The 70,678-nt window shown below is 46.1% G+C and overlaps 3 protein-coding genes and 1 long non-coding RNA gene across 9 annotated transcripts; 1 reads left to right on the top strand and 3 right to left on the bottom strand.

Annotated features, from left to right (window-relative positions):
* Nucleotides 1-5,885: 5,885 nt before the first annotated feature.
* LOC134341455 (carcinoembryonic antigen-related cell adhesion molecule 5-like) lies at nt 5,886-13,277 on the bottom strand. Of its 2 annotated transcripts, XM_063039311.1 has the most exons (9): nt 13,205-13,277; nt 12,684-13,001; nt 11,268-11,552; nt 10,470-10,593; nt 8,792-8,847; nt 8,334-8,398; nt 7,135-7,176; nt 6,977-7,020; nt 6,476-6,605 (listed from the first exon to the last, which is right to left on the bottom strand). In XM_063039311.1, exons 1-9 carry the CDS (start codon nt 13,254-13,256, stop codon nt 6,602-6,604), a joined length of 990 nt encoding a protein of 329 aa, XP_062895381.1. In that variant the 5' UTR covers nt 13,257-13,277; the 3' UTR covers nt 6,476-6,601. The 2 variants fall into 2 exon arrangements, with proteins under 2 accessions (XP_062895380.1, XP_062895381.1); XM_063039310.1 differs by lacking the exon at nt 6,977-7,020 and having other exon boundaries at nt 5,886-6,605.
* Nucleotides 13,278-32,015: 18,738 nt separating this feature from the next.
* On the bottom strand, nt 32,016-46,299 carry LOC134341453 (uncharacterized). Its single transcript, XM_063039307.1, has 8 exons — nt 46,025-46,299; nt 41,276-45,865; nt 40,770-41,087; nt 36,430-36,550; nt 35,224-35,279; nt 34,921-34,985; nt 34,035-34,078; nt 32,016-33,655 (listed from the first exon to the last, which is right to left on the bottom strand). The coding sequence occupies exons 2-8, from the start codon at nt 41,325-41,327 to the stop codon at nt 33,652-33,654; spliced, it is 660 nt and encodes a 219-aa protein (XP_062895377.1). The 5' UTR covers nt 41,328-45,865; nt 46,025-46,299; the 3' UTR covers nt 32,016-33,651.
* Nucleotides 46,300-46,471: 172 nt separating this feature from the next.
* Nucleotides 46,472-65,079, top strand: LOC134341454 (uncharacterized). Of its 2 annotated transcripts, XR_010016761.1 has the most exons (5): nt 46,472-46,717; nt 60,704-60,852; nt 63,097-63,271; nt 64,531-64,640; nt 64,982-65,079. It is a non-coding gene; the product is annotated as an uncharacterized LOC134341454 (long non-coding RNA). The 2 variants fall into 2 exon arrangements; XR_010016760.1 differs by lacking the exon at nt 46,472-46,717 and having other exon boundaries at nt 59,944-60,852.
* LOC134341451 (carcinoembryonic antigen-related cell adhesion molecule 6-like) lies at nt 54,080-69,764 on the bottom strand. Of its 4 annotated transcripts, none has more exons than XM_063039304.1 (12): nt 69,692-69,764; nt 69,173-69,412; nt 64,469-64,744; nt 63,811-64,071; nt 61,877-62,152; nt 61,471-61,728; nt 61,108-61,231; nt 59,898-59,935; nt 59,148-59,212; nt 57,877-57,918; nt 55,990-56,033; nt 54,080-55,617 (listed from the first exon to the last, which is right to left on the bottom strand). In XM_063039304.1, exons 1-12 carry the CDS (start codon nt 69,741-69,743, stop codon nt 55,614-55,616), a joined length of 1,680 nt encoding a protein of 559 aa, XP_062895374.1. In that variant the 5' UTR covers nt 69,744-69,764; the 3' UTR covers nt 54,080-55,613. The 4 variants fall into 4 exon arrangements, with proteins under 4 accessions (XP_062895374.1, XP_062895373.1, XP_062895375.1 ...); XM_063039303.1 differs by having other exon boundaries at nt 69,173-69,490; nt 69,692-69,762; XM_063039305.1 differs by lacking the exon at nt 64,469-64,744 and having other exon boundaries at nt 69,173-69,490; nt 69,692-69,762.
* Between the last annotated feature and the right edge of the window lie 914 nt (nt 69,765-70,678).

The following is a 70,678-nucleotide window of genomic DNA, read 5'->3' as shown; positions in this document are numbered from 1 at the left end:
TATCTGATGGGAGAGAATGCTCAAACAACTGTGGCCGGGTGCTTCACCAGTTGAGCGTTATGTGAGAGCGGCACAGAGAAACTTGTTGCTCAAAAAAATGAATCTCGTATAAAGTTCGCCAGAAGGCATGTCGAAGATTGTAACGTCAGCTGGAAGAAGTTTTTGTGATCTGATGAAACAACAACGGGGCTTTTTGGCCATCAGACTAAATGCTATGTTTGCCGTGAGCGAAACACCGCACATCATCAAAAACACACTATCCCTACCGTGAAGCATGGTGGTGACCGCATCATGCTCGGGGGACGTTTCACTACAGCAGGCCCTGGAAGGCTTGTGAAGTTAGAGGGTAAAATGAATGCAGGAAAACACAGGGAGGCGTTGCTGCAGCGACACCTGCTGGTTGAGTGATGTCGCTGCAGCAGCCTTGCACTGAGTGTCAGGAAGACCAAAAAGCTGATAGTGGACTTCAGAGAGAGTCGGATGAGGGAACACGGGCCAATTCTCACAGAGGGATCAGAAGTGGAGAAAGTGAGCAGTTCTAAGTTCAGGTGCGTCAGGACGTCTGAGGATATGACCTGGTCCCAACACATTGATGCGGCAGTATTTCATTAGGAGTTTGAGGATATTTGGTTTGTCAACTAAAACACTTCACAACGTCTGCAGATGTACAGTGGAGAGCATTCGGACTGGCTGCAGGGCTATGGCGGGGCTGCTAGGGGGAAAGTTCGGAACTCCCGAGGATCGAAAGAAGCTGCAGAATGTTGTATAATCACTATGGGTACTCGCCTCCTTTGTATTCAAGACACCTTCAAGGAGAGGTGCCGCAGAAAGGCGGCGTCTATCAAAAAGGAGCCCCGCCACCCGGGACATCCCCTCCTCTCAATGTCATCATCGATCGGGAAGGAGTTACAGAAGCCTGAAGACACACGTTTAGGGATCCAGGAACAGATTTTCCCCTCTGCCGTTCCAATATAAATGGGCATTGGACCCATAAACCTTGCCTCACTTTTCCATATTATTTCCATTTTGTGCTATTTTAATTTCAGTATATAATATAACACACATTTTATTACAGTAATTAATTTCCTGATTTATTTATTTTCTATATCTTCATGCATTGCATCGTACTGCTTGCGCAAAGCTAACAGATTTCACGACATGTGTCGGTGATATTAAACCTGATTCTCATTCAGTTCCACTCAGAGTGCGCTGAGATAGTGAAATGAGCTGACAGCACAAGCGGTCCATGCGACGCTGAAGCGTAGTTTCGGATATGGTCCTGAACGGTCGGGAATCTGCAGCCGCAGGTCATTGGGAGCAGGCAGATGAATTTGTTTCTCCATGTTCTCGATGGCTGAAGACCCTGTTTCTTTGGTGTAAATCTCAAAGCAAAACAGGTGAGCTCTACCTGCAGTCTGCTTCTGAGATACCTGGAACCTCCTGCACACAGCAATGTGACGAAATCCTAAGGTTTATTCATTATGGACTGTGCCTTTAAAAAGAGAGAGAGGAGTGTACGGCTGATTCCGAGAGAGAGAGAAGCACCGAGCAGCTCGTGAGTCGCTATGGTGATGGAGGGGCGGAGCTATATCACGGACAGCTGATGTCCAGCATGTTTGGATATATATGGAAGGTCCGCTGGCTTTCTGGTGGACACACAGACACACAGTCGGAAAGGAGACTGGATGAGCTTTGACTGTATATATAGATTTTTTCTTTGAGTATGTATATATATATATATATGTATGTATGTATACACCTCTGTCACCTGTCAGCTCCCATCGCACCCTCCTCTTTATGTAAATATCTCCCTCTTTATCATTCAGAAGATGACAGGCCATGATAGTGGAGAATTCTTTGATAATTTTTCTAACACCATTTTGACTTTCTGCCCACAGCAACGGCCCAACAAATCCTCTCACCTTAATCACTTATCACCCACCGGAGCATGCACCAGCTGACTTTGTAAACTATCTTATTGCCCTCGTGTTGTTCAGTATCGCCGCAAGGTCTCGACACGACCTGTGACAGTTCATTACCCTCCACAGAAACCGGCTCACCCCTGCTTTCTCAGCATTTTTGTGCATTGATACAAACGTCAAGAATTTTCACACTCTCTCTCCTGTCCTTTCCATTAATACATTTTGTACGTGACCTGCTGTGTTCTTAATTTCTCAGCTGCATAATCGATTTCCTCAATAATAGACCGCTGCAAATTCCCCAATCTGGATTTTAAGCTGACCTCGCCTCAGTTCTACGTTTCTCCTTCTTCCGCTTTCATGAAATAGCGAAGTATCCTTCACCGCGCTCTGTAGTAACTTCGCGAGACAATTAGGAATTCGAGAAGAGGAGAGCCAAAGGTTCAACACACTCCATTGTCATAACCTGTAAAGCCTCTTGTTGCAGATGGTCAGATCCAAGAGTCGTGCTTATAAACATATGTCAATTCCCTTTAGACTCTGCTTTCTCTCCGCACCTGTTCTCCCACAAAGTTCCGCCTTCCCACAACTACAAAAAACAACATTCTCCAACTGCCTCAGCTATTAGCTTTCTTCCTCAATTTACTTCTGTGCGCTCTTTTGCAAAGAACCGAATTTTAACCCTTGACAATCTCTTCTGAATATTCGCAATTGCAAAGCTGGCTTTTGTTGAAGGCAAGCACACATTATACAGATTGGGAATCCTTAGAACTTCAGCTGTAGTGAGATTTTTTTTCAGTGCGGTGTCTCTCAAACTGGAACATGGAAACTCTCTCAGTAAACAAGTTCTGGTTCACGCCTCCAATTCCCATTAGCGGTGCCGAAAATATGGCAGTTACGTTATCAGTTATCACAAAGTGCAGTCGGCCCGTCTATCCCTGACCCACCCACCGTAAGTCTAAGGTGTCAGTCAGATCGGGCAGGATCTGCTGAAATGGGTGGTCGGGCTCTATCTGGCGATTAGCCGACCGAAGTCCATGTTTGAAATTTAAGTGCTTTCAATTCAACAGTTTGTCAGATACACTTTACAGATTAAAGTTGGTGTCTAAATAAATTGAAACTCGTAAAAACGTGTTTTTGTGATCAGTTTACAAAGGAGCATTTGTGAGCTGCAGGGAGGATTGGCCAATAGTGACGTCACCACAGTGAACCACGTGGGAACTTGCGGGGACCTGATTGGACAAGAGCACAGATGTTCAGATCCTGATTTCACTGCAGACAGGGTTCACGGCCCTCAATATAGGGAGTCAGTCAGAAAGAAAGAATAAATTCTTTACACTGTCTTTTACCATTTTCTTCTCTTTTAATTCCCGACCAAGAGATAGAGGACTTGAAATTTGAAGATACTTAGGACAGATAGTTTGAAATTATGATGTAGTGGCCATTACAGAGATTTGGCTGCTGCCAGGGCAGGAATGGATTCTCAATATTACTAGAGTTTATTTGCTTTAAAAGGGATAGAGGTGGGTAAAGAGGGGTGGAAGTGTAGCATTACCGGTCAGGGATACTATTACAGCTACATAAAGTTTGGGGAATGGAGCAGGAATCTCTTTTGAGTCAGTATAGGTTGAAGTCAGGAAAGGAAGGAACAGGTACTCTATTAGAGGTATTCTATAGGCCCCCTGGTAGCAGCAGAGATACCGATGAACATATGGGAAGGCAGATTTTGGAGAGGTGCAAAATAACAGGGTTGTTATCTAAATATTGATTGGCACCTGATAAGTTCCAAGGGTTTAGATGGTGCAGAATTTGCTAAGTGTGTCCAGGACAGATTCCTGTAACAGTATGTTGACAGCCCGACTAGGGGACTGCCATACTATGTCTAGTACTAGGTAAGGAACCGTGTCAGGCCACAGATCTCTCAGTGGGTGAGCATCTGGGGAACAGTGACCACCACTCCCCGTCATTTACCATTATCATGGAAAAGGATAGAATCAGATACGACAGGAATTTTTTAATGTGGGAAGGGCAAGTTATGAGGCTATCAGTCTATACCTTGCGGGTGTGAAGTGGGATGATGTTTTTTTCAGGGAGATGTACTATGGACATGTAATCGATCTTGGTGGTGTTGTAGATAGTGTGGGGGATTGTCGAAGAATGCAGAGAGACATTGATTAATGCAGAAGTGGGCTGAGAAGTAGTGGCAACTCTAGTTTAAGCTGGAGACGTGTGAGTTAGTACACTTTGGAAGGACGAACTACAAGGCAGAGTACAAAATAAATGGCAGGATACTTGGTAGTGTTGTGGAACAGAGGGATCTGAGGGTACATGTGCCCCGATCCCTGAAAGTTGCCTCACAGGCAGACAGGGTAGTTAAGAGAGCTTATGAAGCTGTTGGCTTTCATGAGTCAAGGGATAGAGTTTAAAAGTCGCGATGTAACGATGCAGCTCTATAATTTCCAGTTCGGGCACACTTGGAGTATTGTGTCTAGTTCTGGTCGCGTCACTTTAGGAAGGGTGCGGAAGCATTGGAAAGGGTACAGAGGAGATTTACCAGGATGCTGCCTGGTTTAGAGAGTATGCATTATGATGAGAGATTAAGGGAGCTAGGGCTTTACTCTTTGGTGAGAAGGAGGAGGAGAGGAGACATGATAGAGGTGTACAAGATAATAAGAGGAATAGATAGAGTGGACAGCCAGCGCCTCTTCCCCAGGGCACCACTGCGCAATACAAGAGGACATGGCTTTAAGGTAAGGGGTGGGAAGTTCAAGGGGGATATTAGAGGAAGGTTTTTTACTCAGAGAGTGGTTGGTGCGTGGAATGCACTGACTGAGTCAGTGGTGCAGGCAGATACACTAGTGAAGTATAAGAGACAACTAGACAGTTATATGGAGGAATTTAAGATGGGACGTCATATAGGAGGCAGTGTTTGAGGGACGGGGCTACATTGTGGGCCGAAGGGCCTGCAATGTGCTGTGCTAATCTCTGTTCTATGCTCTATGTTCTATCAGCGCTTCTGGATGATCAGCCGCGATATTATTGATTGATGTTTTAGTCAGCGTGAGGGCGGGATATGGTCATCTGTAGTGTCCATTTAATATGATCTGATAATGACCAATTGACCTGCTGCCCCAGCGACCCGCGACCAGCTGCGCCATGGTGGCGCACCTGAGTGGAATAGGCTTTAAAATGTTTTCTGATACAAATCGTATAATCCAGGACATAGTCAATTGGTCAAATATTACCCACGGAGGCGCAAAGGAATAGGAAGTCGAACTGGGAGCCATTTTACCTGAGCGCCCATGACGGATCCATGCACCAGCCGCTCATAATGCATGAGAATAACAGAGTTGAAGAGACACGTGTTCAACAATATAGGATGTATCTTCTGCAATCCCCACCAGACATCCGCGTGTTTATTCAATCACCGATCGAGTGTTGCATTTTTTAAATATTTCAGACACCAGAAAATCGTTATCCCGGTATTAATGTTCTATTCGCAGTCATGGTCTTTGATAATTCTCTGTATTATCATTCCTTTCAAGACTCCTTGTCTACGTAATATTGCTGTTTATTTTCCAAACCCGACCGCCCCCTCTGTATTTCCCAGTGCTGTCCAACCCACCTCCCAACGCTGTCCAAATGTACTTGTACCTCTGTGACAGCGGTGTGCGGCGGAAGGCGGAGGTGTGATTCCTGGCAACTGTTGAATGTATAAACAGGCATCAAGGTGTCTGTTGCGGTCGTGAATGATCACACAGCAAGTGTCAGAGGGAAATAGGGCTGGGTGTTAGATAGAAATCCGGTTGTTCGACAAGACTATACTCACATCATATCGCACAGTATTTAGTGAGAGAATACTTATACCTTGCTAATAGGAATGCCCGCTATGGGAAGGATGAAATCATTGGAATTATTGTCATGTGACCATTTCAGCTGCTACTCCAGGCTCTTTGTTTATTGCTATTTAGAAATTTTATTGTTATTAAGAAATACATGCATGCATTAAGAAATAATACAATGTTCTCCAGTGTGATACCACAGAAAAAACAGGACAAATCAAAGACTAACACTGACAGAACCACATCATAATAACATATAGTTAGTACAGTGCTAAGCAATACCATGATTTGATAAAGAGCAGACCATGGTCACGGTAAAAAATAACGTCTCAAAGTCTCGATCGACTCCCGATATTCCCCGATAGCAGACGGCAAAAGGTAGAAACTCCCTGCCGTGAAACTTCAGGCACCGGCAACTGCCATAAAGTAAATCGAGGCTAGTCTGAAGGCTAAGAGTCACACACTGCTATGTTCCAGATCTAAGCGAAACAAGTCGTCAGAAACGGAACCGCTTATGATGTGGGCAATGAGATTATGGAGATTATATCACAAAGCAAAGCTGAGAGGGCAAATGTTAGTGGAAACGTGAGGGTGCCTATCATGGGATGCAGGAGGCTGGGTTGAGGTGACAGAACTAAGCCTCTACGATAAAAAAATGACTCACAACCTTCATTGATGTCTCGGAGTGAAGATGTCACACTGTGAGACATATGACAGAAACATAGATAACGGTTGTATGTAAAAAGTGAGAGTCGTTTTGACCAGTGGTTTCTTCCACAATGGTTGTCCTTCTGATGTGTGAACACCCGGCCAACCGTCCACTTCCGTTCACAGGTGACGTTATCTGAAGAAATAAATAAACAATTCATGTTGACTATCTCAGCAACCGGAAGGAAATAATGTTGGTGAGACCAAATACGGGCGAGATTTCCTTATTCTCCGTCAAACATTGTGTTAATGAGAATTTTCAGACAATCTATCTACTTTGGAAGGCCACAGACCCACGGCAATTATTCCTCTGAATGACAATGACTTGCTGCGCGTCGCCACCTGACACCAGCTCGACAGTGTGACATGTCTCTCATCTGTTAATCACCGGGTAACTTGAAATAGGGAGAGCCATGGCTCTGCTCAATTCATCGGCTTGACAATAATGGACACGTTCCCTTTGCAAGTCACATTCTGCATCGACAGCCCCATGTTCTGCTCGCTTACCTCTTCAGATCACTGTAAACAGATCGATCGCCCAGAATCAGTCCCTGTTAAACGGAAGTAAATCATTGTGATTCGCAAAAGTTAATCACAAACTCAGTCTCTGATAGAGGAGAATAGAAAGAACACCGAAATGGACTGGACGAAAATAATTCGCTCACCGTGTAAGTGGTGTTTCCATCTCGTTCATTATATCTTGCGCCCTGAAAAGAAAAATTGAAGATTTCTATGTTGACGTCCAAGCAACTGCTCAACGATTGTATTCCGTCTCTCCACATATAAACCCCGAGGGTATCAATTTTCACATTCATCGCTGCTTGGAGCAATATGGCACCATTCGCCATTCTACGCACTGCGTGTTTCTGATTCAGTGTGAGAGAAATATATATTTTCTCTGACATCAGGAACGCTCCAGAACAACGTTAAATGATTAGTTTACATTCAGCAATAAGGACAGCAGGATGCATGTTACTAGACTAGACGAGGAACTCGGCTTCAGAACCAATCCTCTGGATAGATTAGTCTGGATCAGAACCGGGGGATATGGATTTATGGCCCCAGGATATATATCGCATTTGCTGTTTCTCGTAAATGCACACATAGATCATCGCTGATCACAGTCCGGCAGGTGCACACCTGAACATGCATTCCCTCTGTGCCTTAGTCGCATTGACCGGATATTTAAAAAAGGATCCTTCATGAAATATATTCCAGAGTAAGATAGGCTTTTGCATCGTACTGTGGAAACCGAAAATAATTCCAATGAAGAAATCCTGCAGGAGCTGGAAATCCGGAACAACGCACACAACATACCGGAGGAACCCAGCATTTCAGGTTGCATCAATAAAAATTAAGAAACAGTGGACATTTCGGGCCGAGACCCTTCTGTTGGACTGGATAGGAAGCAGAAAGGTGCCAGAATTTAAAAGAAATGGGGGAGAGGAAGGTTGTCTATGTGGAAGGTGATAGGTGGGCCTGGAGAGTGGGGACGGTAGAGCGCTGAAGGAAAATGAATCCGATTACAGAGGAGACTGGACCATGGTAGAAATCGAAGATGGAGAGTCTCCGGGGAAGTTCATGGACATGTGAAGATAAGAGATAAGAGTCGAGGGCGAAGAATAGAAGAAGAGGGAAGTGAACAAAAATACAGGTAGGAAAAGGTCGATGTTTGTTGCTATCTGGTTTGGGTCTACTTTGAGGGGTTGTTCCTCAGTTAACTGGAAATGTGAACCGGTGGTCTATATAAATGGCCAATCAGTGCCCAAGTGCCCGATGGACGCTACCGATCACATTACCGATGCTCTTATCTCTCCTTCGCAAAACAATGGCTGAGACCATGAACATAATACAAACATCCAACCTGCTCATTCCTTGGGAAATTTTCGTAGTTTTGCGATGCGTCCGCAGTGTTTGTATCCACGGTGCCTGTGGGAGCAAAACAGATATGTCACAACCGTGAAGAGCAGTCGGGACCGTTGTTAGTACTGCAGACGTCAATCCGGGCCCCAAACAAAATGCAAGCGTGTGGCACGTCCCATCCAGTTGTCAGAAACACGTAATCTCTTGTACAGAGGACCAGTAACTGAGGGCCTATATTGATCAATATGAAGGGAAATTAAGTCCACTAAACTACAATTCCATCTTTCCCTGATATTGTAATGTTCAGTGCAAAATTTACACTTTTTTAACTGGGATACCAAACGATAGGCAAGATAAAACGACCTCCAGCTTGCGTGAGCTATGAGCTTCCATATTTAAATGCAATGTTTAGATTTCCGTGGGCTCAGTAATAGAACAGTTCAAACGGGGTTCACTCACCCTTTCTTCCGGAAGTGGTGCTCGTGTCGTGTTTGGATTGCGCTGGATCTTTGATCCTGAGTAAACAGAAACAAAGGTCAAAACATGAATTCGGCGGGAAGTCACTTTCCTGCACTGATACACCGAATGAGAACGCCTCCTATCATTGTATTGGATACTCTCTTGTTATTCTTTGATACTGTTCCGGTTATTGCATGCGTGATTCCAACTCTGTTCGATCTTAACCACAGTGACCATCATAGGCAAACTAGAGAAAATTGCTTTGGCCTTTTTGACATGTAATGCTGTTCACAGAAATATTACTGAACGCAAGCCTCTTCAGACAGATGTTCAAATTTCAGAGATTAAGGGAGCTAGGGTCAGAGATTAAGGGAGCTACGGCTTTACTCTTTCGAGAGAAGGAGGATGAAAGGAGACATGATAGAGGTGTACAAGATAATAAGAGGAATAGATAGAGTGGATAGCCAGCACCTCTTCCCCAGGGCACCACTGCACAATACAAGAGGACATGGCTTTAAGGTAAGGGGTGGGAAGTTCAAGGCGGATATTAGAGGAAGATTTTTTACTCAGAGAGTGGTTCGTGCGTGGAATGCACTGCCTGAGTCAGTGGTGGAGGCAGATACACTAGTGAAATTTAAGAAACTACTAGACAGGTATATGGAGGAATCTAAGGTGGGGGCTTATATGGGAGGCAGGGTTTGAGGGTCGGCACAACATTGTGGGCCGAAGGGCCTGTACTGTGCTGTACTATTCTATGTTCTATGAACAACATTGCCGTGAAGGCGGAATGCCTATTTTATCCACAGATGATACTGATTCGAGCAACATTAGCTTTTTGCCGAAATTCTCAAACAGAATTCTGGTTTTGATAGGTGAAATATGATGACAGAATATAATATTAATGGTAAGACTCTTGGCAGTGTGGTGGATCAGAGGGATCTTGGCGTCCGAGTCCATAGGACATTCAAAACAGCTGCGCAGGTTGACAGTGTGGTTAAGAAGGCATGCGGTGTATTGGCCTTCATTCATCGTGGAATTGAATTTAGGAGTCGAGAGGTAAAGTTGCAGCTGTATAGGACCCTGGTCAGACCCCACCTGCAGTACTGTGCGCATTTCTGAGGAAGGATGTGGAAGCAACAGAAAAGGTGCAGAAGAAGTTTACAAGGATGTTGGCTGGATTGGTGAGCATGTCTTATAAAAACGGGTTGAGTGAACTTGGCCTTTTCTCCGTTTAGCGACGGAGGGTGAGAGTTGACCTGATTGTGGTGTATAAGATGATGAGAAGAATTGATCGTGGGGGTAGTCAGAGGCTTTCTTCCTGGGCTGAAATGGTTGAAATAAGAGGTCACAGGTTTAAGGTGTTGGGGAGTAGATATTACAGGTACAGGTACAGAGGAGATATTACAGGTAAGTTTTTAACACAGAATGTGTTGAGTGTGTGGAAGGGGTTGCCGGCTACGGTGGTGGAGGCGGGTACGATCAGGTCGAATAAGAGATTTTTAGATAGGTACATGAAGCTTAGAAATATAGAGGGATATGGGGATGTCTAGTAATTTCTAAGGTAGGGACATGTTCGGCACAACTTTGTGGGCCGAAAGGCCTGTTTTGTGCTGGAGGTTTCTATGTTTCTATGTAATAATTAGAGGTAGAAACGAGATTTGGAGAGAAATGAGTTTACCCGCCCGCTTTCCTTGCGATGAACCATCCACTGACTCCTCCGATCAGGCCCATGCCAAGTAAACCAAGTACAATGCCCACGATCCCGCCGGCGGTGAGGGTGATACGGTCATCTCCTTTTGGTGCTAACACAGAAAACATGCATATATTGTACATAGCGAACATATATATTGTACATCATCTTATTTTAGAAATGATAATTGATCCACACTCCTGAAAGTTCTGGTCGCTGATCTTGATATTGAATAAATTTAAATCAATTATTATTTCATTCTGATAAGCTATTTAGAAGGAAGTGTGAAGGTACGGCGTGAGGAGGGCGTGAGAGGGAAATGGTTATGGTCTTTGATCAGCGGGTTTACATGGACGAATGGGAGACACGTTCACTCAGCTTCTGCGGTAACGTGGACAGTGAGATTACTGTTCCTGTTGGTTACGCCGTTAGTAACCCGACATGTATAACTCCCAACGCCAACCGAGCTCACCGACACAAGGGTGTATACCTGCCCTGTCTGCAGGTGAATGCTCCCGTTGTACCATTCATATATACCGCAAGGGACGGACAGAGAAAAGCAAATTAATGACAGGTGTGACCCAATATTGGACACAACAGGACTCTTCGGTAGAGTTTCCATCTGCTCAGGTCCATCTATACATATATAAAAAAAAATAGCGAGAGTAATATCCTGGTGGATCCGGGATATTCTAACCTTCTCTGGTCCTTCTCTACAATGAGAACATGTGTTGATGAATATAATATCCGATACAAATGAACGCGGTTGATTAACCGAGTACTTACAGTAAACTTGCACGTAGGTCTCTCCAGCTCCACTGCTGAAAGAGTTGCTGGCGATGCACTTGTACGTCCCTGCGTCGTTTCTGTTAACACTGACTATAGTCAGTTTCGCCTTGTCGGGAGATGTAAATATTCTTCCGTTTTCCTGGATGGGTTGGTTATCCTTGAACCATGTCCGTGTCTGAACAGTGCCCGACGCGTCACAACTCAGTACGATGGTATCGAGGTTTTCCAGGGGAGTGGAATCATTGCTCACCACAGTAACTCCAGTCACTGGCTCTGTAAATGCTATTAAAATGCAAATAGTTTTAAGCTTGGTTTTAACTACAGCATGTACATAACATTTGGATGCCGCCAATTCAACATCGTCGCCATTCCTAGCTCTCATCCCTATGTGTTTCGATATCGGGTAAGATTCTAGCTTGAACTAAACGCCGGCACTGACTTCAAAGTTTTACTGCTGTTACCTAAGGGGACGGTGAGCAACATATTCCCCTTTCAGAGGATACCCACTGCTTGGTTTTACTTCCCTGCAGTAAATATCAAAGCAGAATAAACGGAATTGCACTTGGTTATAGCGTAATTGTACCGTGGAATATGTGAACATAAGCCACTCGGCAGAGGGGGTGTTCCCGGCTCGGTGTCGGAGCCTCGAAGTTTCCTTTGAAAATATAATCAGTGGTTGACACATGGGCTAATACAGCGACACTGGCAGTAAACGTTCAGTCGATGTGCTGCTCACCGTAATCCTAACGGCAGAGCTAACTGTCTTGCTTTTCATTAACCACGAATAAGGAGCATGTCCCCCTCTTGCCGAGCAAGCGACACTGACCGTGTCATTGTGTTCTGCAGAGCCAGCGGCATTTGATGTGGTGTTGGGCCAGGATACGGCTTCTGTCAAAATACTAATATCATGTATCACGTGTATCGTACTGTGCTGAAATGATGGCTCCAAGAATATACATTCCGCTTAAAGTAAAATACTACCGATGCACAGATGAGAGATAAAACTACAGAATGCTGTCAATATACTTTCATAGACATGTGGGCGGCACCGGGGAGGGGACATCGTTAAACTTTCAGGTGGATGATTTAGAACTGATCGTTTCCAGCTGACTTGAAAAACAGTCCGTTTAAAAAAAAAATACAGTATAATACAGCAAAAAATGTTATTTGGTAGACTTAAACGCTGAACTGACATTCGGCAAAGACAAGTGCGGACAACATGCAAACAGAAACGGCGATACACAGCCACGCACAACAGTGAGAACTGAACAGTCCGAAAATAGGTCTGGCAGAGTTCACTGGAGTCCAGGTTCTGCGATACCGTAATGGTTATATTGTATTCTTTCACCACAGGAATAAAATGAAATTTACAGTCCGAGATCGCATGACTGTGTATAACTCTGTCTCACTTACCACTAACACGCAGAGTGATGGTCGCTGAGGATTGGGAGCCACTGACTGGAACCATATTCACACGGTATTCCCCGCTGTCCCGCACGTTCACCGATTTCAGCAGAAGCGACCCATTGGAGGTGAATAACTCTGCCCGCGATGTGTACTCATTGTCAACAGACACGGTCTGATCGACCCACCGGACGACTAAAGTCCCATTAACAGACCAGTCTCCACTTCTGACCTTGGACGACGGCCGCACTGAAAAAAGCGCATCACTCCCAACGGGGACATTTATCTGGCTGTGCTCAACGGTAATAGTAAACTGCTGGGACTCACCTAAGAACGAGAAAATCATATGAGGAAAAAGCGACCGACGCGGATAGTCGTGAGAAACTGCACTTAACTCAGTCTGTACAGATACCAGGGATCGGTTCTTAGCTCAGTACGGTCGATAATTATAAAGTCACCTTCATTCACCTAACTACCCGTCGTTCTGTTGATGATACGATCACTACTGGTTAGAGAGAGTTTATCCTCACCGGCTGTTATGCAGAGACACAGAACGAGCGCTGCGAAGGGCAGTCCCGACATCCCGACAGAGAGCAGCGCCGATCTCTGTTACACTCGGAGACTGAGCCGCACTTCCGGGTTTGCGCGTCAGATAACTGGATGCTGACGTCATCAGTGACAGCGCTGATTGGATCTCATCTTCTTCCCGACAACCACCCGCTGCTCTGTTGATGACCCGAACACTAACGGTTGGAGGGAGTGATCCTCACCCGCCGTAATGGCGAGACACAGAATGAGAGCCGGCATCACGGGAGAGCAGCGCCGATCTCTGTTACACTCGCAGACCGAGCCACATTTCCCGGGGAACCACGGCAAATCTCGGGAGCCCGTTATCTGAAAAGCCGGAGCTGATTCTATCGCACAGCGTGAAGGCAGAGACTGAACGATATAAAACGCGGAAGAAATTGAGGGATACTCGGCCCTTAATATTCTTCTGTCGTCCGCTATCAGCTCACGTGGCAATTTTCTCAAAGCTATTTTCCTGCGAGATTGATAGACTGGTCGGGTGCCGTCGCCCAATAAACTCGCACACAAAGACAGCAACACCAAGGAATTGATAGTTAACTCCACGAAGGAGAGGTGGGGAGAACTCACACCAGTCCTCATTAAAGGGACGGTGGAGGTTAAGTGTGAGCAGTTTTAAGCACCGTCTCTGTTTGGCCTCACATATTCATAGATTAATAACGAAAGGCACGTCAGCGGCTTGTTCTATTCAGTGATTGAAGAGATTTGGTATTGGTATGTCACCAAAGACTGGGAAATGTACGCACATGGAAGGTGGAGAACATTCTGACAGTTTGATCACGGTATGATATGCAGGTTCCAATGCACAGGATCGGCAAAGATCGCAGAGCGTTGTGTACACCATCATATCCGTAACGGTACAAACCTCGACATAATCCAGGACATCTTCAAAAGGTGGTTCCACAGGAATACCAGGTCCATAATTAAGGGCCATCACCTTCCGGTATATGATCTTGTCTCATTACTACCTCGATGGATATGCACCCTTCCCATTAGTACGATCCGGAATATGCTCTCTTCCCATTGATACTCTCCAGGATATGCTCTTGTCTCATTACGACCATCCGGGATTTCCTCTTTGCTGATTACTACCGTACGGGATTTGCTCTCTTCTGATCAGTACCATCCGGGATATGCTCTCTTCCCGTTACTACCATCCGGGATATGCACTCGTCTCATATCGACCATCCGGGAAATGTAAATGACCCTGAAGTCCCACGCTCAGCGATTCACCTACAGCTGCTGCAATCAGATTTCTGAATGATCGATTGACTCATGCAATTACTCTCTTATTTGTTTGCTCATTTGCTTTTTCTGCTCATTTCTTTATTTATTCGGTCATTCGGTTGTTTACTTATTTCAATACTTTGTACATTTTATGCATGCATTACCTATTTATGCACTGATGGCGCGCTACGCCGCCTGGTGTTTATGACAGGAATGATGGTATTTGTCACCCAGATGTAGAAAGATTCTCCATTGTTGGACCGGCCATGCTGGAGTGGGGAATTGTTAGAGTGGTCCGGCTTTTGTGAAAGAGGCTTAGGCGAGAACACGCTTCTACAAACGCAGCCGCATGCTCGAAGTAAGGAAGGAAACTCTAGACATTTGATTTTCATCCTCTGTTGTTACATAGCTCGTGCGCTGATGAAAGATCTGGAGTCAGTGTTAAGTTTCTTGTGTGAGATTTAAGGAAATTGAGATACCACCACTACCCTTCATAAATACATCAGCACAATGTGCATCGGCTGCAGCTACTGAGGGACCATATTAAGGAACGGGAGTTGTTGTTACATGAACTTGGACTCACACGGGAGAATCAGGAGGGGAGAGATGGACATTACAGCGAGGTCGTCACTCTGAGATGGACTTTCGAGGCAGTATCATGGGTGACTGACAGGAGAGGGGAAGGGAATAGGCAGCCCGAGCAGCGTCCCCTGTGGCCTTAACCCTCAATAACAGGTATACCGCTTTAGATGCTGTTTGTGCGTCGCTGGGGCGTGGAAATTACCAGGAGGAAGATACTGAGAGTGGCTTTGTGGGCCAGAAGGGAATGGTGAAAGGGAAGTGTAATAACTATTGGGGATCTACTAGAACCTATTTCCTGTTGGCGTGGAAGAAAAATCCGGATCCGCTCCGAGCCATACGTCCGGGTACCATAATTTACTTGTGCAATTTGTCGGTGGTGTTCATGAGGCGCTCGTATGATCGTTGGTGCATGTAGACAACTCGTGTTTTTTTGTGCTTAATTGGCTGAAGACGGCAGTGATAACAGCTCAGAAGACGTACATCTTCTAGATTTGTGAGCTGCTCGATATTGTCTGCCCAGATCGCCAGGGGTATTTCAGTTATTATACGCGCTCGGTGCCATGTTTTCGAATCGGTCAGGGCGATGTTAAGGAAACAGAAAAGATGCTGGAGACAGAAGGAGACGAAGGTGCGAACCGGACTGCAAGGTGGAGCGGCTCGGGGACGCGAGTGACCATTGCTCACATTCTGACCTGGAGTCCGCGTGTTCCACACTGCCCCCTTGTGGTGACACCGTCCCGTCTGTTTTCCGTGTTGTTGCTCTTTCAACTTTGCCAATGAAAGTCCTGCTATTTCTGTCATGCTACCGGAGTCATTATTCACAGTGTGCAATTGTGTCTCTTCCTCTGTCAGGATCACCCACTGAAGTTCTTGGAAGTGAAGCGGCCTAATACAGAAATACACTTCCTTGATGTAGGAAATTATATTTGAATTATAAATCAGAGACACCTCAGCATTATCGCGCCATTACATTTAAACTTCAACTCACTGATCTTTAATCTGGGTTTATTTACATCTGCGGGACAGAGAAAGTCCCTTGTTTTGTGCGATCGATATTGGAATTTAATTAAGCTGCCTGAGAGATGCAACCAGGTGTTTTGAGTATGAGTGGAAACTCTTCCCAATGGCGGTATTTGAAGGACCAGGGGACTGTCCGAAAGTTTGGACTTTTCAGTCAAAGCAAATGAATAGAGAAAGAGTTTTAAGCAGATTCGTCGCCGTCGTGCAAAACGTATTTCACAGCACAAACCTGCTGTTCCGTGATAAAGCCCGTGGGTTTTGGGACCGCCTGCTAACGTAGACCATTGAAACATAGCAAGAGAAAAATAATGTTAACGAAGACGAAGTCTTGCTCTAAGTAACATCTGGAATTCGATTGTACAAAAAGCGGGACAGCAGAAAACTGATTGGATCAGGAATAACCAAGAAGAAGTAAAAGTTCTGTTGTGCTTTCTCGCAATTATATTCGCACGATAGGACCAGAACTTTCCTCTGAGATAGTGACACACAGGAATTTAAAGTTACTGACCTTCTGCACCTCTGATCCTCCGATGAGCATTGGCCTATAGACCTCCGGCTTCTCTCTCCTGAAGTCAACAGTAAGTTTCCAGATTTTATTGATATTGACTGACAGGTTGCTATTTTTAAAGCACTCAATCAAATTTCCAACTTCTCTCCTGGATGCTAATTTATCTCCACGTTGGATACAGTCTACAACAGTGGTCTCAACAGCAAGCCTGTATATGATGTTAGAGCTGTCCGTATCCACACAGCCATACGTACACGGTAAGTAGAGCAGGGGGATGAGATGCCCATCCCTGAAGTGATCCTGTGCTGGTGGAGATAACAATAATCGCCTTGAGGTCGTCCATGATTTTACAGGATGAATATGCTGAAAAGTGAAGGAAACCTGACCCACTTTTATCCACTCTGATTCACAGGTGTCTCCAAACGAAATTATAACCCCTGCCTGTTCCCGGGTACTGGGGTAATAGGGTAGGCAAAGGATGCTGGGATAGTGAGTGACGTCCACATACGATGAATGAAGGAAGAAGCTGCTTCTTTCCAACTCGGTACCTGAAACTTGGCAAATGATTCAACATGGATATCTGGAGTATTCTCAATCCCTTATCTGCTCTTAGTTTATCAGAATGCCAAACCACAATTTTAATGCATCTTTCATCGAAAGCGAGCCCTTCTTTCGCCAGAGTCGCTTCTCCAATTCTTCTGCACTAACCACTCGCCTGTGTTCTGATTAAACCAATTTCCAATATCTATACTTTTAATTTGTTTTTTGATCGGACGACATCTGTTATTCATACTTTTCTATCAGTTGAAATTTAATCATTACACTGATGGCTTTCTTGATCATAAACTTAACCGTTTCTCAGGGGTCACTGCCACGATGGGGGGCATTGATTGCGCACTCAGATGTATTACACAGACACTGGGAACAGGATTTGACTCGAGCAGGGACGTGACAGGATACAGACAAAGAGCAGGGACAAGACCGCAGACTTGGGCTAGGACATGGACAAGACAGGGAACCAGGGCAAGGAACTACGCACAAGGATCCTAGGCTTGGGCTCGAAGCCAGAGACTGGACAAGGACCCAGAACCTGGGTCTTGCCTCGGGTGCGGGCCCCCAGAACCAGGCAAGGACATGACGTCACTACAGGACAGGTCGTGGCTGGGGTCTAGAGGTTTGGGGCGGCAGACTGGGGTCTTGGTCTTGAAGCCGGAGTCTTGGTCAGGCTTGAGTCTGGGGTCTAGTTCTTCAGATTTGACGCTGTGGTCTTGGTCTTGAGGCTTGAGACTTGAGTCTTGGTTTTCAGGCTTGAGGCTGGGGTCTTGACCAGGTTTGAGGCTTGTGTCTTGGTTTTCAGGCTTCAGGCTGGGGTCTTGGTCTACAGGCTTGAGGCTGGGGCTTTGGTCTGCAGACTTGAGGCTGGGATCTTGGACTTCAGGCTTGAGGTTGGGATATTGGTCTGCAGGCTTCAGGCTGGGGTTTGGTCTTCAGGCTTGAGGCTGGGGTCTTGTTCTTCAGGCTAGAGGCTGGGGTCCTGGGGCTTGAACTTGGAGACGGGGTAGGGTTTTGAGACTTGAGCTTGGAGATAGGCTGGGGTCTTGGGTCTTGAGGCCGCAGGCTGGGGTCGTGGGTCTTGAGACCTCACGCTGGGGTCTTGGGTCTTGGGGCCACTGGCTCTGGTCTTGGGTCTTAAGAGCGGAACATGTATTTGACAACAATGACGCTCTGTTTTTGACACTCCCTCTAGTGGAAGCAATTTAGCATCGCACATAGGGCAGTGGAGTGCATAATCAGAATCAGAATCGGGTGTATGATCACCTGCATGTGATGTGAAATGTGTTAACTTAGCAGCAGAGACTTTGTTCATCGAAAAACGTAACACCCGCCCCCCCCCGTGACGTAGCAGAATGAAGCCGCGCGCCCTCCTGTTCGGAAGCTGAAATTCATTTGCCATTAAGACCAATATGTCGGTCACTATATCTGCAGACTTGAGGCTGGGATCTTGGACTTCAGGCTTGAGGTTGGGATATTGGTCTGCAGGCTTCAGGCTGGGGTTTGGTCTTCAGGCTTGAGGCTGGGGTCTTGTTTGGTTCAGAGAGCGCCAACTGGTATGACAGGAATGCAGTAAAATGGATTAATTCCATTCCTCTTTCACGTCTATTTACAGAGCCCGTGTCTTGTGTCCGTGTAATCAGCAAGAATTTAAGTCACGTGGAAAGCAACAGTAAGGTTGAATTTACTAGTGACAAACAAGGGAACATTTCAAAGAAGGACATGAACAAACTCAGCCAGGATAAGGACAGAATATCTCAGTCTTCAGAAAAAGTTAATCTGAACATAGCCCGTCTTCACAGAACTGAAACAAGAAGGAATAAATGTCCCGTTAGCGATGATTATACCAGCACCATCGCAGGGATCTACCTGCAGGTAAACTGTAAGTTTGCATGTAGCTGATTACATCAAATTAAATTCGGTATAACTGACAACAGAAACAACATACTATCTCGATTTCTGTTGAAGATGGGCGAGACAACATCATGATTCAGCCTTAGGGTCCAATTGCGGCAGATATCGTTACAAGTCTGAAATTAGTTTGTTCCGCCCAGTCAATTCCCAGTGCTGACTATAGATGGCGCAATGGGACACATCATGTGCAGACGGGACAGGGCGACACCACCGATTTAGAAAACAACGTTGATTATGGAAAGTATACTTGTCGGGTTGACAACAAATTAACCGGGAAACACAACAGCATTTCTGTAAAGATCACTGTACAGGGCAAGTAAAAGTTTCTGTCGATATTACACTTCAATCGGCCGGTTCAACTTCAGCGCAATTTTATTTTGCAAATTTCACGCTGTTCTATTCTGTCTACTTTAGTCATCAAGGAAAAAAAAATGTTTGTCAGGGACAGGCAAGATGGAGCAGAGTTATAGATATACTCGAGGTCCGGAAGGGTTTACAAGGGGTTATTGATAATTTCGTGGCCTAATGTAGAAGGAGTGAATTTTAGAAAACCTAGCACATTTATTTTTCAACATAGTTCCCTCCGACAGTTACACACATAGTCCAGCCATCGTGGAACACACGGTTCTTAGACCTGCAGGAGGTGCCCACAGCATGGGTAATTGATAAGTTCGTGGCCTGTGGTAGAAGGAGATAAGTTATACAGCTCTCGTTACATGTACAGGCAGGTCAACTCTTTGAGTGATTGTGCAGGAAGTTTGAAGCTAATATCTCCTTCTACCTTCGGTCACGAACTTCTCTATCACCCCTCGGATTTATGTCAAATGGCAGGATTTATTTATAAGTCAAATTTTCGGAGATGCTTATTTGACGCTCCAGCGAATAATGACCCAGTATTGCCAGAGCATTTTTACCTCTTCATTTAAAATAATGGAGGACGGTGGAAATACGGCTGTATTCACTTTTGAGGCAAGGGCAGGATTCAGGGAAGAACGTGGTTAGAGGATAACAGACCGATCCATGATAATGAGAGAATATCTCTGTCTTCAGATAAAGCTAATCAAATCAAGATATCCGGGGAGATATAGTGTGAAGTTCTACTTTACTTTTTTTTTCCCCCACTCCTTTGCTGCTTGTGGATGGGACAGAATTGCAAGATTGAATCGGTTGTGTTTGGGAAATTATGTTCATATTTTAGGAATCATCTATTCAGGATGGAAATTGAGGGGGGATCACTGGGAGGGAATTAAAGAGGAGACGAATACTGCTCGAAAGGTCGGGGTGGTGAGTTGGGGCGGGATCGGCAGTGATGGGGAACCGGGACAGAAGTGTCTGGGGTAGATCCTTGTGAATGGCTGGGGAGTTTCGAGGAGCAAAGTGGTTCCTTGTGTTGTTATCTCCGTGTGTACATCCGGCATCAGATTTTGTGGACACTGAGGGTATAAAACAAGGCTTGGGACAGGGTCTCTGATCTGACAAAAGAGGATTAAGCGCGCCAAAGCTTGACATTCCCGGGATGCTTTTCCATTGTATTTTTTTTTCCTTATAATTAAGGGTTCGTTGAATTGAACTCAGGAAGAGTTTGTTACACAATACCAGTTTGCTCAGAAACAATGTTATTTACAACAAAGGATGGAGCCCTATTGCGTCTGCAGAAATCAGATGCACAGCAATCGTATTAACCCTTTCTAAGCGCCCAGAGAGATAGAGAGAGGGCGGAGAGCGAGATTGAACACGGGACTCTACAGCTGCGCCACTGCAGAACACATTGGCCTCTGATCTCCTGTCAGTGCTTTGTTTCCGAGTGTCATTTCTTCCTCGACTGGGCACAAATTACTGTAAGGACACGCCGGTTCAGGCAGCAGCTGCGGAGAGAGACGCGGTCTGCGTTTCGGGTCCGAGATCCCGGATGAAGGTACCGGGATCCAAACCATCAACTGGTTCTCCCAGCCAGACGTTGGGCAGTGCTCTACGTGTACTTTAACACAGCCAAACTGTGCAGTCCTTTTTCCCAGCCGCCTTCTGCAACATCTGCAATGTCTTTGATGCTCGTTTGGCTGCTGAGTCCTGTATTGGGGACCCTGTTGAACGGCGGAGGAGAAACTAGTTTTGACACTAGGCACCAGACACTGGAAAACTGCAGCACAAAACAGGCCCTTCGGCCCTCGATGTTGTGTCGACCCATATATTACTTTTAAAAAGTACTAAACCCGGGGTACCCCGTAACCCTCTATTTTTCTTTAATCCATGTTCCTGTCCAAAAGGCTCTTAAATACCCCCAATGTTTCAGCTTCCATCACCATCCCTGGCAAGTCGTTCCCGGCACCCACAGCCCACTGTATAAGATCTTTCCCCTAAACCTCCCTGCCTTAACTTTGTACATATGCCCTCTGCTGTTTGCTATTCGTCCCCTGGGAAACAGGTACTGAGTATCCACTCTATCTATCCCTCTCATAATCTTTTAGACATTTATCAAGTCCTCTCTCATCCTTCTACGCTCCAAAGAGACAAGTCCCAGCTCTGCTAACCTTGCCTCACAAGACTTGTTTTCCAATCCAGCAAATATCCTGGTAAATCTTCTCTGCACCCGCTCCATAGCTTCCACATCCTTCCTATAATGAGGTGACCACAACCGAACACAATACTCTAAGTGTGGTCTCACCAGAGATTTGCAGAGTTGCAACATGATCTCTCCACTCTTGAACTCAATCCCCCTATTAATGAAGCTAGCATCGCATAGGCCTTCTTAACTATCCTATCAAACTGCGCAGCGACTTTGAGGAATGTATGGATTTGAACCCCAAGGTCCCTCTGTTCATCCACACTTTTAAGTAGCCGACCATGAACCGTGTACTCAGCCTTCTGGTTTGTACTTCCAAAATGCATCACCTGACACTTATCCGGATGTGAACTGCATTTGCCACTTTTTTGCCCAACTCTGCCCCCTCTCTATATCCTCTTGTAACCTTCGACAATCTACAGCTCGTTCCACAACTCCTCCAGTCTTCATGTCATCCGCAAACTTACATCCAGGTCATTTATAAAAATCACAGAGAGGAAAGATAAAGTGCTCGTCAGCTAGGTTTGTACAAGGGTTTAGTTACAGCTGAAGTCACTATCTCTGGGGTGTGAGTTTGACCTGCTTTCCCTCCCCCAACATTTTTGTTCTGGTTTCTTGTCTTTTCTTTTCTAGTCTCGGTGAAGGGCTCTGGACTGCAACATTGTCCTTCCATATATGCTGCAAATCTTGTTGAGTCCCTCTAGCATTGTGTGTTCGTTACTGCTGCGGAGAGCTGGGCGTGTGAAAACAACTCTCAGGTAATTTAAACAGATCTGCTCGACAATTTACAACGATCGTGGAGGAATTTCAACTCGCATCACTCAATAGCTGCAACCCACCCAGGTCCCTGATAGTGTTTAACTCTTCAGAGGCAACAGCATGTTGGAGTTTGTCGCTCTGAAACTTTGGTCACAGTTCACCCATGTGTGGGGCCGATGCCGTACAGTTCCCGAGTACACCCCGAGGTGTGTGTGTGTGGAGAAGAGCGGGTTACAGGAAACTGCTGGGGGATGGGTGGTGAGGTCTGTGGTTTAGTTTTCATTACAGACCCATTGACAGATTCAACGCTTAAGGGTGGTTTGAGAAGGGTTGGATGTGGTGTGAATGCTACAATTAGTAAAACCTCAGGTCCTGATGGAAAAATAAGCTGTTATTTACTTGGATATTTAAATCACCCTGTATTTTGTCCGCCATGAACTATCCTGTGCAGTAGAGGGAGAGAAGCATCAGAAAGTGGGTTCTGTTCTGTATTATTTATTGTTTAATTGAACCGTTGAAGAACTATGAGGAAGTCATTCCCACAGTTTCCCTTTTCTCTCTTATCTATTGTTAACAGACAGTGTGGAGTTGGTCACCGCTGCAGAACAAACTGCTGCAGTTGCCGTTCTTCACCAGCGACACCTAGTGGTCGATGTGTGCAACGTTTACAGAATTGCACCATCTTTACTCACCAGGGTGATTTCGCTCGCCCCTCCTGAACTCTCACTCCCCACCCGGCATCTCCTACTCTCTGAAGCCGAAGGGAAAAAAATGAAAACGAAGAGCCCCACCACCCTCTGGTGCTTGCTCTCCGAAATCTGTCCACTGTGCTTTCACACTGATGGGTTCCGAAGCCGGGAACTCCCCACCTGACAGTACTTTGCGAGAAACTTTCCCAATCAAAGTCTGACAGTTTAATGAGGACGCCCACCACAAATTTATCCGTGAAGGGTCGGTCAAGGGAGGGGTGATTACTACCAGCCTCGCCAATAACGCCCAGACCCATCCCTTAAAAAATAAGGGATGATAATTACTGCACTTTGTTGAAAATATTCCGATGTAAATGGTTTTCCTGGCGACACTCTCTTGCTGAGATATATCCCAGAGGAGATCAAAGACTCTCTGTTTGTAATCAACTAGGTGTATAAATCAATTCGGTGTATAAGATGATGAGAGGCATTGATCGTGTGGATAGTCAGAGGCTTTTCCCCAGGGCTGAAATGTTTGAGAGAAGAGGACACAGGTTTAAGGTGCTGTGGAGCAGGTACAGAGGAGATGTCAGTGGTAAGTTTTCTTCATGCAGAGAGTGCGTGGAATGGGCTGCCAGCAACGGTGGTGGAGGCGGATACAAAAGGGTCTTTTAAGAGACTTTATGATAGGTAAATGGAGCTCAGAAAAATAGTGGGCTATGTGTAAGCCTAGTAATTTCTCAGGTAGGGGCATGTTTGGGACAACACTGTGGGCCGAAGGGCCTGTATTGTGCTGTAGGTTTTCTATGTTTCTCTGTTTCTAACACACACTGATATTTCTAAAACCAGGCAACTTTCCACAGCACAAGACAATCAGCAGCTCACCCCTTCCTGCTGAATATCCCAACTCCTGACGGATCCTTCTAAACGCTGACGACCAGGACGGGGTGCTGGGATCCTGTCTAGGATCGGAATCATGTTTACTGTCACGGACTTATGCCATTAAATTGGCTGTTCTGTGGTTGAAATACAGAGTAACGCAGAACAGAAATCTGTGAGGCACGAAAAGAAGCAAAGAATAAATAAGCGAGACCAAACATTCATGGGTTCACAGAACATTTAAAATCTGTTAGTGTAGGACAGGAAGCTGTTCAGAGAGCACCGAGTTCATGTCTGCAGCGGCACATGTCCTCTCCATGAGGGTAACAATGAGAAGAACGCATGCGGTGGATTGTGCGCCTTCTTAAGAGTGGATACTGCCTTCTTGAGCCATTGCCCTTTGACCCCCTCACTTGTCACCCATGGTTCCTTTATCTTCCTCAGGGACAAATTTATCACAAACATCCTGCAAATGATCAGTAAACATCGACCACGTGTCCATAGTACATTTCCCTGCGAAAACATAACCCCAATTCACACACGCTCTACTTCCAGTATTATAACCTCATAGTTCGCCGTTCCCCAATTAAAGATTTTCGTGTCCTCTCTGATTCAATCCTTTGCCATGATACTGTTAAAGGCCTGGGCGCGGTGCTGACTGTCCCCCAGATGCTCAGCCACTGAGAGATCTTTGACCTGACCCGGTTCGTTACCTAATCCTAGATCTATTATGGCATTACCCCGAGTCGGCTTGTCAAAATATTGTGACAGGATTCCGTCCTGGACACACTTTACAAACTCTGCCCCATCTAAACCCTTGAACTAATCTGTCTCACAATCTGATCCTCTGTATCTCTGCTGCTACCAAGGGGCCTATAGAATACCCCCAATAGAGTAACTGCTCCCTTCCTGTTCCTGACTTCCACCCATACTGACTCAAAAGAGGATCCTGCTACATTACCCACCCTTTCTGTAGCTGTAATAGTATCCCTGATCAGTAATGCCACCCCTCCCCCCCCCCTTTTCCGCCCTCTCTATCCCTTTTAAAGCACTGAAATCCAGATCTCTGTAATGGCCACTGCATCATAATTCCATGTATCGCAGGCTGTCAGTTCATCGGCTTTGTTTCTGATGCTTCTTGCATTGAAGTACACGCACTTTAGCGCTTCAACCTGACGGCCATTAAACCATTCATTCAGGCAGAATGAGACAGAAGATGAGATCTGGAGCTGATTAGCTGAATGGTGGGTCAAGCGGCAAAATTCTTGTTGCCATGCCGTCGCCAGATCGTCCTGAATTAATTGAAATATAATAACGTTCATTCGGATCCTGTGGCTTATCGTTACAAAATAGGCTCTGGTCCTAAATCATGTCGGGTTCACACACAATGGAAGAAAGAAAGAAGCAGTGGTAATCGGGACTGAGGAAGAAGAAGAAGATCGGCGGTGGTGGGGGGAGGGAGAACAAGGTTAATATATGCAGCACCAGAGGTCTCTCCAAGCTGCTGCTCAGGTTGACTCTGTGGTTAAGAAGGCATATGATGTGTTGGCCCTCATCAACCGTGGGATTGAGTTTGAGAGCGGACAGGTAGTGTTGCAGCTATATAGGATCCCGGTCAGACCCCACTTGCAGTACTGTGCTCAGTTATGGTCGCCTCACTACAGGAGAGATGTGGAAACTATTGAAAGGGTGCAGAGGAGATTTACGAGGATGTTGCCTGGATTGGTGAGCATGACTTATGAGAATAGGTTGAGTGAACTCGGACTTTACTCCTTGGAGTGACAGAGGATGAGGGGTGACCTGATAGGGGTGTACAAGATGGTGAGAGGCATTGATCGTGTGGATAGTCGGAGGACTTTTCCCAGGGATGAAATGGCTAACACGAGAGGGCAGAGTTTTAAGGTGATTGGAAGTTGGTACAGAGCAGATGTCCGGGGTAAATTATGTTTACGATGAGCGTGGTGAGTGCGTGGAATGGACTGTAGGTCGAGGCAGATAAGGTAGAGACCCCTGGACAGGTACCCATGGAGATTAGGAAAATGGGTAATCCTAGTTTGTTTCTAGAATAAGCACATGATCGGCACATCTTTGTGCGCAGACGGGCCTGTATTGTGCTGTAGGATTTTTCAGTCTCTACAAGATCGGCGGTGCTGGAGGGAGGGAGGGAAAGCTAGATTCGTATCTGTTGCACAAGGAGCCTAAAGAGTGAAAGATCCAGCAAATGATGCGATTAATCATTCAACCACAGCATGTCACCTCCCAGAATTCACAGAGTCTGAGAAATGTAAGGAACGAGGCGATTAAAACCACTTTTGCCCCCAAGTCAATGTCTGGACTCTGCCGAGAGACGGTAGTCTTCACCGCCACTCATTGCCTTCTTGAAGGATGAAAGAGACATGACACCGTTTACTTTTCAAAACTTTTTCATGCTGAATGAAGCTTCACCCCATTCCCAGGGTGCCTCCCGGAATCACTGCCATTGCCAAGTGGCCACATTGTTGGTGACCCTGCTGCTTCACGGGGGTCGGACTGGATTCAGTCACTGCTCGGCAGATGGGTTTGATCAACAATCCGGTCAGCACTGAAGTCCCTATCACTGACCTTACAGTTTGACCGACTGGCCCTCCTCTCGCATTCTTGTTCCAGCTTCTTGGCTCCTTCCATAGAAACCATGGAAACCATAGAAAAACTACAGCACAGAAACAGGCCTTTTGGCCCTTCTTGGCTGTGCCGAACCATTTTCTGCCTAGTCCCACTGACCTGCACACGGACCATATCCCTCCATACACCTCCCATCCATGTATCTGTCCAATTTATTCTTAAATGTTAAAAAAAAAACCCGCATTTACCACATCGCCCGGCAGCTCATTTCTTACTCCCACCACTCTCTGTGTGAAGAAGCCCTCCTAATGTTCCTTTAAACTTTTCCCCCCTCACCCTTAACCCATGTCCTCTGTTTTATTTTCTCCCCTTGCCTCAGAGGAGAAAGCCTGCTTGCATTCACTCTATCTCTACCCATCATAATTTTATATACCTCTTCCTTTCCACTCCTGGTGAAGGGTCTCGACCTGCAACGTTGATCTTCTACAGGTGTTGTTGAACCTACCCAGCTCCTCCAGTATTGAGTGTTTGCTCCCCCTGCGATGCCCTGGAAACTTGTTGGGGGGTGGGATGTGTGGCTCGTAGTTTATTTATTTTTTTACAGTCCCTTGGAACTGACTTAATGCTTGAGAGTGGGTGAGGAAGGGTTTGGCGAGGTGTGAGTACTATACGTACTACAGCCTTCAGTCCTGAAGGGGGAGAAAAAAACAAACTATAACTAACATCGATCTGTAAAACTGTTTGTATGTTTTTCAGCATGAACTGGCCTGTGGGGTGAGGGGATCGATGGAGGGGGAACTGAGTTGTTTTTGACAGCATTTCTGTTTGGATTGAACTGCTGAAGAAATATGGGAAGTGATTACCGCAGTTCCCCATTTCTCTCTTATCTATTGCTAGCAGACAGTGTAGCGTTAGACACTGCAACAGAACTAACGGATACAATAACAACATTAAAGTTCCCTGCCTCCACCACCGGTACTTAACAGCCGATGTGTGCACAGTCTATAGAATGCAGTGCAGTTACTCACCAGGACTATTATACGTGAACCTACGACCACCACTCCCACCACTACACCCACCGCCGCACCCCACCTCCCACCTCCTCCCTCGCACCCTCTCTATCGCTCTCGCCGTGAGGGCGAATGGCAGCAATAAGATGAACGAATAGCGCCACCCGCTTATCCCGCCACTCGGAAATCTGCCTGTCCTGCCTACATCACAGTGCGGGTCCGATTCCCGGAACCCGCTACCTGACAGCACTTTGGAACCACCTTCCCCAGACAGGGTCTGACAGTTCAAGGAGGGAACCCACCAGTAACACCTCAGTGAGGGGTTTTGGTAAGGGAGGAGTGATAAATTCCAGCCTTGCCAACAGCACCCAGATTCATCCCTTAAAATATTAATGAACAATCCCCACAACGCTCCGGTGAAAATATTCCCCTGGGAATTGTTTTCCATACAACCATTTTACTAGATAGCAATTACAGCACGGAAACGGGCCATCTCGGGCCTTCTAGTTCGTGCCGAACTCTTATTCTCACCTAGTCCTACCGACCTGCACTCAGCCCATAACGCTCCATTCCTTTCCAGTCCATATAGCTGTCTAATTTTACTTTAAATGACAATATCTAAACTGCCTCTACCTCTTCTACTGGAATCTCGTTCCACACAACTACCACTCTCTGAGTAAAGAAGTTCCCCCACGTGTTACCCCTCTACTTTTGCACCCTAAAACTCAATTCATGTCCTCTTGTTTGAATCTCTCCCACTCTCAATGGAAAAAGCCTATCCACGTCAACTCTATCTATCCACCTGATAAATTTAGATACCTCTATCAAGTCCCCCCTCAACTTTCTCGGCTCTAAAGAATACATACCCAACTTGCTCAATCTTTCTCTGTAAATTAGGTGCTGAAATCCAGGTAACATCTGGTAAATCTTCTCTGTACTCTCTCTATTTTGTTGACATCTTTCCTGCACTTCGGTGAACAGAACTGTACACAGTACTCCAAATTTGGCCTTTCCAATGCCTTGTACAATTTTAACATTACATTCCTGGTGACCATATCTCGCTGAGGTATGTCTCAGTGGAGAGACTATGTTCTTTCTGTAATCTATCAACACACATTGATATTGGACAAGTCAACCAACCTCCCTTACCACCCGATCCCGAGAAGCTCAATCCTTCCTGCTGAATCTGTCTGCTCCTTGTTTTTAAAATGCCCTCCCTGGTACATCTATAGATTTCTCTCTACAATCATTGGTGACGTACCACGTACTCTGATAGTTTAAGGAGAGAGCCCACCAGAAACACCTCAGTAACATTTTGGTAAGGGAGCAGTGATAAATTCCTGCCTTGCCAACAACACACAGATTCATCCCTTAAAATACTCAGCAACAATCCCAACCACTCTTTCTTAACACCCGGTTAAATATCTCAATTGCTATGTTTTTATTTTCTGTCATCCTCTGTAATTACATTAATGTGCTGGACACAGATTAGATACTCTGAAATGTTGACAGCCAACAGCATGAAGCTGATCACGTTTGCATTGCTGACCCATCATTAAGGGCTGATGCATTCCACCACCAACCACTCTCTGAGTAAAAAACCTTCCTCTAATATCACCGTTCAACTTCCCACCCCTTACCTTAAAGCCATGTTCTCTTGTATAGAGCAGTGGTGCCCTGGGGAAGAGGCGCTGGCTATCCACTGTGTCTATTCCTCTTATTACCTTGTACACCTCTATCATGTCTCCTCTCATCCTCCTTCTCTCCAAACAGTAAATCCCTAGCTCCCTTGATCTTTGATCATAATGCATGCTTTCTAAACCAGGCAGCATCTGGTAAATATCCTCTGTACCCTTTCCAGTGCTTCGACATCCTTCCCATAGTGAGGTGACCAGAATTGGGAACAGTACTCCAAGAGTCTTCCTAGTCTGGAAGATGAATAATGGAATGGTCGGGGAGGGGTGAGTTGGCAGGGGATAGAGGGTGATAGGGAATTGGGAGTGAAGTGTTTGGGACATATTGTACTGAACGGTTCGGCATGTTAGAGGACCGGAGAATTGTTTAATGTTGTTTTCCCCTGTGCTCATCAGATAACAAGTGGTGCGGACGGTATAAGGATGAAACAAAGTTTCAGACAGGATCTCTAACCTGACAACATAGGTCAAGCTCGTCAAAGGCTGACATTCGTGAGATGTTTTTTTTTTTCTCCTGTTTTTCTTAGAATTGAGCTCGGGAAGTATGTGTTACACAACGCCAGTTTGTTCGGAACCAACTTTGTTTACAACAAAGGAAGCAGCCGATTGCAATCTGCAGAAAGTAGATCGACAGAAAGTTAACTCTTTATAAACAGCAACAGAGAGACAGAGAAGGTGGGGAGCGTGATTGAACACGGGTCACCGCTGGTGCGTCAGAACAGACCACGTCCATCTCAGATCTCCTATCGCCTCTTTTTTTTTTTTGGAGTGTCATCTTCTTCTTATAAGTACGCCTTCTAATCCTGAGGGTGTGTCTTCTGGTCTTAGATTCCCCGACCATAAGAAACAGCCTCTCCACATCAACTCTCTCTGTGTCCTCTGGTCCTGGATTCCCCCACTATAGGAAACATCCTCTCCACATCCACTCTCTATGTGTCAACTGGTCCTGGATTCCCCCACTATGGAAAACATCCTCTCCACATCCAATCTCTCAAGACCGTTCACCATTCGACAGGTTTTATTGAGGTCACCCCTCATTCTCCTGAACTCTCTGTATACAGGGCAGAGCCATTGAAAGCTCTTCATCGGACAAGCCATTCTATCCTGGAATGACTTCCACACAACTGCTTTGAACTCTTCATCAGTTTCAGCTCATCGTTTGTCAGACAAACGGCTCAGACCTGCTTACAATGCCGCAATTTAGCTGTCACCAGAGCATTGTCCTCTTGAAATGAATTCCAACACCTCATTTACCTTCGCAATCAGAGATTGATCCTGCAAGTCAACCTTTAGCGAACCCTGCACAGGGAATCTCAAGTCCCTTTGTACCCCAGTTTTTGTCTTGTTTTTTTTTTCATTTAGAAAATGGTCAACCTTCCATTTCATCCCCCAAAGCGCATTTTCAACACTTCCGAAAGTACATTAAATGTGCCTTTTTTACCCAAACTCCCAATCTGTCTGAGTCCTTCTTTAGCCTCTCTAATTTGATGTCTCTTCATCTCTCCTCAAATCGTCTGCAAACCTTACAACAAAGCCATCACTACCACCATCCCGCTCATTGACATCTGACGGAAAAGAACCTTTCCCAACACAGACCCTGTGAAACACCACTCGTCACCGTTTGCCAGTCAGAAAAGGCTTCCTTTATTCCCACCCTTCGTCTCCTTCCCGGGCTACGTGTTCCCGTTCTGTGAAATCGCCAAGCTGCCTGCATTATTTCCGGATTTCCTGGAGCTGCTTCGGCGACGTGTGCTTTCGGGGTGAGGCTGTGGGTGTGACCCGATTCCGCGCCGATTTTGCCGACTGAAGCATCTGGAGAGACTGAACGTCGAGTCAGCAGGCGCTGTGCGAGCTACCGGAGGCCTCTCTCTCTCTCGATGATGGCAGAGAGTCCACTGGTCCCGGAGTCAGGGCAGCTCGAATAGACTCAGGTTATCAAATCATTTTGATGTAACTGACTGGAATTCAAAGCGATCTGCGTGGGATTCAGGGGTACGCGCAAGAAGAAAATTATATTCAGGTGGAGAGCGGCAAGGTGAATTGTTGAAATCCATCAGTGAGTGAAGACAACACAGTCAACTTGAATACTATGGGTTATTGACTGCAGGAGTCCATACTGATATAATTTGATTCATGTTATCCAAATGAAAGAAAAAAAAATACCGGAAGCACAACGTGGGGGGCGGGTGGTAAATACGAGAGGGATTGGTGACCAGGTGAGAGAAGGAAAAGTGAAATCCAGATTTGTATGAAATACTGAGAGTGGTCGGTGCCTTGAACGCACTGTCAGGGGAAGCAGAGAATCGCAGCTTAAGTGTCATTTGGGCACTTACGCGGGGAATGGAGGGGTGCTGATCTCATATTGGCACATGTATTGTTCTAATCTCACAAGATGGTTTTCGTTGGCCGAACTGCCAGTTCCTATTCACGTCTGTTCCCCCTAACCCCCCGCCACCCTCCAGTCACCTTGAGCTGTACGAACCAAAGAGCAAAGAAAGAAGTTTGAATCCATAATACCCAACAAAAAATCACGTAATTGCGTTACAGTGAAACATAGACACCAGGGAGACTGGTGGAAGAACCAGGGGATGTGAACGGGTTATGGGGTACATCAGGATTTTTCAAACAGGAAGTGACGTCATAATCTCGGGTACAGGAACATTGGTGACGGGGGCTGAAACAGTGACTCGGATTGATAATCATTTACTGAGCTAATTCACGCAGAAATCAGGAGGCAACTCAGGGTTTCAGCAAAGGTTTCTATTTTATTACATTTATTATTCAGCCATAAAGCGCGGAATAGACTTTCAGCAACCGACGACAAACCCCATGAACAGAGTAAATTTACGAGGGCGATGCCTGGGTTGGGGAGCATGGCCTATGAGAATAGGTTGCGTGACCTCGGCCTTTTCTCCTTGGAGCGACGGAGGATGAGAGGTGACCGAGAGAGGTGTACAAGACGATGACGGTGATTGATCGTGCGGATTGCAAGAGGTTTTTCCCCAGGGCTGAAATGACTAACGCCAGAGCGCGTAGCTTTATGGAATTTGGGGGTAGGTACAAGGGGAAGGTCAGGGGTAAGATTTTCACACAGAGAGTGCAGGGTGCGTGCAATGCACTCCCAGCGAAGGCGGATGCAATGGATCTTTGAAGTGCAAACTCAAAATAATCTGCAGATGCTGGGGTCAAAGCAACACTCACAGCACGCTGGAGGAACTCAGCAGGTCGGGTAGCATCCGTGTGAAAAATCGGTCGACGTTTCGGGCCGGAACGTCCTGACGAAGGGTTCCGGCCAGAAACGTCGACCAATCTTTTCCACGGATGCTGCCCGACCTGCTGAGTTCCTCCAGCGTGTTGTGGGGATCTTTTAAGTGTCTCTGTGATCTGCGCATGGAGCTTAGAAACATACAGGGCGATGTGGCAGGGTAATTCAAGGCAGTTTCCAGAGTAGGTGACAAGGGCGACACAACATTGTAGGCCGAAGAGCCTGTAATTTGCTGTAGATGTCTATGTTCTGTGTTCGATGTTCTGACACTAACTTAACCACGGGACCCTTTACAATGACCAATTAACCTTCCCGGACTCTGGATAGGGAGATCGACAGATTTATTACACGTGACGCCGGACTTCATCTCCGAACTCGCAATGCTAACAGCACCAGAGTAGAATAGCTTTAATCGAAGCTAAGAGCACAGAGACTATGTTATTTGCTGTTTTGCTTAGAAACACTAAAGCTCATTAGGTATTTTCTAATCCCTGGAAAAGCACTTCTGCCTTCCATTCTCGTATCCCCACCACTCTGTCCAAATGGGTTTGTGGCTCTGAGACACTAACGGAAGCTGAATACGAGGAGACTGACACAGTATTCAGTGGGCGAATACGTATCCCTTGCTCACAGCCAGCTCCGTGACGCTGAGGGTGAAATTAATGGAATTATTCCCACTTGGCCGCTTGTGCAGCTGAACCGGCCTCACGCCAAGTGAATAACGGAGCGACGCTGAGGGTTGAGAGCGACACGCTACGATATTTCATGTTTCTGAGCGTACCAAGTGGTCAGAAACCTATCGGCCCATGATGTGGGTCAGGACGGTACAGAGATTGTATCACACAGCAACGTTGAGAGGGTATATGTTGGTGGCAGTGTGGAGGTGGCAATTATGGGATGTAAAGTCTGGGTTGAGCTGAGCGAACTAATCTGCTATGGTACAAACGAGTCAGAACCGTCAGCGATGTCTTCGTCGTGAGGATGTTAACCGCAGAAGCTATGTAGCGGAGACATGGAGAACAATTATAAAGAAATAACGAAAGACATTGTGAACGATGGCTTTTTCCTCGATGGTTGTCCTTCCTCTGTGTCAATTCACCTGCCAACCATCCTCTTCCGTTCCCCAGTGACGTCATCTGAGGAAACAACACACCATTTACGTTGACTACGTCAGCAACCCGGAAGTGATGCTGCTGGTGAGTTTTAATTACGGGATGATGATTTTCCAATCTGTGACAAAACATCATGACAATGCAACTTTGCATACAACTAGTATATTTCATACAGCCACGGGCCCAGGGAATTTGTTCCTTTCAAAATCATTAAAACGCTGTATAATACCGCCTAACTCAAATCTTGCGTTGTTACGTGTCTCAAAACTGCTGATCACAGGGTAATATATACAGTACATGGACACAACCATGGCACTGCATGACTAACAGACCTGAAATTAGTAGATACGTTTCCTTTACAAGTGACACTGTGTATCGCCAGCCCAATATTCCATTCACATACCTCTTCAGATCACTGTAAACAGATCGGTCCTCCAGCTCAAGTCCCTATAATGTGAGGAAATCAGCATGATTAGCAGCTTCTGTTTTTTTATCAAAAGCATTTTGTGGCAGAGTAGAACTGCAATAATATTGAAGAGTATTTGCACTTATTTAATAAATTCTGTCTGAAAGTAACACGGAATAGTCAGACCATGATGAAAAGAGGATCAGAGACAGACAGTCATGATCCCCAAGCGAAAGGGAGCATAATCCCTTGTCATTCCCTTCCCTTCCTTCAAAATATCAGAGTGATATTTGCAACTTTCCAGTGCTCAAAAACAATTCCATAGTAATCTGTAGCTTGGAATATCAGTAATCTTCCCTCGAATCCCTCTTCAGAATGCTGGGGTGCGGTTAATCTCGTCCATTTAGTCCACGTATCCCAGACCATGACCTTCAGCCCTTCAAGTTGGGGAGAGGAAGGACGTCTGTGTGGAAGGTGATTGGTGGGCCTGGAGAGTGGGCAAGGTGAACTGCTGAAGAAAAAGGAATCCGATTACAGAGGACTAGACCATGGTAGAAATGGAAGATGGAGAAGTGCCGGGGAAAGTTGTTGGGCATCTGAAGAGAAGAGAAATGAGTCCGGAGAGTAGAATAGAAGAAGAGTGAAGTGAACAAAAAACACCAGTAGGAAAAGGACGATTTTCATGCCATCTGGTTTGGGTCTACTTTGAGGTGTTCCACCTCAGTTAACTGGAAATGAGAATCGGGGAGATCATCCCTGATATAAATAAATAGCCAATCAAAGCCGAAGGCTCTGATGGACGCTACCGATCACATTACCTATGTTTTTACCTTCCCTTTGCAAAACAATGACTGAGGCCATGAGCATAATACAAACATCCAACCTGCTCATTCCTTGGGAAATGTTCATCGTTTTGCGATGCCTTCACGGTGTTTGTATCCAAGGTGCCTGTCGGAACAAAACAGATATGTCAAAACGCTGAATGCAATCAGGAGCCGTTGTTAATACAGCAGAGGTCAATCCGGGCCACCCAACAAACGCCAGCGATAGCATGAGCAACATTTTAGGCCGAGATACAACAACCTCCAGCTCCCGTGCTTATGAGCTTCCATATTTAAATGCAATGTGCAATGTTGAGATTTCCATGGGCTCAGTCACAAAATAGTTCAAAAGGAATTTCACTCACTCCTTCTTCGGGAATCCATGCTCGTGTAGTATTGGGATTGTGGTGGATCCCTGATCCTGAATAAACAGAAACAAGCGTCAAAACATGAATTCGGCAGGATGTCACTTCCCTGCACTGATATCCCGAATGAGAACGACTCCTATAATTCCATCGGATGCTCTCGTTGTTGCTTGATACTGTTCCGGTTGCCCGATACCAGATTCCAGCCCTGCTGGATCTCAACAACAGTGGTCATACTCTGTTAAACGGAGAAAATTATTTTGCTCATTCGGATGTCGGTTCTCCGGGAGAAAGTTGCGCACGTATCACGGATTGCGCGGATTGACCAACTGCTCCTCTGTGATTGAAACTGATTGTTATCGACAGGGTAATATTCACCCATAGATCCCTTATCTCACGGAAAGGACACCAGTGCCTGGTGGGGATCTCCACCAATGCACCGGTCGTGTTCCATTCCTGAACCTTGCACATGAATCGTCACCATTTAATTATCCATTTCCCTCTTAAAGGCCGAAGCGGATCCGCCCTCAGGAGATCTGCAAACAGAGCACCCCCTGTTCCAACAGCAAACTGCTGGAAAACTAACCATTCCCCCTGACTTGTAATGCCTGCCTCTTTCATCTTGAGTCTCTAGTCTTTAATCCTGGACTCAGTGATGTGGGAGAACAACTTCAAACTCACATATGAACTCTGATGTTTATGCGTTTCACTATGAACTCCACTCAAAATATCTTCCAGGAAACAGCGTGCTTCCAAAAGCACAATCTGTCCCTGAACCCAGTATCCGCTCTGGTATATTTCTTCAGCACCATTTCTGAATCCTTAGCTTCCCTCCTGTCACATGGTGAGAAGGCAGGAAATAATAACTTCCAACACGGCCAATAGTTCTGTTCCTTCTATTCATGCATTCCTGACTTCAATAATTGTTGTTTCGGAAACAGATCCCAGAACTCTTTGTGCTGTGTGAAGCACTTCCTCATCCTGCACCCCCGCATCTCAAAAGGGTCTGTTCATGTTCCCCCACAAATAATGCCTGACTCGCCAGTTTCCTCCAGCTCCAGTTTGTGTACCCTTCTTCGTTTACCGGCTGCATCGCAAATTCGCGTTAAAGCTTCCAATATACCCGCTTCTGCCAAAAAAAAATCTTCCGCACTAATTGAAAGTAGAGGTGACATTCGGAAATAAACAAAAAAAACATGCATTTACTCGTCAGTTTTCCGGGTGATCAACCATCCACTGACTCCGCCGATCAGGGTCACGCCAAGGAAAAATACCACAATGCCCACGATTGCGCCAGAGCTGAGGGTACATTTGCCATCTGTTTTTGCTGTTAACACACAAAGAAAATGTATATCTTACATTCCGAGAACACGTCTTCATCAGTGACAAATTCATTTTCGCAGCAATTTGACTGGGTCAGTTTAGAGTTGTATATTGTCTCACAAGGATTACCCCCGGAATGAAAGCGTTAACATACGATGAACGTTTAATTGCTGTGGGTGTGCAGTCGTTTGAATTTACAAGGATTGTCGCGGGGGGCGGGGGGGCCGTGGAGGGAATCCCATTGAAACTTTCAACGAATGTTGGAAGGTCTAGACAGAGTAGATGTGGAAAGTGTGTTTCATGCGGTGGGGGTGTCTCGGATATGGAGGCACAACCTGAGGATAGAGGGGTGTCAATTTAAAATAGAGATGCGCGAAAATTTCTTCATAAGTCCATAAGACAAAGGAGCAGAAGTCGGCCATTCGGCCCATCGAGTCTGCTCCGCCATTTTATCATGAGCTAATCCATTCTCCCATTTAGTCCCACTCCCCCGCCTTCTCACCATAACCTTTGATTCCCTGGCTACTCAGATACCTATCAATCTCTGCCTTAAATATGACTTGGCCTCCACTGCCCCCGTCGCAACAAATTCCATCGATTCACCACCCTCTGGCTGAAAGAACTTTCTTCGCATCCCCGTTCTGAATGGGCGCCCTTCAATCCTTAAATCGTTGCCTCACGTACCAAACCCCGAGATCATAGGAAACAGGTTTGCTACATCCACTTTGTCCATGCTGTTCAACATTCGAAATGTTTCTATGAGGTCTCCCCTCATTCTTCTAAACTTCAAGGAATACAGTCCGAGTGCGGATAAACGTTCCTCATATGTTAACCTTATTCCTGAAATTATTCCAGTGAATCTTCTCTGCACCCTATCCAACGTCAGCACATCCTTTCTTAAATAAGGAGCCCAAAAATGCCCACAATACTCCAAGTGAGGTCTTACCAGTGCCTTATAGAGCCTCAAAATCACATCCCTGCTGCTATACTCTATTCCGCAGGAAATGAATGCCAACATTGCATTCGCCTTCTTGACCACCGACTCAACCTGGAGGTTAATCTTACGGGTTTCCTGGCACGAGGACTCCCAAATCTCGTTGCACCTCAGAAGTCTGAATTCTCTCCCTATTTAAATAATAGTCTGCCCGTTTATTTCTTCTGCCAAAGTGCATAACCATACAGTTTCTAACATTGTATTTCATTTGTCACCTCTTTGCCCATTCTTCCAATCTATCCAAATCTCTCTGCAGACTCTCCGTTTCCTCAGTACTACAGGCCCCTCCACCAATCTGTGTAGCATCAGCAAACTCAGCCACAAAGCCATTTATTCATTAATCCAAATCGTTGATGTGCAACGTAAGAAGAAGCGGCCCCAACACGGACCCCTCTGCAAAACCACTGGTAACCGGCAGCCAACCCAAATAGGATTCCTTCATTCCAAATCTCTGTTTCCTGCCAATCGGCCAACGCCATATCCATATATGTAAATTTCCCGTAATTCCATGGGCTGTTGTCTTGTTAAGAAGCCGCATGTGTGGCCCCTTGTCAAAGACCTTCTGAAAATCTAAATATACAACATCCACCTCATCTCCCTGCTCTAATCTACCTGTAATTTCCTCAAAAAATTGTAACAGGTTTGTCAGGCAGGATTTTCCTTTAAGGAATCCATGCTGAGTTCTGTCTATCTTGTCATATGCCTCCAGGTGCTCCGTATCCATAACCTCATCCTTGACAATCGACTCCAACAACTTCCCAACCACGGATGTCAAGGTAACAGGTCTATAATTTCCTTTTTGCTTCCCTGCCCCCTTCTTAAATAGCTGAGTGACATTTCCAATCTTCCAGTCCTCCGGAACCATGCCAGAATCTATCGACTTTTGAGCGATCATTGCTAATGCCTTTGCAATCTCCACAGCTATATCCTTCAGAACACGCGGGTGCATTCCATCTGGTCCGGGAGATTTATCTACCTTTAGACTATTCAGTTTCCTGTGTACTTTCTCTGTCGTAATTGTGACTGCGCACACTTCTCTTCCCTGCCACCCTTGAGTGTCCGGTATCCTGCTGTCTTCCTCAATGAAGACTGATGCAAAATACTCGTTCAGTTCCTCTGCCATCTCCGTATCTCGCATTACAATTTCTCCAGTATCATTTTCTATTGGTCCTATATCTACACTCAACTCTCTTTTTCTCTTTATATACTTGATAAAGCTTTTAGTATCCTCTTTGATATTATTTGCTAGCTTACTTTCATAGTTTCAGTTTCCTCGCTTCTGCATCCTAACATCCTAATAATCTGAACATCCCAATAATCTGTGTTGTTGATTTCACAAACTTCTATATGGTCAGGCCAAGGCCTTCCACGCTCCGAGGATAACTCGAACAATCTCCCATTCCAGTAGCATCCTTGTGAATTTTTTTCTGCACTTTTAAGGCTGAATGAAATTCTTCTCAGAATTCTTTCTGCCTATTCGAGGACTGATAATGCAATTCCTAACCATAAACTTCAAGGTGAATTTTATGTCCCATCAAAACATCCAACCCTACAGTACAATTCGTCATTCGCGTCAAATCACCTCAGCGGGAATCTTGATGGGCTAAGCCCGCAAGCGTCGCCTCGACCCTGGCTCCAGGATAGCAGTCCCAAAACTTACTAAAGCTAATTGCACCTCTTTCGGATGTTTGCGGGGACCGGAGCTCCCATTGTCTTTCGGACTGATGAAGGGCTGCGGCCCGAAACGTCGACTGTACCTCCTCCTATAGATGCTGCCTGGCCTTCTGCCTTCCACTAGCATTTTGTCTGTGTCACCTCAAAGATGGTTGCTTAGCCCACTGATATACGCTCTCAACACCCACGACGACGTGACTAGTGACAGATCATATTCCAACCATCAAATTGCCGGTGATACAACTATTGTTGACAGGATTTTAGATGCAACGATAAGGCATACGGGAGAGTGACATATCAGCTTGGTGACAGGGGCCGCAACAATTACCTTGTACTCAACTTCACTGAGTCTGAGGAAGTGATTTGAACATCAAGAAGGATTAGTCGAGTGCAAACACCCACCAGTCCTCATCGAGGGAACGGAAGTGGAAACAGTCAGCAGTCTCAAGATGTTGGATGTCAACCTCTCTCAGGATCTACCCTGGGCCGAACATATTGATGCAATTCCAATGAAGGTACTGCGGCGGCCATTTTTCATCAGTAGTTTGAGGATACTACGTTACTGAAGATACTCGCAAATTTCTACAGATGTACCGTGGGGAGCATTCCAACTGTTTGCAGGACGTGCTGGTCTTGGACTCAGCACATAAGTGCAATAGCGAAGATTGCATGGCAGCTTCTCCACTTCCTTTGGAGTTTGTGAAGATTCGTCATGGCGTCTCAAAGATTGACAAACTTCGATAGATGTGTAATGCTAAGTGTATTGACCTGCTGCCTCGTGGCCTGGTCTGAGAACAATCAATGCCTTTGAATGGAAAATCCCACAGAAAGTAATGGACACGGCCCAGTTCATCACCGGTAAATCCCTCCCAAGCACTGAGTGCAATCTACATGAACGGCTGTCGCAGGAAGACATAATTCACCATCAAACATCATCACCACCCAGGACTTGCTATTTTCGCGATGCTGCCATCAGGTAGAAGGTACAAGAACCTCAGGACTCGCACCACCACGTTCAAGAACAGTTACAATCCATCAGCCATCAGGCTCTTGAACAAAGCGGATCACTACACTCACTGGCCATCCACTGACATGTTCCCACAACCAATGATCTCAGTTTAAGGACCCTTACCACGTGATTTCATGTCCTGAGTATTTATTACTATTTATCTATATTTGTATTTGCACAGTATGTTGTCTTGCCCACTCCCGTGGGCTGTTCATTGATCCTGTTGTAGTTACTAATCTACAGCTTTACTGGGACGGGTGAGAGTTGAACAGTCCGCAAATTGGGACCGGCAGGGGGCGCTAGAGGCGAGGTTCACATCCACAGCCACCGATCACCGCCGAAGGTTGTCCGAGAGGATCTTCAAACTAAATCTAATGCAGATCTGTGTTGTTCACAAGGGATAGTTTTTTTCTTTTTTTTCATTCAGAAACAATACGTCATCCAGCAACGAACTGTAAAGGTTATATTGTATTCTACCACCACAGGAATACAAATGAATGTTACAATCCGAGATCGCATGACTCTGAATAACTCTGTCTCACTTACCAATGACACCCAGAGTGATGGTCACTGAGGACTGGGAGCCAATCGTTGGAACCATATTCACACGGTATCTCCCACTGTCTGACATCTTCACCGACTTCAGCAGAAGCGACCCGTTGGAGATGAATAACTTAGCCCGCGATGTTAAGGCATCGTCAACAGACACTGACTGGTTGATCCACTGGGCGACTGTTCTCCCATTAAAACTCCAGCTTCCATTGTAGATATTGGCCGACGGCCGCACTGAAAAGAGCGCATCTCCCCCGACGGTGACATTTATCTGTTTGTGCTCAACGAAAATGGTAAACTGCTGAGAATCACCTGAGGAGGAGAAAATCGTACGAGTGAAAAGCGACAGAGACGGATAGCATCCAGAACTGCAATTAACTCAATCTGCACCGATACCAGAAGTCTCTACATAGCTCTGTAAGTCGACCCATATAACCTGATCTTCATCCCCCACGCTGATGATTATCCGACAACTAACAGTTTCAGAGAGCGATCCTTACCGGCTGTTATGCAGAGACACAGAACGAGCGCTGCGAAGGGCAGTCCCGACATCCCGACAGAGAGCAGCGCCGATCTCTGTTACACTCGGAGACTGAGCCGCACTTCCGGGTTTGCGCGTCAGATAACTGGATGCTGACGTCACAGGCGGCAGCGCTGATTGGATCAGAGAATCTGGACTCTGCTCAAATCTGAACCAAACCTTGTGTGTTGTTCTACAAATATCTGCTGCTGTGTTGAATCCGATAATGATCTCAAAGTGAGTTTCTTTCACCCTCCGACATGAACAGATAGAGAGAGAGACATTGCTTTGCAGATCCAGAACTGGCTTGCCCGCAGAAGGGAAAGAGTAGTCGAAGACGGGTTATATTCTGCATGGAGGTCGGTGACCAGTGGAGAGCCTCAGGGATCTTTTATGGGACCCCTACTCTTCGTCATTTTTATAAACCACCGAGATGAGGAAGGGGAGTTATAGGTTAGTAAGTTTGCTAACGACAGAAAGGATGGAGGTGTTGTAGATAGTGTGGAGGACTGTCAGAGCTTACAGCGGGACATTGATAGGATGCAAAACTGGGCTGAGAAGTGGCAGATGGTGTTAAACACAGATAAGTGTGAAGTGGTTCATTTTGGTAGGTCAAATATAATGGCAGAATATTGTATTAATGGTAAGACTCTTGGCAGTGAGGTGGATCAGAGGGAACTCGGAACCGAACCCATAGGACGCTCAAAGCAGCTGCGCAGGTTGACTCTGTGGTTAAGAAGGCGTACGTTGTATTGGCCTTCATCAATAGTGGAATTGAATTTAGGGGCCGAGAGGTAATGTTGTAGCTATATAGGACCTTGGTCAGACCGCACTTGGAGTACTGTGCTCAGTTCTGGTCGCCTCACTACAGGAATGACGTGGAAACCATAGAAATGGTGCAGAGGAGATTTACTAGGATTTTGCCTGGATTGGGGAGCATGCTTAATGACAATAGGTTGAGTGAACTCGGCCTTGAGCGACGGAGGATGAGAGGTGATCTGATAGAGGTGTATAAGATCATGGGAGGCATTGATCGTGTTGATCTTCAGAGGCATTTCCCAGGGCTGAAATGGTTGCTACAAGAGCCAACAGGTATTAGGTGTGGTAAGTAGGTACAGAGGAGATGTCAGAGGTATGTGAGACATTGGGTGACAGTCAGAGGGGGGAAAGCGAAGGTGAGCAGACAGGTAGTGCAGGGAACCCCAGTAGCCATTCCCCTGAATAATAAGTTTACCGTCCCTGATGCCGTTGGCGGGGACGACCAACCAGGTGTGAGCCACGGTGGCAGGGCCTCCGGCACTGAGTCTGACCCTGCGGTGCAGGAGGGTCCGGGATGTCTCTGACCGGGTGCACGACATCCTGGTACGAGAGGGAAAACAACCAGAAGTCGTGATATATGTTGGGACCAACGACATAGGCAGGAAGAGGGATGAGGTCCTGAAGTGTGAGTTTCGGGAACTAGGCAGAAGGCTGAAGAACAGGACCTCAAGGGTGGCGTTCTCAGGATTGCTGCCAGTGCTACGTGACAGTGATGGTAAGAATTGGAGGAGATGGCAGTTTAATGCATGGCTGAGGAGTTGGTCCAGGGAGCAAGGTTTTAGATTTTTAGATCATTGGAATCTCTTCTGGGTAAGGTGGGACCTGTGCAGAATGGATGGGTTGTACCTGAACTCCAGGGAGAGCAATATCCTTGCGGGTGGGTTTGCCAGCATGGTTCGGGAGGGTTTAAACTAATTTGCAAGGGGGATGGGACCCAGAGCGATAGAGCAGTGAAAGAAGTGCATGGAGTAAAGCCAGATCTAACATACAGAGAGGCTTTGAGGAAAGAGAAGCAGAATAAACGGTGTAAAGACAGTAAGGTAGAAGGGCTGAAATGTGTGTACCTCAATGCAAGAAGCATCAGGAACAAAGGTGATTAACTGAGCGCTTGGATACATACATGGAATTATGATGTAGTGGCCATTATAGAGACTTGGCTGGCACCAGGGCAGGAATGGATTCTCAATATTCCTGGATTTCAGTGCTTTAAAAGGGATAGAGACGGTGGAAAGAGGGGAGGAGGGGTGGCATTACTGGTCAGGGATACTATTACAGCTACAGAAAGGGTGGGTAATGTAGCAGGATCCTCTTTGGAGTTAATGTGGGTGGATGTCAGGAACAGGAAGGGAGCAGTTACTCTACTGGGGGTATTCTATAGGCCACCTGGTAGCAGCAGAGATACGGAGGAGCAGACTGAGAGGCAGATTTTGGAAAGGTGCAAAAATAACAGGGTTGTTATCATGGGTGACTTTAACTTCCCTCGTATTGATTGGCACCTGATTAGTTCCAGGGGTTTAGATGGGGCAGAGTTTGTTAAGTGTGTCCAGGAGGGATTCCTGTCACAGTACGTGGACAGGCCGAGCAGGGGGAATGCCATACTAGATCTAGTACTAGGTAATGAGCCGGGTCAGGTCACAGATCTCTCTGTGGGTGAGCATCTGGGGGACAGTAACCACCGCTTCCTGGCCTTTACCATTATCATGGGAAAGGATAGAATCAGAGAGGACAGAATTTTTTTTTAAGTGGGGAAAGGCGAATAGGGAGGATATAAGGCTAGAACTTGCGGGTGTGAATTGGGATGATGTTTTATGCAGGCAAATGTACTGTGGGCATGTGGTCGATGTTTGGCGATCTCTTGCCGGATGTAAGAGATAAATTTGTCTCTGTGAGGAAGATAAAGAATGGTAGGGTGAAGGAACCATGGGTGACAAGTGAGGTGGAAAATCTAATCAGGTGGAAGAAGGCAGCATACATGAGGTTTAGGAAGCAAGAATGAGATGCGTCTATTGAGGAATATAGGGAAACAAGAAAGGAGCTTAAGAAGGGGCTGAGAAGAGCAAGAAGGGGGCATGAGAAGGCCTTGGCGAGTACGGTAAAGGAAAACCCCAAGGCATTCTTCAATTATGTGAAGAAAAAAGGGATGACAGGTGTGAAGGTAGGACCGATTAGAGATAAAGCTGGGAAGATGTGCCTGGAGGCTGTGGAAGTGACCGAGGTCCTCAATGAATTGACCGACCGAAAGTAAGGCATTTGACAAGATTCCATACGGTAGGCTTATTCAGAAAGTTGGAAGGCATGGGATCCAGGGAAGTTTGGCCAGGTGGATTCAGAATTGGCTTGCCTGCAGAAGGCAGAGGGTGGTGCTGGAGAGAGTGCATTCAGATTGGAGGATTGTGACTAGTGGTGTCCCACAAGGATCTATTCTGGGTCCTCTACTTTTCGTGATTTTTATTAACGACCTGGATGTGGGGGTAGAAGGGTGCGTTGGCAAGTTTGCAGACGACACAAAGGTTGGTGGTGTTGTAGATAGTGTAGAGGATTGTCAAAGATTGCAGAGAGACATCGATAGGATGCAGAAGTGGGCTGAGAAGTGGCAGATGGAGTTCAACCCGGAGAAGTGTGAGGTGGTACACTTTGGAAGGACAAACTCCAAGGCAGAGTACAAAGTAAATGGCAGGATACTTGGTAGTGTGGAGGAGCAGAGGGATCTCGGCGTACATGTCCACAGATCCCTGAAAGTTGCCTCACAGGTGGATAGGGTAGTTAAGAAAGCTTATGGGGTATTAGCTTTCATAAGTCGAGGGATAGAGTTTAAGAGTCGCGATGTAATGGTGTAGCTCTATAAAACTCTGGTTAGGCCACACTTGGAGTACTGTGCCCAGTTCTGGTCACCTCACTACAGGAAGAATGTGGAAGCATTGGAAAGGGTACAGAGGAGATTTACCAGGATGATGCCTGGTTTAGAATGTCTGCATTATGATCAGAGATTAAGGGAGCTAGGGCTTTACTCTTTGGAGAGAAGGAGGATGAGAGGAGACATGATAGAGGTGTACAAGATAATAAGAGGAATAGATAGAGTGGATAGCCAGCGCCTCTGCCACAGGGCACCACTGCTCAATACAAGAGGACATGGCTTTAAGGTAAGGGGTGGGAAGTTCAAGGGGGATATTAGAGGAAGGTTTTTTACTCAGAGAGTGGTTGGTGCGTGGAATGCACTGCCTGAGTCAGTGATGGAGGCAGATACACGAGTGAAGTTTAGGAGACGACTAGACAGGTATATGGAGGAATTTAAGGTGGTGGCTTATATGGGAGGCAGGGTCTGAGGGTCAGCACAAAATTTTGGACCGAAGGGCCTGTACTGTGCTGTGCTATTCTATGTTCTATGTTCTAAATCACCCCAGAATCATGGCGTGAAGCAGAAATTAGGACATGGGTATGCAGTTGTCGTAAACTTCCCCTGGGTCGACTGAAAAGGCGCCCATGTGAGTTCGCATCCGAGAGATGAGTGGATAACTACAGACAACTGAGAGAAACGCCCTTTTAGCGGGCGCCTCCAGAAACATGGCTGGTTACCCCCTCGTTAACAAACCAATGGACTCAGCGGTGAGAAAGCCGACTTTCAACAGCTCCGTACGTCCTGCGTCGTTGTGACTTGGGACCCAGCAGACCGGGAGAGTCCGAATGCTTCAACCATCTGCCCCCAAATATCTGCGAATACAGTGTAAATGCTGTCCCCTTGTCCCCTTGTACACTGCACAGAAATAGAATAAAGTTAAATTTATCAATGCCAACGTAAGGGAACAGAAGAAAAATAAATAAATAAATAAAGCTGCCATTATTTTAAAGTAGTCAAATTTGTACGACGTTGTAGCTCAAATCATCCAAAAGGTGGCGCTGTCCTTGTACTCACGGCGTCGAAAGAACTTTCCCCTTGGACTCCATAGTATGGAGCATTCCGATTGGATGGAATCCTCCCGCTGGTTCCCTCGGCCTTCCTCTCTCTTCGTCTCCCACCGAAGAAGCCCCCGTCCCGTTCCCTGTCAGCCCAGCTTTCTCAGCAACTGTCCAGCATCCTGATTGACTGAGCAGACGCTCCTGAGAGAGTGACCCGCAGGAATGAACAGACAAAGAGCAAGCTCTGAGATGGACAACCCCGCCATCCCGAGAGAGAGCAGCGCCTGTGTCTGTTACACTCGGAGACTGAGCCGCACTTCCTGGTCTCCGCGCCGGATCACTGCAGCCCGTCATCTGAAAAGGCGGAGCTGAATGGGTCGCGGAGCGAGAACGTGTCGAGGGGAATAAACGAACCGAAAACGCGGAAGAAGGAGAAGGCCGATCCGTCCTCGCTCCTCTTATTTCATCCTCTACCAGCTCACGTGTCATTTTTCTGAATACTGCTTAACTGCCAGATAGATAGACTGGTTGAGTGAAGCCGCACAGCAAGACAGCGAGACGAAGGAATGTATTGTGGACTTCACGAAGGAGAATTCAAGCGAACAGACACACGTCCTCCCGGAAGTGGTGAGCAGCTTTAAGCTTCTTGGCGTGAACTTCTGAGAGGATCTCTGCTTGGCCTCACATATTTATAATTTCACAAAGAAAGGTAAGTAAAGCGCGTAGAGCATGGAAGAGGATTTAATTTAATGAGGCAAAGAGAACAGACATGATGAGATGTTGCTGAGATCACCTGAGCATCCTGGAGTGGTGTAGAGATCAGGATATGCGAGTAAAGATGTCTCACGCCTCCACTGGGACGACTGAGAGAGCTCACATGTGAGTGTTTACATTGAGAGATGAGTAGATCACTGAAGATCTAGTGTGCGCCGTGGGCTTTCACTGTGCACAGTTTCCGTAGGGGTGAGGTCAGTAAATCCGGATTCACACCTTCTCAGGTGGAACTGTCCACTTACAGGCAAATGAGTGAAACTCCCTTTTACCGGGCTCCTCCTGAAACACGGCTCGTTAACAGGGCCAATGGAGTCAGCGGTGAGAAAACCACCTTTCGCCAACGCGGTGCGTCTCACAATTGAGCCCCACCAGACCCAGAGAGCAGGGATGTTTCAACCACTCGCGCCCCAATCTGAGCGAATTCTGTGTCCACTTGCAATTATGCGTCGGCAAGATATAACAAATTATACAATGCAGACTGTTATAAGAAAGGCATATTTATGAAATTTAACTTAACCAAAGAGTTATTAAAGAAGAAAGAAAAAAGATAAAAATAGGAGAATACATTATAATTCAATCATTCAAATGTGCACAAAGTTGTTGCCGAGGTCTCCTAATGGCTGGAGAGCCTTGTACTCACAGCATCAACTCCTATTCACCAGCAACCGATAGAACCTCTCATCCGATTCTTCATCGAATCGTCCATTCCTTGAGATCTCTCTGTCCCCCTAGGGCGGCCTTCCCCTGCCCATTACTTGTGCTTCCCGGAAACTCAAGTCACTTCGTCACTTAACGGCGTTCCGGTGTATCCCCAATTACGCAGGAGTCCAAATTCATTATCAAGCATTGAGTCTGTATTTCCACTGCTAGTCTCACCCTCCGCAAGTCAGCTTGGAGTGGTTTCCGAATATCTTCAACATTTATTGGGTTGGGGGGTGTTTGCATAAAGTAACGTTTATCACACCCCAAGCTCCTCATCCTCTGATTCAACACAGCATTCAGTGATGATGTCGCCTGCAAGTCTCTCCGTTGGTTGCCTTTCTGTCGTGACATTCTGCCAGAGTTTTCTTACTAGTTGTAGGGTAAATACTAGGCCCTGGGTCAACACGTACCGTCTTATAACCATATAACCAGCACATATATAAACATAGAACCATATAACAATTACAGCATCGAAACAGGTCATCGCGGCCCTTCTAGTCCGTGCCGAACTCTTACTCTCACCTAGTCCCACCGACCTGCACTCGGCCCATAACCCTCCATTCCTTTCCTGCCCGTATTCCTATCGAACTTAACTTTAAACGACAGCATCGAACCCGCCTCAACCACTTCTGCTGGAAGCTCGTTCCACACAGCTACCACTCTCTGAGTAAAGAAGTTCCCCCTCATGTTAACCCTAAACTTTGGCCCTATAACTCTCAACTCATGTCCTCTTATTTGAACCTCCCCCATAATCAATGGAAAAAGCCTGTCCACGTCAACTCCATCAATCCCACCCCCCATAATTTTAAACACATCTGTCATGTGCTTCTCAACATTATACGCTCCAAAGAATAAAGACCTAATTTGTTCAACCTTCCTCTGTAACTTAGGAGATGAAACCCAGGCAACATTTTAGTGAATCTCCTCTGTACTCTCTCAAATGTATTGACATCTTTCCTATAATTCGGTGACCAGAATTGCAATTGGTGACCAGAACGGTTGCCTAGAGGTTTTGAACGGACATTCCCCATCTTCTAGCATCACCCGAAAACTGGAAAATCTGCTCTGTATTCCATAATAAACCACGATTCTTTCAGGAATTGAGAGATTCTGGCACTGTACCGGGCGGCTGAAAAATTGCAAATGTTATTCCACGACATAAAAAGGGTGGGAGGAGGCAGTAAGGAGACTACAGGCCTGTTAGTCTGACATCAGTGGTTGGAAAGTTGTTGGAATCGATTGATAGGGATGAGGTTGCGGAGTACCTGGAGACACATGACAGGATAGGCCAACACCAGCATAGTTTCCTGAAAGAAAAATCCTTCCTGAGAAACCTATTGCAAGTCTTTAATGAAATTACAAGCAGGGTAGACAAAGGAGATGCAGTAGACCTGGTGTACTTGGATTTTCAGAAGGCCTTCGCCAAGGTGCTGCAGAGCCCATGGAATGACACGGAAATTAATTGCATGGGTGGACCATTGGCTGATCGGCAGAAAACAGAGTGAGAATATATGAAGCATTATTCTGGCTGGCTGTCGGTTATCAGTGGAGTTCCACAGGGGTCGTTGTTGGGGCACTGCTTGTTACGATATATGTTAGTGATTCGGACAACGGTATTAATGGTTTTGTGGCTATATCTGCCGATGATACAAAGATAGTAGTGTTGAGGAAACAGAGAACTTGCAGAGAGACTCGGATAGTTTAGGGCAATGGACAGAGAAGTGACAAATGAAATACAATGTTAGAAAGTGTATGGTCATGCACCTTGGTGGGAGAAATAAACGGGCAGACTATTATTTAGATGAGGAGGGAATTCAAAATGCAGAGATGCAAAGGAACTTGGTACTCCTTGTGCAGAATATCCTAAAGATTAACCTCCAGGTTGAGTCGGATGTATAGAGGGGGAATGCAATTTTGGGATTCATTTCTAGAGGTATAGAATATAAGAGCAGAGAATGTGATGTTGAGGCTCTATAAGGCACTCGTGATATCACACTTGGAGTATTGCGTGCAGTTTTAGGCTCTTTGTTTTTGAAAAGATATACTGACATTGGAGAGCGGTCAGAGAAGATTCACGTGAATGATTCCAGAAATGAAAGGGTTACCGTATGAGGAACCTCTTGCAGCTCTTACACTGTATTCCCTGGAGTTCAGGAGAATGAGGGGGCGGGGGTGGGGGTGATCTCATAGAAACATTCTGAATGTCAACAGGCCTGAACAGATTAGATATGGCAATGTTATACCCCGTGGTAGGGGATTCTAGGGCAAGAGGGCACGACTTCAGGATTGAAGGAAGTCCATTTAGAACTGAGATAGGCTGAAATTACTTTAGTCAGATGGTAGTATGTCTGTGGAATTCGTTGACTCGAGCGGCAGTGGAGGCCAAGTCATTGGGTGTATTTAAGCGAGAGATAGACAGGTTCTTGATTAGGCAGGGCGTCAAAGGGTATGGGGTGAAGGCAGCGGAGTGAGGATAACTGGAACAATTGGAACAGCACATGTTTGAATAGCGGAGCAGACTCGATGGACCGAATGGCCTACTTCTGCTCCTATATCGTATAGTCTTATGATTTTATTATGGTCTTATTGCAACGTAAGTGATTACAGACTCACGACCGATTGTTTAACAGGTGGAATTCTACCTCCGAAACACCTGATTTCATTGGATACTTCCTAAAACCCTACTGCGAATGAGCCCAAATGTTCCCCAGCTTATGGGCCAACGGAAAGAAATTGTTTGCACGACAAATTAAGCCTGTTGGAGTTATCCACCTTTGGCGTGATCGACTGGTTTCTGCTCTTTACCCAAAGGCTGTATCACCTGATCATCTACCCTGCTGGCTTCGATTGTACCCTCATGGAAACAACAGACGTGTTACCACAAAATAATGCATCCACGTATTTAAGGGTTTAGGGACCAGGGTTATTATATGCAGTATTTGGCAGAAAATGGTTATCCATCTGAAATTTCAGCATTTACCCTGAAACCGTGACCTCTATTGTAGTCTCACCAAAAGTACCAACCAACAATTAGCCTCTCTCTATCGCTGATAATTCTGCATACTTCCAATAAACCTCCGCTCTAACCTCTCAATTGTGATAGTGCTCTAATTGTTCAATTGTCGCATTGAGCAGTCCGGAAAATCGAGCAGATGCCGCTAACCAATCACTAATCATCTTCCTAAAAGGTTAATGTAGGTATAAGACTGAATGTCGACTGCAGGCCTCGTTGTACATATTTTATGAACTAATAACTGCAACGAGGTGAACTTTGGATGGAATTAAAAATCCAAACAAATCATGTTTTCCGACCTGAAATGGCATTGTCAGCTTGTGGATTAGTTGTCAATGTAGTTTGATCTCTGCTCAGAATTACATATTAACTTTAGGTTTTTATAATGCCCACAGTATGACTTTCAAAGTTCTCCTTTAGTAACTTTATCACTGCTGATAAATATCCAGCAGTGAATTTGTAGTCTGGGCTGCTTCAGCGAAGTTTCGCAAGATGTCTCTTTTTTTTAATCTTATCGCTTGAGAAATAAACAGACAGGTTAATCTATAATCGGACGCCATGCGATTCAGCTGAGGAGAGAAACGGCCTGTGGAAGGGAAATGGGAGATTTCCTTTTCTGCCAGAAGTACAGATTAAGGTGGAGGTATATGAGATGCACATCCAGATTTGGCAGTATAAAGCGAATGGTCAGATGAACGTATGAAATACCAGGTCTAGGAATGTTGTGGAACTCGACCTGGAAACTGGGTTTCACGAGACAATATAATTAGGACAGGCAAGGATAATATGAGCCGAATTCCCCACTTCCATAATGTGTGACCCTGTAGTTTAACGGCTGATCTCGTGCGGTTCTGTGATAGCTGTCGCAAAGGAATTTAGCCTGCGTGTTTTACTGGTTTAAAATCTACTTGTATGGAAGAATATTTACTTATGGGAAAAACAACCAGTCACGGAGTATCGGTGAAAAGGTAATTAGCACAATTTTTCATAATTAGTTTGCCTGCAATAAAATTTCTCGCTTTGAGAGAGGGCGATGCAGAGAAGTTAAGTGAACAAGTTTGGAGTTGAGAAACTTCAATGTCGTCAAAGTATGGGATTGTCCAGCACACATTGGAGTCTGTGTAAACAGTTAAAAGAGTTGGATCGATAAATAGGGTGACAGAGATAGAGAAAGAACGAGAGAGAGAGAGAGAGAGAGAGAGAGAGAGAGAGAGAGAGAGAGAGAGAGAGAGAGAGAGAGAGAGAGAGAGAGAGAGGAGAGAGAGAGGGAGGGAGAATTAGGGTTAGGGTAGTGATAGTGATCCTGCCCTACACGAGTGTCAGTGTTTAGGCCCTGCATTTGTGCCAGGGAGCAATATTGGGGTTAGTGCTGACGCTTTGCAATAGTGACGCACCTTTTCCTGAAAAATCGACGGCAGTCGGAGGCCTCTGCCCTCGACAGATCTCCCCGTGTCTCTCCCAATGGTGTCAGCGATTCGGCTCGAAGTCGAATAAGCGATGCTGCAGATTGAAACATCGAAACAGCGAGGTTTTGGCCTGTGGTCAGGAACAAGAGGGTGTGACTCCCACTGAGGTGGGTAGTGGGATTGGAGAGACAGTGCTGGACGAGCCTCAGCCCTTTAGCCTGTCCAACAGGACTGAGGTCCTTGCTCCCAGTTTGGAGGAGAGTGGGGGCTGAAGGAAGGATGCGCAACCTAACCGTGGCACCGTCGATCAGCGAGTCATTCAAGACGGGAGAGAACAGAAATGTAGCGGTAATTGAGGATAATGCAGAAAGAGGAATAGACAGAGTTCCCTGTCGCGGGGACAGAGCGTTGCCAAAGCTGTGTTGCCTGCCTGGTGTCCGGGTGCGGGACCGTTTCCGTCCAGCAAAGGAATTTGCAGTGGGAGGGAAAATATCCAGTTGGCCTATTCCATGTGGGTAGCACCGACTCAGGTAGAACGAGGAAGGGTGTTCTACTGAGTGTATTTGGGCAGCTGGGGACTAAAGTAAAAAACAGATACAAAAGGGTGGTAATATCTGCATTAGCACCAGAGCCACGGCAAATTGGCAGAGGGCCAAGAAGATTGGAGAGTTAAATGCGTTATCTAAGGATTGGTTTGGAAGAGGTAGGTTTGAATTCATGGGGGAACTGACACCGGTATTGGGAAGGAGGGTGCTGTACCAATGGGACGATATGCACTTGGAATCTAGCAAAAGAGAAAATTGTGGATGAAGATATAGCAAAGGCAAAAGATAAAACAAGAGAAATGTAAGACTGGAGTGAAGACAAGTCAAGTGCGAAAGGGAAAATAAAAAAGTTTAAAAGATTTCAATAGTATAATGAGTGTAAGGGGACTTTTTTTCTGAATGCCCGTCATATTCGAAGCAGGGTCAGTGAAATTTTGGCACAAATAAGTACAGAGGGGTATGATTTAGTGGCCATTACAGAAACGTGGTTGTAGGGTGACCGGGATTGCGAATTCAATTTCCCAGGAGATCAAGGAATAAGGAAGGATAGGCAAGAAGGTAAGGGAGCTGGGACAGGGCTCTTAGATAAAGATATCATGGCGATTGTGAAATATGATATACGATCTAAAGAGCAGAAGGTTAAATCCATCTGGGCAGAGATTAGAAATTGTAAAGTGAAAAAATCATTGGTGGGAGTTTTCTATAGGCCACCGATAGACAACAGAAATATCTAAGGCATGTGAAAATGGAACAACAGCTATCATGGGGGATTTTAACTTGTGCGTAGATTGGGTGAATCAAGTTGGTCGTGACAGAATTGAAGAGAACTTCACAGAATGCAATCTCGATATCTTCCTCAAACAGTAGTAGAGCTACTAGGACTTGATGTTACAATCCCTATGGTAAGTTGGTGAGAAGGAGGGAGAGGTATAACGCTTCAATCTATCACCTGCAAAGAAACTGATCCATCAGGCAGACGCGGCATGGATTCAGAAAAGGCAGGCCCTGTTTGACGAACCTGCTGGAGTTCTTTGAGGATTTAGCGAGCGCAGTGGATAGAGGGGAACAAATGGGTGATAGTTACTTGGATTTCCAGAAGGCGTTCGATATGGTGCCGCATAAACGTTCTAACCATAAGGGAGGGATGCACAGTGTTGGGGGTGGTGTATCAGCACGGATAGAAGATCGGTTAACTAGCAGGAAGCAGAGAGTTGTGATGCACGGGTGTTACGCTGGTTAGCAATCAGTGGTGAGCATTGTCTTACCCCGCAGTAGTCGATGCTGGTCCCACAGATGTACACGATATACATTAACGATGTGGAAGAGGGGACAGAGTGTAATGTATCTAAGTTTGCTAAGTGGGTGGAAAGCGGATTACCCTGGAATAACGCAACCAACAGGAATTCTGCAGATGCTGGATATTCAAGCAACACACTTTGATGTGTGCCCCCTGCAATAACACACGGATTCCACGAGGTATATCTATAGACATGTTCCAGATGACACCGGAATTGACTCTGAACTCCGCATCGACTGGTGCTGTAATAGAATACAATTGAATAGATCTGAATTGAATTGACTTGAGTTTATTACTTACATCCTTCATATACATGAGGAGTAGAATATCTCACGTTATGTCTCCTTCTAAATATGCAATGTGTAATTTATAGTAATTTAAACTAAATAGTATGTATAACAAGATAGTCATTATAACGGAATAAAGCTGCATCGGTATGAATTAACCGGTCTGATGGCCTGGTGGAATAAGCCGTCCCGGAGCCTGTTGGGCCTGGCTTTTATGCTGCGGTACCGTTTCCCGGATGGTAGCAGCTGGAACAGTTTGTGGTTGGGGTGACTCGGGTCCCCAATGATCCTTCGGACCCGTTTTACACATCCGTCTTTGGAAATGTGCTGAATCATGGGAAGTTCACATCTACAGATGACCTGGGCGTGAAACATGGAGGGCGATTTGGTCGGACCAACAGTGGACGGTAATGTCTATGGCCGCCTTCAGTTTCAGCTTCCGCCTATGCTTTGGCCGCATCAAGCTGGAGGAGTGATCCAATTTTCCAAATGGGCGGCGAAGGAGCGCTTTGTAAGCGTGGCGGAAAGGAGAGTAGCAGTGTCGAGTGCGCTATTTCTCCGTGAGCTCACCTGGATGTGTTGACAAAGCTTCGGAGAGACTTTGTGCAGTGACGGTCTATTAAAGTCTCCGGCGACGATGAAGGCAGTCTCCGGGAGCGCAGCCTCCAGGGTGCTGATGGCCTCGTACAGTTCCTCGAGAGTCAGGTCAGTATCAGCCTGCGGAGGAATATACACCGCTGTGACAATAACAGCCGTGTACTCCTAGACATCCAGAAATGAAACACACAGCAACTCCTAGTACTCCGAATCAGGGATGGCAAAAGGTCTTGATGTGATTGAATGGCGGGGCAGGCTCAGTGGGCCGGATGGATAACTCCTTCTCCTATTTCTTATGTTCTTATGTCATCGCGATATCAATGCTCTTTTCACGTTCATGGTCCAGGCCAGGATTTGATAATTCTTTGCTCACAGCAATGCCTTATCATTCTTTACATTACTCCTTGATCGAAAATGAAGAACAAATAAACAATGTTGATTTGCTAGTCATTTACCAAGCGCTAACGCTGAGTATGTATCTTCAAATCATTGGGAAATCACTTCTCCTGCCCGTGCTCGTATCGCCACCACTCAGCCCGAATGAGCTCCTGCCTCCGTGACACTTCGTGAAGGTGGGACGGGAATACTCGGAAGCTGACGCGGTATTCAGTGAGCGAAATCTATTGTTTGGTAGCAGGAAACTTCAAAAAACACCTGTCCATGATGTGGATGAAGAGTTTATAGAGAGTATATCGCACCAAAATGTCGAGAGGGCAGCTGCCTGTGGCAGTGTGACGGTGCCAAGTATCGGATGTAGGAGTCTGGCTTGAGGTGAGAGAACTCAGCTTCTATGATGCAAATCAGTCAAAATCTTCAGTGATGTCTCCGGCGTCAAGCTGTGAGCGCGCAGAAGAAATCTAACGGAGATATGAATTAAGAATGGCAAAGAAATAGTCAGAGAGGTTTTCAGTAAACATCCTGGATGGTTGTCTTTCTGATGTGTCCGTCCACGTCCCGACCATCCTCTTCCATTCACCAGTGACGTCACCTGCGGAAACAATACACAACTCATGTTGACTCCGCAGGCAACCCGAAGGAGTTGCTGTTGGTGAGGAGAAAGACGAGCGGTGTTTTCTCAATCCGTGTCAAACATCGTGACAAAGCAACCTTGCATACAATTTACATGTTTCATATGACCACGGCCCCACGAAAATTGTTCGTTTGATTATCAATATATCGCCTCTCAACGCCTCCTGATTCCAGTCGTACACTGTTACATCTATGTATATTGCTAATCACAATGTGATATGTGCACGGGAACGATCACATATCCTGCACGACTCACAGTCTTGAACATTATCGATATGTTTCTTTTGTAGGTAACATTTTACATCGAGAGCCGGATGTTCTGTTCACTTACCTCTTCAGATCACTGTAAACAGATCGATCGCCCAGATTAAGTTCCTGTTAACGTGAGGAAATCGTCAGCATTAACAAAAAATATTATCAAAATCAGGACATGGTAGAGGAGAATTGGAGGAATATTGGAAAGGACCTGCCCGTATTTAACGATCTCGCTTTGAAAGAACCGCGGATCAGCCAGAACATGATGGAAAGAGGATTTTCTGAGACACGTAGTTATTGAAAATTGAGGGAGGAACGAGACTTCCATGAGTCTCCAGGAGAAGACGCAGGGGAAGGTTTAATCAATTCCTGACATGGAGCCCGCTCCCTCATTTTATCATGTCCGATTTACTGTCACTCTCAACCCCATTCACCCGCCTTCACTCTGCAACATTCGGCGCGATCAACGCTTCATAACAGAGTACATTGGCCTCCACAGCCATAAGCGACAATAAATAGCGCAGATAAAACACGCTCTGTCTAAAGATATTCCTTCTTATCTCTCCGTTCCAAAGGGCGTTCATTGTACTCTCAGGCTGTGCCCTTTGGTCCGAGACACTCCCGCGATAAGTATGTTTCAAATAAGTCATTCTGCCAAACTACAGTGGGTAGAGAACTCAGAGTCGTTAAACGCTTTCACTCCTTAGATAATTCTCGTTAATTTCCTCCAAAGCCACCCTGTCCTTTCTAAGAAAAGGTCTTCAACACTCTTCAAAATATTCTGAGTCTTCTCTGACAAATCCCTTCAATATCTTTCACGTTTGTGTTCGATACCTGTCAAAATGATGGACAACAATGCACTTGCCTTCCTTCCTTATCACTAACGCAACCTGAAAGTTCGACTTTCAGCAACCTTGCACTACAACTGCATAGGGCATTTTCACCTCCGATTTGTAAGTTCAATCCCTTTCGGAAAATAGGCTCCGGCTTCACGCCTGTCAAAGAGCACGAACTAATGCTTCCATGCACTGGATTTTAGTTGCAGTTGTTTCTCTGTTTCCCTCATTGTTCCAACTCCTTCTGCAGACCCGCAGCTTCCTAAGTCCTGCACACCCCCTACAACTATCTTTGTATCGTCCCCAAGCCTGACCACAAATCCACCAGCTCATTTGTCGATCTCATTGACTGGAAACACGGGAAGAAGCGGCCGAACACCGACACCAGCAGAACCGCACTGGTAGCCCAATTCGGCAGCCCAACACACAACTATCCCATTCAATCCCACTCTTCCCTTCCTTCCGGTCGGACAAACCTCTGTGCATGCTGTCTTCTGCCATGTAATACCATGCGCTCTTATGTTCAGTGGCCTGATGTGCGTTACCTTGTCAAAGGCCGTCTGAAAATCCAAGTGCACAACTCCCTCTGACTCTCTTTTGTCGATCGCACATGTGATTTCCTCCAAGAATTCCAACAGCATTGCCAGGCAGGATTTTCGCAGGGGCAAAACATTCCTGCCTGCCACCCGTTTTATCTCGTGCCTCCATCTATCCTCAAACCTCCTCTTTTATCGTGCAGTCTTACCCCATCCTGTCAGTTCAGCCCCTTTCCTCGTAAAGAACGTAGTGATATTTGCAACTTTGCAGTCCTTCAAAACAATTCAATAGTGACGTGAGGCTTGGAATATCAGTGCTAATTCCTCCACTCCCTCTTCAGCGGCCCATTTCAGAACCCTAGTGTGTAGCTCATCTCGTCCATTTAGTCCAGTTGACTCTTCTACCTTCCTCCCTTTCAGCTTCCCATGACACTGCCCCTTATTATAGTGACCGCAATCACTTTCGTATCCTGACACTGACATATTAATGTTGTGCTCAACACTGCAGTCTATGGAACGTCTCACTTCAGGGTCTATTTCTTACTCAATGAAATGGAAACAATTACTTCAATGAGAGATTGACGCATATACCATGTAAGTGGAGTTTTCGTCTTGTGCATTGTGACTTGCGCCCTGCAAAGAGAAAAAGGCGTTTTTTTATCATGACGTTTAAACAAGTGAACAACAATTGTATTCTGACTCTGCACATATAAACCCGGAGGGTATCAATGGTCACAGTCGTTGCTGCTTGGAGCGAAATTGTATCGGTCACCGTTCGATGCTCTGCGAGTTTCTGATTCAGAGCGAGTGCAATATACATTTTCCCCAACGTCAGCAATGTTACTGAATGTCATTAAACCATTCGTCAATATTCAGTCACCATGGAGCGTGGTGAATATTATTTGAGGAGTAATTTGCCTTTAAAACCATTCCTTCTGAGAGATTTGTCTGGATCAGAACGTTCACTCGGCGGATTGAAAGCCATTCATCTTGACAGGTAAGTCTGGATCAGAATGCGGACTCGTGGCCTCAGGCTGTTCACCGTAAGCTGCTGTTTCTCTTGAACGCTCACAGAGATCACTGTTGATCAGAGACAGAAATGTGCAAACCTGACCACGGCTTCACTCTGTGAGTGATTGTGGAGTCTCCGGCGTTACTCACATTGATCGGACGTTATAAAAGACTCTTTCATGAAAAATGTTGCAGCAAAGGTCGGATATGTTTTTGCATCTTACAGGTATAATAGATTCTGGGGTATACTGTGGAAATTCTGCAGGTGCTGGAAAATCAGAGCAACACGCACAAAATGCCGAAGGAACTCAGAGTGTCAGGCAGCATTAATAGAATTTATTAATCCGTTTAGGTTTTGTGACGATACACATCTACTGGGCTGAGAAGGAGGCAGGAAGACGCCTGAACAAAATGGTGGCGAGGGGAAGGGGGCCTGGCTGGGAGCTGATAGGTGAGGCCTGACGGGTGGGACAAGGGAAGATGAAGAAAAAGTAGTCGGATTGCAGAGGCGAGTGTGCCATAGGAGAAAGGGAAGAAGGAGGGGCACCAGGGGGAGATGATGGGCAGATAAGGAGAAGGGATAAGAGGCCAGAGTGACAATAGAAGAAGACGGAGGTGAAAAGAAATACCGGTGGGATAAGGTCGATGTTCATACCATCAGGATTGGGTTTACTTTGCAGAATATGATGTGTTGTTTCTCCATTAACTGACAATGAGATCCGACATCGATGAACCATGATCTTATTAAATGACCAATCAGAGCGGAAAGGCCCGATGGACGCTACCGGTCGCATTACTCGTGTTCTTATCGTCCCTGGGCAAAACCATGACGGAGATCATGACCACCCTACCTGTTCATTCCTGGGGAAATTCTCATAGTTTTGCGGTGTGTTCACGGTATTTGTATCCAAGGTGCCTGTGGGAACCAAACAGATATGTGACAACGGTGCAGAGCGGCAGGAGCCGTTGTTGAACACAGCAGACGTCAATCCGGCCCAAAACAAAACGCCATTGATAGCATGAGCTTCCGTCCCACCAATCGCCAGAACCAGGAAGTGAGGACCGATATTGATCAATATGAAGAGAAATTACGTTGTATAAACTGCTATCCCATCTCTCCGCTGATATTCTAATCTTGAGCAGAAAATTTCACCTTATATAAATGGAAAACTCCACGACAAAAGTCGCGTAATTCGTGACCATTCGCTCTGATGAAAACCTCCATATTCCATAAGACCATAGGACAAAGGAGCAGAAGACGGCCATTCGGCCCATCGAGTCTGCTCCGCCATTTTTCCATGAACTGATCCATTCTCCCCTTTTGTCCCACTCCCCAATGATTTGGCCTCCACTGCTGCCCGTGGCAACAAATTCCATAGATTCGCCACCCTCAGACTAAAAAAAAATCTTCGTATTTCTGTTCTGAATCGGCTCCATTCAATCCTTAAGTCATGCCCTCTCGTACTAGACTCCCCCATCATGGGAAACAACTTTGTCACATCCACTCTGTCAATGCCGTGCACTATGAGCTCCCAAATTAAAATCAATGTTAAGATTTCCATTGGCTCCAAGTTAGAAAATTTCAAATGCAGTTCACTCACTCTTCCTTCCGGATTTGGATTGTGGTGGATCTTTGATCCTGAATAAACAGAAACAAAGGTCAAAACATGGATTCGGCAGGAAGTCACTTTCCTGCACGGATACACTGAATGAGAACGGCTCCTACAATTGCATTGGATACTCTCTTGTTATTCCTTGATACTGTTCTGGTTATTGGACGCCGGATTCCAGCCCTACTCGATCACAACAACAGTGACCATAATTCGTAAAGGAAAGAAAATTGCTTTGGCCCTTTTTGACATATATGCTGTTTACAGAAATCTTGCTGAACACAGGCCTCTTTCAGACAGATGTTCAGATTTCAGACAAAGAACGTCACCGTGAAGGCGGAATGCTGATTCTGCCCACAGATGATCCCGGATCCGGGCAGAAGTCGGTTCTGCCGAAATCCTCAAAAAATCTGGTTTTGGTAGGGCAAATCTGATGGCAGAATATAGTATTAATGGTAAGACTCTTGGCAGTGTGGAGGATCAGAGGGATCTTGGGGTCCGAGTCCATAGGACGCTCAAAGCAGCTACGCCGCTTGACACTGTTGTTAAGAAGGCACACGGTGTATTGACCTTCATTAGTCGTGGAATTGAATTTAGGACCCGAGTGGTAATGTTGCAGCTATATAGAACCCTGGGCAAACCAAACTTGGAGTACTGTGCTCAGTTCCGGTCGCCTCACTAGAGGAAGGATGTGGAAGCCACAGAAAGGGTGCAGAGGAGGTGTACAAGGATGTTGGCTGGAATAGGGAGGATGCCTTATGAGAATAGTTTGAGTGAACTCTGCCTTTTCTCCTTAGAGCGACGGAGGATGAGAGGTGACCTGATAAGATGATGAGAGGCACTGACCGTGTGGATAGTCAGAGGCTCTTTCTCAAGGCTGAAATGGTTGAAACAAGTGAACACAAGTTTAAGGTGTTGGGGAATAGGTACAGAGGAGATATTACAGGTAAGTTTTTTTTACTCAGAGTGTGGTGAGTGCGTGGAAGGGGCTGCCGGCAATGGTGTTGGAGGCGGATAAGATCTGGTCTTTTAAGGGGCTTTTAGATAGGTACATGAAGCTCAGTAAAATAGAGGGATATGGGGATGTCTAGTAATTTCTTCACGGGCCGATAGGCCTGTTTTGTGTTGTAGGTTTCTACGTTTCTATGTTTATATGAAATAATTAAAGGTAGAAACGAGATTCGGAGAGCGATGAGTTTACCCGCTCGTTTTCCTTGCGATGAACCATCCAGTGACTCCCCCGATCAGGCCCATGCCAAGTAAACCAAGTACAATGCCCACGATCGCGCCGGCGGTGAGGGTGATATTGTCATCTGTTTTTGGTGCTAACACAGAAAACAAGCATATATTGTACATGGCGAAAACTCATCTTTTTTTTTAGAAACTCCCGAAAGTTCTGGTCGCTGCTCTCGATATTTAATCTCTTTAAATCAATTATTATTCTCTCTGATAAGCAATTTGGAAGGGGGAATGAAGGTACGGCGTGAGGAGGGCGTGAGAGGGAAATGGTTTGGATCTTTGACCATCGGGTTTACATGGACGAATAAGAGACACATTCACTCACCTTCTGCGGTGACATGGACAGTAAGGTTACTGTTCCTGTTGGTTACGCGGTTAGTAACCCGACATGTATAACTCCCAACGTCAACCATTCTGGCTGACAAAAGACGGAGTTCCTGCCCTGTCTGCAGGAGATTGTTCCCGTTGTACCATACATATATGCCCCAGGGGACTGACAGAGCAAAGCAAGTTAATGTCAGGTTTGACACAGTATTGGACACAACTGGACGCTCCGGTACAATTCTGATCATCTCTGGTCCATCTAAAATGAAAAAAAAAATGCTGATTAGAGTGATATCTCGCTGGATCCGGGATATTCCGTTCTTATGTGGTCGCCCCACAATGATTACATATCTTGATAAATGTAATATCGGATACAAATGAACGCGGTTGATTTACTGAGTACTTACAGTAAACTTGCACGTAGGTCTCTCCAGAGCCACTGCTGAAAGAGTTGCTGGCGATGCACTTGTACGTCCCTGCGTCGTTTCTGTTCACACTGATTATAATCAGTTTCGCCTTCCCGGATGATGTAAATATTCTGTTGTTTTCCTGGATGGGTTGGTTATCCTTGAACCATGCCCGGGCCTGAACAGGGCCCGACGCGTCACAACTCAGTGCGATGGTATCAAGATTTTCCAGGGGAGTGGAATCATTGGCCACCACAGTAACACCGGTCACCGGCTCTGTAAATACAATTAAATGCAAACACTTTTACACTTGCTTTGATCTGCAACATGTACATGCTTCGTGGATCCAGAACCTGCTTGCGCACATGAGACAAAGCGTGTTCGTAGACGGTTCATATTCTGCCTGGAGGTCGGTGACCAGTGAGGTGCCTCGGGGATCCGTTCTGGGACTCTTACTCTACGTGATGTTCATACATGACCTGGATGAGGAAGCGGAGGGTTGGGTTAGTAAGTTAGCTGATGTCACAAAGGTTGGGGGAGTTGTGGATAGTGTGGAGAGCTGTCGGAAGTTACAGAAGAGCATTGGTAGGATGGAAAACTGTGCGGAGAACTGGCAGACGGAGTTCAACACAGATAAGCGTGAAGTGGTTCATTTTGGTAGATCAAATATGAAGGCAGAAGGCGGTATTAATGGTAAGACTCTTGACAGTGTGGAGGATCAGGGGGATCTTGGGGTCCGAGACGATAGGACGCTCAAAGCAGCTGCTCAGGTCACCTCTGTGGTTGAGAATGCATTGTATTGGCCTTCATTAATCGTGGAATCGAATTTAGAAGCCGGGAGGTAATGTTGCAGCTATATAGGTTCCTCTTCAGACCCCACTTGCGGTGCTGTGTTTAGTTCTGGTTGTTTCACTATAGAAGGGATGTGACCGCCATAGAAAGGGGGCAGATGAGATTTACAAGGATATTGCCTGGATCGTGGAGAACCCGTTATGAGAATAGGTGGAGTAAACTCGGCCTTTTCTCCTTGGAGTGACGGAGGATGAGAGGTGACCTGATAGAGGAGTCTCAGATGATGAGAGCAATCGATCCTGTGGATAATCAGAGAATTTTTCCAGGGATGAAATGGCTGCCACAGGAGCGCGCAGGGTTAAGGTGCTGGCGAGTAGGTACAGAGGAGATCTCAGGCGTAAGTTTTTTTTTTGTTTTTTTTTACGCAGAGAGTGGTGAGTTCGTGGAATGAACAGGATTGAACAACTTTTCATAAGCAGAGTGTTTGATGGTTTTGGGCCTCTGCCGACTGGAAATCAGAAGAATATGGGGTGACGTCATGAGACCTATCGAATTGTGAAAGGCCTTATTAGAGTGGATGTGGAGAGGATGTTTCCCATGGCGGTGAGTTTAAAACCAAAAGGCACACCTTTTAAATAGAGTGGCGTCCTTTTAGAACGGAGACGAAAGGGAATTTATTTCGCCTGAGGGTGGTCAATCTGGAAATTATGTTTCATGGGAAGCTGTAGAGGCCATGTCCTTCCGTAAGTGTAAAGAGAGGATGATAGATTCTTGATTGGTCAGTGCATCAATGCATATGCAGAGAAGGCTTGTACAGTAATTGGAACTGTGAGGAATATTAGATTAACCACGATGAAATGGCGGAGCAGACTCCATTGCCCAGTTGTCTAAATCTCCTGCCTATGCCTTATGGCCTTATGGTCATAACTGCAGCAAGTAAATATTTGTAGTTTAATCGACAAGTCAAAACAATTCCGATTTGCCTCTTAATCAATACTCTGTTTCATCAATGTTCACCGTTGTGGATTAAGGTTGTTAGTCAATATTCTAATCGGGTTTAGGCATTCAGTTCAATTACACTGCCCTGGCTGCACCAACGCCGCTATATACGACCTCAACAAAGGGAGGAGCAGACTACCTACCGTAAACATCAATTTCCCTGGTTGAGGAATTTTTCTTCATTGTAAGCATGTTATAAGCCTCACAAGTATACCTTCCCGTCTGGCTCACAGAGATGTTGTCGAGGATGAGAAGCTGCCCACTTTGGAGATGGGCACCGTTCAGTTGCCAATTCAGTTCAGCGTCTGGGTGCGACAGTGTGAAACATGTTAACGATACGCTGCTTCCGGCAACGTGAAGAGTAGAGTCCGGTTCAGTGATGATATGTGGACGATCCGGTCCGTCTGAAATGAAACGGACAAAACGGATTCCTCTTACCGCGAGAGGAAGAACAGCCCACCAGCAGAGAAAGTGCTCCCACACAACGACGGCGGCATTGGTCTGGAAGCCACCCGCGGTAAATAGGGGAGTCAGGTCACAGTGTCAGATTAAACACGTTTTAAGAAACTATGCACAGTTACCTCCTATCCCCAAACCCGTCTCCTTCTCCAACCTGGATACAATGCACATCACTCATAAGCATATCGATAGACCCCGATCCGTCTCCCAATTAACTGTTCAGTTGTTCCGGTGTTAGTCCATTGATGTAACGTTCAATGATATAATCACACACTCCCGGAACCCTGTATCTAGCGCGACCTGTAATATTATGTGTTACTACGGAACTCTCGGGGTACTTACAGTTGACATCGAGAGAAAACGGAGCGCTTGTGATTTCGCTAATCAGGTTGTTTGCTCTGCAGGTGAAAGTTCCGTCTGTCCGTAGCACTCCAGAAACAATAAGTGTGCTGTTGTCCGCACTTAGTTCAATCCTGCCGCCAGGAATTATCATGCTATTCTCCTCAAGCCACAGGTAAGAGACTGCCGTGCCTCTTGCGAGGCAGGTTAGAGTGACGGTGTCATTGTACTCTATCAGTCTGGCGGCATTAGATGTTACGGTGACATTGGAAACAGGTTCTGTTAAAACAGACAGGAGAAGTTAATGAACGACCCAGGAATAGAATCCGGCAGTTTATGGCTTCTGTTCTGAATCTTAAAATAAAATCATTATTCTCCATAATAAGTAAACATTAAGAAATAATTCCACTTGATTGACTTAAGGATTGAGATGGAGACACTAGAATTGAGACAAGTGACTTCATTCTTTATTCATCGCTTACTCAGAGACAGTATGTTGAAATTCTCTCCCTTCAGGTGTAGCCATATCATTCATCGCCTCAAGGACCCTTCTGCCGATCTCGTTCATGCTGACCAAGCTATTTCGTTGAACTAGTCCCATTTGCCTGCAACTGGACCATGTATAAACTGTTATATACTTCTGTTGTCTACATGATTTCTGAACATTATATTTCCACGCATCTCCAGCATTCCCTTTGGCAGTTCCTAGCATTTGCGGAACACATTGTGCATAAGGCTGTCCCTTTTACTTTACCTCACTAGCTATGAATCTAAGTTCTTTATTTTAGACCACTGTAGCCTGCTAAAATAGGTGAACATCGAAATTACTTGTGCCTCTCGTGATTTTAGAAACTTCTGTATGATCATGCCACGACCTGCCACGCTCGGAGAGTAAGGTCTCGGTCGAACCACCCTCCTAGGTTCAAGAGACTCCCATTCCAGTTGGACGCTTGTGAATCATTTTCTGAACCGCTTGCGGCTTCAGGATGAAGGACTTACATTATGATCATGATGTTGAAGATTAGCCATATTGTCTCTCTGTTTTAATCTGCGACGCCATGGCGTTTTGAAATTTCATATGTCAAAAACAAACCCGACAAAAATGGCAAATCAATGGAGCTCGTGAAGGAGGAAGAAGGAAATGATTCACTTCAGGCAAGGGTCACTTGGCAATGAGAAAGATGATGCATAATCACTGGCAAACACAGAACAGAAATACTGACAACAGTTTCTAATATCATCCAGAGAATCTATCGCTACTGAAATGATCCAAAGTTCAGTGTTAATGTTAATGTTTTGGAGCCAATGGAAATTGTTATCACACGAGACGGAACAGATATAATTTGGGAACAACAGGAATTCTGCAGATGCTGGAAATTCAAGCAACACACATAAAAGTTGCTGGAGAACGCAGCAGGCCAGGCAGCATCTCTAGGAAGAGGTGCAGTCGACGTTTCAGGCCGAGACCCTACGTCAGGACTAACTGAAGGAAGAGTGAGTAAGGGATTTGAAAGTGGGAGGGGGAGGGGGGGATCCAAAATGATAGGAGAAGACAGGAGGGGGAGGGATAGAGCCAAGAGCTGGACAGGTGATAGGCAAAAGGGATACGAGAGGATCATGGGACAGGAGGTCCGGGAAGAAAGGCAAGGAGGTGGCGGGGGGGGGGGGAGGTGGGAATCCAGAGGATGAGCAAGGGGTATATTCAGAGGGACAGAGGGAGAAAAAGGAGAGTGAGAGAAATAATGTGTGCATAAAATGAGTAACAGTGGGGTACGAGGGGGAGGTGGGGCATTAGCGGTAGTTAGAGAAGTCGATGTTCATGCCATCAGGTTGGAGGCTACCCAGTCGGAATATCAAGTGTTGTTCCTCCAACCTGATTGTGGCTTCATCTTTACAGTAGAGGAGGCCGTGGATAGAAATGTCAGAATGTGAATGGGATGTGGAATTAAAATGTCTGGCCACTGGGAGATCCTGCTTTCTCTGGCGGACAGAGCGGAGATGTTCAGCAAAATGACTCCCAGTCTGCGGCAATATATAAGAGGCCAGATCGGGAGCACCGGACGCAGTATATTACCCCAGTCGACTCACAGGTGAAGTGATGCCTCACCTGGAAGGACTGTTTGGGGCCCTGAATGGTGGTAAGGGAGGAAGTGCAAGGGCATGTGTAACACTTGTTCCGCTTACACGGATAAGTGCCAGGAGGGAGATCAGTGGGGAGGGATGGGAGGGGGGACGAATGGGCAATGGAGTTGTGTAGGGAGCGATCCCTGCGGAATGCAGAGAAATTGGGGGAGGGAAAGATGTGCTTAGTGGTGGGATCCCGTTGGAGGTGGCGGAAGTTATGGAGAATAACATGTTGGACCCGACGGCTGGTGGGGTGGTAGGTGAGGACCAGGGGAACCCTATTCCTAGTAGGGTGGCGGGAGGATGGAGTGAGAGCAGATGTACGTGAAATGGGGGAGTATGCGTTTAAGAGCAGAGTTGATAGTGGAGGAAGGGAAGCCCCTTTCTTTAAAAAAGGAAGACATCTCCCTCTTCCTAGAATGAAAAGCCTCATCCTGAGAGCAGGTGCGGCGGAGACGGAGGAATTGCGAGAAGGGGATGGCGTTTTTGCAAGAGACAGGGTGAGAAGAGGAATAGTCCAGATAGCTGTGAGAGTCAGTAGGTTTATAGTAGACATCAGTGGATAAGCTGTCTCCAGAGACAGAGACAGAAAGATCTAGAAAGGGGAGGGAGGTGTCGGAAATGGACCAGGTAAACTTGAGGGCAGGGTGAAAGTTGGAGGCAAAGTTAATAAAGTCAACGCGCTCTGCATGCGTGCAGGAAACAGCGCCAATGCAGTCGTCGATGTAGCGAAGGAAAAGTGGGAGACAGATACCAGAATAGGCACGGAACTTCAATTGTTCCACAAACCGAACAAAAACGCAGGCATAGCTAGGACCCATACGGGTGCCCATAGCTACATCTTTAGTTTGGAGGAAGTGGGAGGAGCCAATGGAGAAATTATTAAGAGTAAGGACTAATTCCACTAGACGGAGCAGGGTGGTGGTAGAGGGGAACTGATTAGGTCTGGAAATCAACAAGAAGCGTAGAGCTTTGAGACCTTCCTGATGGGGGATGGAAGTATGTAGGGACTGGACATCGATGGTGAAAATAAAGCGGTGGGCGCCAGGGAACTTAAAATTCGATGATTTTCAGTTCCATGGCCCCCACCCCTCCTGCTCCAACCTTCAATTCCCTTACTCACTCTTCTTTCAGTTAGTCCTGACGAAGGGTCACGGCCTGAAACGTCGACTGCACCTCTTCCTAGAGATGCTGCCTGGCCTGCTGCGTTCACCAGCAACTTTTAGATATAATTTGGGGTTCGTCTTAAAAGTATGCGTTGCAAGCCCAGTACTGCGTAATGACACGCATCAGAATATCTTACTCAGCACCGGACTCCACCTTCTAGAGGCTGATAACTGAAAAAAATAAAAATAAACTCTGTGTTCATGGATACGCAAGTTAGACACTTTTTGTCCACCTCTGGGGATAATACAAACGGTATCCTAGAAGAAATAATTTCGTGTACTGAGCTGGATAGTTGGTTTGCATTGTTAAATGCTCACACGTAAATAAAAATATGGGGATAAATCGACAAATATGCAACGCTGTCCAGATTATTGTAAAAGGACCACAGGGGTCGGATACAGCCGAAAAGGGGCAAATCGTGTTTGTCCCCGTCCCGTCTGCAGCACGTTCTGGGTTGACGGATTTCTCTGGAATGAACTCACTAAGGGGACGGTGAGCAACATATTCTCCTCTCAGAGGTTACCCACTGCAGTAAATATCAAAGCAGAATAAACGGAATTGCACTTGGTTATAGCATAATTGTTCCGTGGAACATGTGAACATAAGCCACTCGGCAGAGGGGGTGCTCCCGGCTCGGTGTCGGAGCCTCGAAGTTTCCTTTGAAAATATAATCAGTGTTTGACACATGGTCGAATACAGCGACACTGGCAGTAAACGTTCAGTCAATGTGCTGCTCACCGTAATCCTAACGGCAGAGCTAACTGTCTTGCTTTTCATTAACCACGAATAAGGAGCATGTCCCCCTCTTGCCGAGCAAGCGACACTGACCGTGTCATTGTGTTCTACAGAGCCAGCGGCATTTGATGTGGTGCTGGGCCAGGATACGGCTTCTGTCAAAATACTAATACCATGTATCACGTGTATCGTACTGTGCTGAAATAATGGCTCCAAGAATATACATTCCGCTTAAAGTAAAATACTACCGATGCACAGATGAGAGATAAAACTACAGAATGCTGTCAGTATACGTTCATAGACATGTGGGCGGCACCGGGGAGGGGCGCATCGTTAAACTTTCAGGTGGATGATTTAGAACTGATCATTTCCAGCTGACTTGAAAAACAGTCCGTTTTAAAAAAAAATACAGTATAATACAGCAAAAAATGTTACTTGGTAGACTTAAACGCTGAACTGACATTCGGCAAAGACAAGTGCGGATAACCTGCAAACAGAAACGGCGATACACAGCCACGCACAACAGTGAGAACTGAACAGTCCGAAAATAGGTCTGGCAGAGTTCACTGGAGTCCAGGTTCTGCGATACCGTAATGGTTATATTGTATTCTTTCACCACAGGAATAAAATGAAATTTACAGTCCGAGATCGCATGACTGTGTATAACTCTGTCTCACTTACCAATAACACGCAGAGTGATGGTCGCTGAGGTTTGGGAGCCACTGACTGGAACCATATTCACACGGTATTCCCCGCTGTCCCGCACGTTCACCGATTTCAGCAGAAGCGACCCATTGGAGGTGAATAACTCTGCCCGCGGTTTGTAAACATTGTCAACAGACACGGTCTGATCGATCCACCAGACGGCTAAACTCCCATAAATAGACCAGTCTCCACTTCTGCCCTTGGACGACGGCCGCACTGAAAAAAGCGCATCACCCCCAACGGGGACATTTATCTGGCTGTGCTCAACGGTAATAGTAAACTTCTGGGACTCCCCTAAGAACGAGAAAATCATATGAGGAAAAAGCGACCGACGCAGATAGTCGTCAGAACTGCACTTAACTCAGTCTGCACAGATACCAGGGACCTGTTCTTAGCTCAGTACGGTCGATAATTATAATCTGAACTTCATGCCTCCAACCACCCGCCACTCTGATGATTATCTGACCACGAACGGTCCGATGGACAGACCCTTACCCGCCGTTATGCAGAGACACAGAAGGAGCGCTGCGAAGGGCAGTCCCGACATCCCGACAGAGAGCAGCGCCGATCTCTGTTACACTCGGAGACTGAGCCGCACTTCCGGGTTTGCGCGTCAGATAATTGGATGCTGACGTCACAAGCGGCAGCGCTGATTGGATCAGAGAATCTGGACTCTGCTCGGATCTGAATCAAACCTTGTGTGTTGTTCTACAAATATCTGCTGCTGTGTTGAATCCGATAATGATCTCAAAGAGAGTTTCTCTCACCCACCGACATGAAGAGAAAGAGAGAGAGTGAAGTGAACGTCATGCACTCGATCCCAGGAGAGCAGCGGCTGCCTCTGTTACATTGAGAGAGTGAGACGCATTCCCTGGTGTCCGTGACAGCTGTGTTGAATCCTATACTGATCTCAAAGAGAGTGTCTCTCAGCCGCCGTCATGAGCAGCTTTTTCTCCTTCCTAGAGAATCTCTACTTGGCCTCACATATTTATACATTCACAAAGAAAGGTACGTCAGCGGCTCGATTCTCTGAATAATCTGAAGAGATTTGGTGTTGGTGTTGTGACAAAATACCAAGTTATCAGAAGATTGAGGCCGATAAGAAAGACAATGGGGGAACATTCAGAAATGTTAATGGGAGACGAGAGAGTTTAACGAAAGGAGACACAGTTCCGAATATTGTCAGAGACCGGTTGTTTTGAACCTGAGCTGTTTTAAGCTCCTTCTGAGAGAATCTCTGCTTGGCCTCACATGGTTATACATTCACAAAGAAAGGCAAGTCAGCGGCTGTATTCCATTAGGTGATAAATACACAGAAACAGAGAAGACCAACAGCATAATAAAGGCGCTGGATAAAGCGGTGTGCCCCCACAAGTTGGTGAAAGTTTTGGTGGTCTGGTCTCGGGACCAACCATAGACGCACAGGGTGAGAAGGTACGGTCGGCGGGAACCTGGTGTGTGTGTCCACCCTTGCCTGGATGC

Source organism: Mobula hypostoma, unplaced genomic scaffold, assembly GCF_963921235.1.
Source record: "Mobula hypostoma unplaced genomic scaffold, sMobHyp1.1 scaffold_61, whole genome shotgun sequence".
Lineage (NCBI taxonomy): Eukaryota > Metazoa > Chordata > Chondrichthyes > Myliobatiformes > Myliobatidae > Mobula > Mobula hypostoma.
Note: the sequence above shows the minus strand (reverse complement) of the source record. Positions and strands in the feature narration are given on the sequence as shown.

What these genes read in the sequence shown, in the direction of transcription:
- LOC134341455 (XM_063039310.1), bottom strand. Translation starts at nt 13,256, where the DNA reads ATGTCGGGACTGCCCTTCGCAGCGCTCGTTCTGTGTCTCTGCATAACA. An exon ending in ATCGCAAGGAAAGCGGGCGG is followed by an intron (nt 8,848 to 10,469) that starts GTAAACTCATTT and finishes CTGTTTACTCAG; the next exon opens with GATCAAAGATCCAGCGCAAT. An exon ending in ATGGAAACACCACTTACACG is followed by an intron (nt 6,606 to 7,134) that starts GTGAGCGAATTA and finishes TTATTTCTTCAG; the next exon opens with ATAACGTCACCTGTGAACGG.
- LOC134341453 (XM_063039307.1), bottom strand. Translation starts at nt 41,327, where the DNA reads ATGTCGGGACTGCCCTTCGCAGCGCTCGTTCTGTGTCTCTGCATAACA. An exon ending in ATCACCCGGAAAACTGACGA is followed by an intron (nt 35,280 to 36,429) that starts GTAAATGCATGT and finishes CTGTTTATTCAG; the next exon opens with GATCAGGGATCCACCACAAT. An exon ending in CATGGATTCCCGAAGAAGGA is followed by an intron (nt 34,986 to 35,223) that starts GTGAGTGAAATT and finishes TTGTTCCGACAG; the next exon opens with GCACCTTGGATACAAACACC.
- LOC134341451 (XM_063039303.1), bottom strand. Translation starts at nt 69,743, where the DNA reads ATGTCGGGACTGCCCTTCGCAGCGCTCCTTCTGTGTCTCTGCATAACG. An exon ending in GACCTACGTGCAAGTTTACT is followed by an intron (nt 61,729 to 61,876) that starts GTAAGTACTCAG and finishes TTTTCATTTTAG; the next exon opens with ATGGACCAGAGATGATCAGA. An exon ending in ATCGCAAGGAAAACGAGCGG is followed by an intron (nt 59,936 to 61,107) that starts GTAAACTCATCG and finishes CTGTTTATTCAG; the next exon opens with GATCAAAGATCCACCACAAT.